This window comes from Vitis riparia, chromosome 19 (assembly GCF_004353265.1).
Source record: "Vitis riparia cultivar Riparia Gloire de Montpellier isolate 1030 chromosome 19, EGFV_Vit.rip_1.0, whole genome shotgun sequence".
NCBI lineage: Eukaryota > Viridiplantae > Streptophyta > Magnoliopsida > Vitales > Vitaceae > Vitis > Vitis riparia.
In genome coordinates, this window is record NC_048449.1 from 11,097,302 (window position 1) to 11,168,624 (window position 71,323).

At 35.8% G+C, this 71,323-nt stretch overlaps 5 protein-coding genes across 9 annotated transcripts in view; 3 read left to right on the forward strand and 2 right to left on the reverse strand.

The window, feature by feature from the left end:
- Positions 1 to 8,851: 8,851 nt before the first annotated feature.
- On the reverse strand, positions 8,852 to 14,842 carry LOC117909084 (probable WRKY transcription factor 2). 2 transcript variants are annotated; one of them, XM_034822984.1, is made up of 7 exons: positions 14,125 to 14,842; positions 12,707 to 13,239; positions 11,442 to 11,630; positions 10,304 to 11,160; positions 10,052 to 10,210; positions 9,310 to 9,888; positions 8,852 to 9,091 (listed from the first exon to the last, which is right to left on the reverse strand). In XM_034822984.1, the coding sequence occupies exons 2-7, from the start codon at positions 13,157 to 13,159 to the stop codon at positions 9,088 to 9,090; spliced, it is 2,241 nt and encodes a 746-aa protein (XP_034678875.1). In that variant the 5' UTR covers positions 13,160 to 13,239; positions 14,125 to 14,842; the 3' UTR covers positions 8,852 to 9,087. The 2 variants fall into 2 exon arrangements, with proteins under 2 accessions (XP_034678875.1, XP_034678876.1); XM_034822985.1 differs by lacking the exons at positions 8,852 to 9,091; positions 14,125 to 14,842 and adding an exon at positions 13,984 to 14,108 and having other exon boundaries at positions 9,150 to 9,888.
- A 2,110-nt stretch (positions 14,843 to 16,952) lies between these two features.
- On the reverse strand, positions 16,953 to 24,340 carry LOC117908822 (receptor-like protein kinase BRI1-like 3). The gene is made up of 2 exons (XM_034822596.1): positions 23,966 to 24,340; positions 16,953 to 23,808 (listed from the first exon to the last, which is right to left on the reverse strand). The coding sequence occupies exon 2, from the start codon at positions 23,740 to 23,742 to the stop codon at positions 20,107 to 20,109; it is 3,636 nt and encodes a 1,211-aa protein (XP_034678487.1). The 5' UTR covers positions 23,743 to 23,808; positions 23,966 to 24,340; the 3' UTR covers positions 16,953 to 20,106.
- A 10,809-nt stretch (positions 24,341 to 35,149) lies between these two features.
- LOC117909190 (putative 4-hydroxy-4-methyl-2-oxoglutarate aldolase 3) lies at positions 35,150 to 37,735 on the forward strand. Of its 3 annotated transcripts, XM_034823113.1 has the most exons (3): positions 35,151 to 35,345; positions 35,687 to 35,737; positions 36,951 to 37,704. In XM_034823113.1, exon 3 carries the CDS (start codon positions 36,959 to 36,961, stop codon positions 37,457 to 37,459), a length of 501 nt encoding a protein of 166 aa, XP_034679004.1. In that variant the 5' UTR covers positions 35,151 to 35,345; positions 35,687 to 35,737; positions 36,951 to 36,958; the 3' UTR covers positions 37,460 to 37,704. The 3 variants fall into 3 exon arrangements, with proteins under 3 accessions (XP_034679005.1, XP_034679004.1, XP_034679003.1); XM_034823114.1 differs by lacking the exon at positions 35,687 to 35,737 and having other exon boundaries at positions 35,150 to 35,345; positions 36,939 to 37,735; XM_034823112.1 differs by lacking the exon at positions 35,687 to 35,737 and having other exon boundaries at positions 35,152 to 35,345.
- A 134-nt stretch (positions 37,736 to 37,869) lies between these two features.
- Positions 37,870 to 46,605, forward strand: LOC117909189 (F-box protein At-B). 2 transcript variants are annotated; one of them, XM_034823111.1, is made up of 6 exons: positions 37,870 to 38,475; positions 38,593 to 38,799; positions 38,911 to 39,116; positions 44,203 to 44,293; positions 44,434 to 45,863; positions 46,017 to 46,605. In XM_034823111.1, the coding sequence occupies exons 2-5, from the start codon at positions 38,605 to 38,607 to the stop codon at positions 45,799 to 45,801; spliced, it is 1,860 nt and encodes a 619-aa protein (XP_034679002.1). In that variant the 5' UTR covers positions 37,870 to 38,475; positions 38,593 to 38,604; the 3' UTR covers positions 45,802 to 45,863; positions 46,017 to 46,605. The 2 variants fall into 2 exon arrangements, with proteins under 2 accessions (XP_034679002.1, XP_034679001.1); XM_034823110.1 differs by having other exon boundaries at positions 37,870 to 38,799.
- A 14,092-nt stretch (positions 46,606 to 60,697) lies between these two features.
- Positions 60,698 to 71,323, forward strand: part of LOC117908928 (probable protein phosphatase 2C 6) — an 11,601-nt gene continuing 975 nt past the window's right edge. The window contains exons 1-4 of the mRNA XM_034822785.1: positions 60,698 to 61,150; positions 68,544 to 68,933; positions 70,578 to 70,695; positions 70,818 to 71,041. Coding sequence (XP_034678676.1) covers positions 60,893 to 61,150; positions 68,544 to 68,933; positions 70,578 to 70,695; positions 70,818 to 71,041 — 990 coding nt within the window. The 5' untranslated portion in view covers positions 60,698 to 60,892. The remainder of the gene's footprint in view (positions 61,151 to 68,543; positions 68,934 to 70,577; positions 70,696 to 70,817; positions 71,042 to 71,323) is intronic.

Consider the following 71,323-nt stretch of genomic DNA (forward strand, 5'->3'; position numbering starts at 1 on the left):
ATGTTGCCACCATTACAGCCATAGGGTTAGTGTCTCACACTTGATTTTGTCCTTGAAATGTCAATATTGCAGTATGTTGTAGTTGGTAGCTCAAGTTTGCTTTAAGATAGCAATGAAAAACAACATGGCCAAATTTGCCACAAATATGGTTAATGTTCCTTCCTGCATCATTGTTAGAGATGTCTGCTAAAAGATGAGGCAAGTGCTGGTTTGTAGTGGACTCAAAGTCCTTTGAAATTTCCATTGAGGTGTCTGGGGAGAGACTTAAGGGAATCATTGTGGAAAGGAGCAGAGGTTTTACTTCGTGGATTAGATTTGGAAACCTTAGTTTGTGTTGCTTGTTGGAAGGAGTGGAGGCTTGTTGCAGGGTTTTGTTAAAAGTTGGGAAGATGGAGGAAGAAAGTTTAAGCTAGAAAGTCGTGCAAATGAAGCAGGTAGGTTTATATTGTGCTTTGTGGTTGACTCGGAATAAAAAAGGTCTGGTTTAGTGTTTCTTGAGGGAAAAGGTATTCTAGGAGGTTGGGTCTTGTTGGCTAAAAAACTTCACTTTCTTGGAGTTTTGACTCGGGATGAACCTAGGGGAACTGCTGTTTTCTATGGGACAGAGTGTATAGATGGGGAATCTGAGGAGCAAGCCAAAAAATCCTATGTTGATGCAATGAAAATAAGAGCGAAAAAATTAGGGGAAGCAGTGTGGTTACAACTAGGGAAGAAAGATGTGTTAAGCGAAAGGGAATTCTTGGGCATGTACTTGGTTGGGAGATGGGGGTAGCCTCCAATGTCGGCCCTAGATATGTTCGCTCTCGAAAGTTGAGGGAGATCCCTATGGAATATTAAAGGAGGGGTGAAGTTTGTGAGGTTGGAGAGGCAGACCTCTTTTGCTTATCAAATTTGAGAATAAATAAGAGGCAGATAAAGTGCTTTTAAGAGGACACTGATGGTTTAAGGAATCGTTCCTGCACTTGGATAGGTGAGACCCAAATGGTGGGGTGTTCTCAAAATGGCGAGAAGGATAAGAGTGTTTGGGTGAGAGTTGTGGGCTTGTCGTTGCATTTTTTTAGCCAGGAGATATTTAGAAAAATCAGGGATTGTTGTGGGGGGTTTGTCGTAGTGGACAAAAACACTACTAACTTTAAGGAACTCCAATGGGCCATACTATTAGTAAGATCTGAAGGTTTAGAGTGACCGAGCTCGCTGCAAGTGGTAGTTGGGTCTTTTTGTTATGCAATCCAGTTATGGTAGGAGGTGAAACCAGGGATGTCGGTAGTGGTTCCAATGATAAAAAGCGAGACGGGTAAGGAGCGGGAGGTTAGGAATGATGGAGAAGGAGATTCACGCGCTGGATTCAAAATGGTGAAGGTACAGATGCATGGGGAACTTACAAAAGTGGATGTGTCATGCAAAGTTGGTGAAAGGGGCTGCAGAAAGCCAGTTGAGACCTCTGAAACTGTGTCAGAAATAGTAGCAGAGGCTGATGGGACCAAAGTAAGCCAGCAAACAACTTGGGGGAAGAATTCATATTTCGAGCCTGTGAAAAAATTTACATTGGGTCAGTAAAAGGAGTTAGGTTTGGGAATAAGGCCCGCTGAGGAGGACTAAGTGTCTAAAGTCTTTAAAGAAGTAGTGGAAATGGGTCGGCCTAAGACGATGCCTTCTAAAGGCCTTGTGGTGGTGGGACGACCCAACTTTGAAAATTCAAATGGAATTAAGGCTTACAATGGGGGTATGTACGTCTATGGAGAGCAAGAGGGGGAAATGTTTGGTTCCCAGATGGGGTTGCTTTCACCGGCCTTTAATCTCACAGTGATCACCGACGAAGCTTTGATGGAAAAGGCTTCCAGGTACTCAGATCACTTCTCTCGCTCTTTGTTTTCTTTGGGGAAGCGGGAAATCTCTCTATCTTCTACTCCTTCTGGACGGGATAGGGAAAGTGTTGCCATTGCCAGGGTTTTCGATCGAGGCAGTGGTTCAGAAACAGCCGGGAGAGCTATTATGGGCCCTTTAAGGATGATATTGGCAGATAGGAAGGAGATCGAGGTCTTGGATTTGGCGGGTAGGGAATCTGGGACTTTCGAGGAGGCATTAAAGGGGGTTTCGAAAAGGGTTTTCCAAGAGGATGAGAAGAAGAGGGACGAAGAGGGGGAACCATGTTGGCATTCTAGTAGTTTGGCTAAGTTTACCCGCTATCTTGGAATGCCGACGAAGGGCTTCGAAGGGGAAATTTTGTTTTCACTTAAAAGAATGAAAGAGATGAAAATTGAGAAATGAAAGTTGAATGGTAGAAAAAGGAAAAAATTGGAGTCGTCAAAATTCGAAAGAGAATTGAGAAAATTGGAATGGACAGTGAACTATCTTGGAAGAGAAGGAGAAGGGGAGGTAAGTACGAGTAGGTCTAAATGAAGCTTCGTCTGCTTACTTGGAATGTAAGATGGGCCAACAATTGTGATAAGAGGAAAGTGATCAAAGCTTTGATAAAGAAGCATAGGGTGGATCTGGTTTGCCTATAGGAAACCAATATCCAGGATATGCCAAAAGGTATTATCCATAGTTTAGGAGTGAGAAGATTTCTTGAATGGGGAGCAGTTGATTCAAGAGGTGCAGCTGGTAGTATAGTGGTGTTTTGGGATAACAGAGTGTTGGATTTGGTTGACCTTAAAAAAGGATTGTTCTTTATTTCTTGCATTTTTAAGAGCTGGGAGGATGGTTTCATATGGACGTTTACAGGAGTCTATGGCCCAACCTTGAGAAGGGACAGGGAGAGTTTTTAAGAGAAGTCGAGGGACCATTAAGGGGCTTTGGAATGCGTCGTGGTGTGTTGCAGGGGATTTTAATGCCATTCTAAGTTCGAAAGAGCGCAACATAGAAGGGAGCTTGAATTCAAACATGAGAAGGTTCTTAAAAGTTATTAAAGATTTAGAGTTAAAGGATCTGCCATTGGTTGCAAGTCCTTTTACTTGGAATGGATGGGTGAATAACCAGTCATTTTCAAAGTTGGATCGTTTCTTGGTTAATGAAGGATGAGACAGCCACTGTCTTACCAAGACCTGTGTCCAATCATTTTCCGCTTCATCTAGATGTAGGGGCCTGAAAAAGAGGTTATTTCCCATTTAGATTTGAGAATATGTGGCTAAAAGTGAAAGGCGTTAAGAACATATTGAAGTCTTGGTGTGAGGGGGTTAGCTTCAGTGGATCTTTAAGTTTTATCTTGGCGAATGAATTAAAATTTCTGAAGGCTAAGCTGAAGGAGTGGAACAGAGACACCTTTGGTAAGGTTGAACTTAGAAAGAATTTGGCTTTGGAGCAGGTGGAGTTTTGGGATGCAAAAGAGAAAATTAGCAGACTATCTTTGGAAGAGTTGGAAGCTAGAATAGAAGCGAGGGAAGATTATAAAAAATGGGTTTTACTTGAAGAAATCACGTGAAGGCAAAAATCTAGGGAAGTGTGGCTGAAAGAGGGGGATAGAAATACGGGTTTTTTCCATAAGATGGTCAATGCTCACAGGAGAAGGAATAATGTAGACAAAATTAAGATTAATGGAGCTTGGCTTATGAAGGAGAATGTAATTAGGGAAGGGATTGTCAATGCCTTTAGGTTTTTGTTGTCCAATCCGAGGGATTGGCACCCTTCTATTTCTGGGTTGCAGTTTGAGACTTTGGAGCATATGGATGTCAATGCCTTGGAGATTCCTTTTACGGAAGAGGAGATTTTCGATGCACTGTTGGGCTATAATGGGGATAAAGCCTCAGGGCCAGATGGATTCTCTATAGCCTTCTAGCAATTTTCTTGGGATTTCGTGAAGGCTGATGTGATGTGTTTCTTCAAGGATTTCTATGAAAATGGAAAATTTTTTAAAAGCCTAAATGCAACTTTTATGGTCCTAATTCCAAAAAAAACGGGGGCTAAAGACCTAGGGCATTTTAAGCCTATAAGCTTAGTGGGAAGCTTGTACAAGTGATTGGCCAAGGTCTTAGCCAATAGGCTAAAAAATATGGTTGGAAATGTGGTCTCCAAGGCTCAAGGGGCTTTTGTGGAAGGTAGACAAATCCTAGATGCAGTGTTGATAGCTAATGAAGCCATTGATTCGGCCCTTAAGAATAATGAGAGTGGCATTTTGTGCAAACTAGATATAGAGAAGGCATATGATAATGTGGACTGGACTTTTATTCTCACAGTTATGCAGAAAATGGGTTTTGGGGAGAAATGGATCAGGTGGTTTAAGTGGTGCATATCCAAAGCTCAAGAGGTTTGAGGCAGGGCGATCCACTTTCCCCTTATCTCTTTGTGATTGCTATAAAGGTCTTTAGTCCTTTTCTCAAAAGGGTTGTAGAGGGAGGTTTTTTATCGGGTTGTAGGGTGAAGGCTAGGAGTGAAGAAGGGGTCCTAATTTCCCACTTGTTGTTTGCTGATGATACACTGGTGTTCTTTAAACCTTCTCAAGACCATTTGACTTATCTTAGTTGGTTTCTTATGTGGTTTGAGGTTGTTTCGGGATTGAAAATAAAATTGGAAAAAAGTGAACTCATTCTAGTAGGGAGAGTAGAGAATATGGATGATCTTGCATGGGAATTTGGTTGTAGAGTGGGTAATCTTCTGTCCACCTATTTGGGTATGCCCTTGGGTGCTACTTTTGAGTTAATAACAGTTTGGGATGGAGTGGAAGAGCGCTTCAGAATAAAGCTACCCATGTGGAAGAGACAATATTTATCCACTGGTGGGAGGATGACTCTAATTTGAAGCATGTTATCGAATTTACCCATCTATCTTATGTCAATGTTGTGTTTACCAAGCTTAGTTAGATGGAGATTAGAGAAGATTCAAAGGGACTTCCTTTAGGGTGGGGGTAATTTGAAGCGAAAACCTCATTTAGTAAGATGTAAGGTGGTGTGTTTAAGTAAGAAGAAAGAGGGCTTAAGGGTCAAATGTCTTTCCATTCTCAACAAGGCTCTTCTTGCTAAATGGAATTGGCGTTTAGCAAATGAGAGAGAGGTTTTGTGGAATCAAGTGATTAGAGGGAAGTATGGAGAAGATAGAGGGGGTTGGTGCTCTCGAGAAGTGAGAGAGGCTCATGGTATGGGGATGTGGAAAGGAATAAGAATGGATTTGGAGTTGGTGAGCGATAGGATGGTTTTCATTGTTGGTAACGAGAAGAGGGTGAGATTTTGGAGGGATAGATGGTGCGAAGATTCTCCTTTGTGTGTGTCTTTTCCTTCACTTTTTGCTTTGACTATTGATAAGGAAGTGTGGGTGGCAGATTTTTGGGACCCTTTGGTTGAGGGGAGCTGGAGGGTTGGAATCCCTGTTTTTTAAGAGCTTTCAATGATTGAGAGGTAGAGGAGGCGAAAAGATTTTTGGAGCGGCTACATCGTAAGAGAGTTCTTGAGAATGTAAAGGATATGGTGTCTTGGACTGAAACTAAGAGTGGAAAATTCTCGATCAAGTCTTTTACTTTGCCCTTGAAGCAGGTTGTTCGTCTCTGTTTCCTTCAAGCTATATTAAGAATGTGAATGGGCGGCCCAAGATTAGTTTCTTTGCATGGGAGGCTACGTGGAGCAAAGCCTTAACCTTGGACATGGTCCAGAAAAGAGGACGGGCATTGGCAAATAGATGCTTTATGTGTCTTGAGAAAGAGGAGACCATATACCATCTTCTCCTTCATTGTTCAAGAACAAGGGTTTTATGGGATCTACTTTTTACTTTATTTGGGGTGTCATGGGTGTTGCCTTCTTCAGTTAAAGAGACTCTTCTAAGCTGGCATGGTTCTTTCATGGGCAAAAAACGTAAGAAGGCGTGGAGAGCTGCTCCTCTTCACATTTTTTGGACGGTTTGGAAGACGAGGAATAGATTTTCTTTCAAGGATGATATGTTGTCAATTCAAAAACTGAAATAGTCTTTTATTATTTCTTTTTGGTCTGAGACTAAGTTGTTCATAGTTTATTGCCTTCTAACTATAGCTAATTTTATCGATTGGTTGGGCTCTAAATAGGGTTGTTTTGTTGGGCCATCTTTGTTCTTTAGGCTTATAGGTCTGTGTACCTTGAGTCGCCTTTTTGGCGTCTCTTTTTATAAATGAAATCTTATTTACCTATCAAAAAATTTGCCACAAATATGGCATTGAGGTTTGTTACTCACATTTTGGTTGTTGAACTTAACTTGCCATTTGGGTTGGTATTGAGAGTTTTTTGGGAACCAAATTTAGCTTATCTGAAGCCAAAGTATTTTGTCTTTGTAATCAAGGATCATAACTTATGGGCAAGCTATGAACCTCTTCAACTATAGGTTGGTCTAGTCTTGAGTTTACAGAAGTTACAAAAGAATTACACTCAACTCTCAATCCTTGAAATAAGTAGATCAATTGATCTTTATTGGTCACTGGTTCACCAATAGAGCCAAGCTTATTTGTGAGAGTTTTAAGTTTTAGAACATACTCATCAACTAGAAGACCCTCCCTCTTAATGCTTTGAATCTCTGTTCTTAGCTCCAATAGTGAGACCAACAATCCTACTAATCATACTCTCTATTAGGGAAAAGTAGAACCAACTCATAAATAGTCAATTCATCATCTTCCATTGTTGAAATTGAGGATTCACGAGATGATGTTATAGATCTAGGAAATAAGGTGGAGTAGGGAGAGGTGCATCGATGTATTTTTCAAAACCATTGGCAATGATTATATTCAACAACTGATTTTTCCAAATAAGGTAATTGTCTTGATCTAATTTGATTGTGAGTGGTTAAGAGGTTAATGAATGAACTAAGCAGGTGAGGCATTTTGAATGGGAAACCGGTTCTCTAGGAAATTTTATGAAGGAATTTCAATGTGAGAAGAGGGATTTGTGGAAAAAAAAAAAAAGGTCCCAAGAGAGGGCTGATGAAAGGAATCCATTTTGGATTGAAGTAAGTTTTGATATCAAAACAAATCTAGAAAAACAAATAAGAAAAGAGAATAACTAGAAGGAAGAAGAGAATAGGGTGAAGAAGCTTAGTTCACTACTTAGCAAAATAACTACATTCCATTTTATATGTGGGGTTGGACACATGGCAACATCAGGAGAAATCTCATCCTATATAGAAAAAGATAAACATAGAACTGATAGGAAATTATATACAAATAGATACAATGAAGGATTAATTATTTAATCTAATACTAGTTAATGCTCCAAGAACAATCGAAGAAATATGTTTTCTACTCATAATTGATCAATACTCTAGTATAAAGATTTGCGATGATGCTCTACCTGTTGTGCTTCTAATTGACCTATAATAACTCTCACTTACTCTTTGAGAGTCGGGCTCCATTATCACTCAGAGACACATCTCCTCAATTAAGAATCATCTTTGTAGGGGAATAACGTCTTTATTAATTGATTTCCATAGATGATTCTAGTTGTTGGAGCAACAATCTTTAGCTCTTAATCTTGAACCTCCTCCTTGCTACATCAATGACAAGCATTGTTGCTTTGTCCACCATTATAATGCATGCCTCTTGCAATTAAAGGGGGATACAAGACTTGACTGATGTAGAGAACTCCTCTCTAACAATCAAGTTAGCACATGCATTGTAGGGAAAATTAAATAGAGAATTGGAAGATAGAGAGAATATTTTGAGTAATCGATTTTTTTCGTTAGCCTTAAACTAATTATTTGTATATAGCTAAGAACCAACAAATAAGTTATTGACACATGGATTTATTTGCCTTGGGATATGATCTCCATGTGATGACAACATCTTACCTTCCACATTGAGCCTTTTAAGATAAGGCATAGACATTTGTTCTATATGAGGATGGATAAAGGATGGAAGCTAAAACACCCATCTAGAAGGGATGGAGTGAAGTAGTAGTGACATTGCCTCGACCACCCAATAAGATGGGCATTAAACCAATAAGGATTAGAATGGGTTTGACTACTTAATGATGTACAAAATGATCCATCTTGAATTTTATATTTGGTTCAAAGTTCCATCAAATACTATTTCCTAAGGTCTTACTTCATAGCAAAGATGTATAATGCAACCATTACCAAGAGATTGGTTTACTTGAATACCAAAATGATTTTGTGAGGAACATTTCCTATAACATGGGAAAGGACTTATGTCATAGGTGAAGGGACCCAAGGAGGAATTTAATGGAATAATGTTTAGATCAAGCATCCTAATGTACCTTTTATTTATCAATATTTTCAAAATGGAATAACTCTTGTTTTTAGTTGATCGAAATGTAAAAATGAAACTTTGATTTCATAATTTTTTTTAAAATGTCAAAATTATTCTTGTTTTTCATAAAAGCATTTTTAAAACATAGTTTTCAAATCCAAAATCAATGGTGAAAGAACCACACTTATTTTAGCTTCGACTTCTAGTGCTCATGACTAAAAAACATGTTCTAAATAGGCTTTACAACTTAATGTTAAAACAAATGGATAATCAAAAAGTGTAAACCAAAAGGATTAACCTTAGTTAGATGAGGTTTTGTTCACTTATAACAGACAATCGTTCAAGGAGAATGACACTAATGATAAAAGTTAGCTTAAATTGCCTACCAAAACAACCATCAACTTTGCATACCATAAGCCTATGTTTAATTCGTGGAAGGTATGAAAGAAAGAGAAAAAAAATTCTAAGAAAATTGATTTTATGATATTTGGATGCCATAAAAATGTGAGGAAAAAAAACACTAAAGAAAGAGAATGGAAAATGCTGAAAAAATTGTCTTCCTATTTTTCTTAAATGAAAAAAGTTTGAGAAAAAATGCACTCCTCAGTAATTTAATTTTCTTTCCCTCCAACTTTTTCTTTCTCAAACCAAACATTGCCTAATGACAAGCTACAAGGGTGGAGTCTTGCAATATGAGTCTACCAAACGAAGGCAAGAGCTAGATGACATAGCTTACCCTAAGTTGACAAGGCTGGCAAGAATAACAGTTGAAAGTATCCATATTCCCTGTCAGCATAACTTAGTCTTTAGACAATAGTCAAATAAAAGTTGATATTTAACAAAATTCCGGCTGACTTGGCTTTCAAACAACGCACAAGTTCATTGAAGCCACATGCGTAGCTAAAAGATCAAATCGCATCATCCCTTCCAAGTACTTACCTGTTTGGTGTGGAAAACACAAGGTTAGAAAGCAGAAAGGAAAACGACTACTTTCCAATAGGAATTGAAAGCTGAGCTTGCATTTAAAAGGTCCAAGAATCGTGAGGATATCACTACTATAATTCCCATTTAGATATATATATATATATATATATATATTAAAAAAAATTAAAAAAAGGTAAATATTTTCTGCTTTTCTTTAGGAAAAAAAAGGTTACATCTGAGGTCCAAGCGGTAGCCTGCTCATAATTTGATGATAAACTGCAGAGCCGCTGGAGAGGTTTAGACTGGGTTCTGACATAGGCTCCACCTTTGGTTCTCCTTTTGGCAACATGAAACCCATTTCATTCACCTGGCGTTGCTGTCCCAGATATGGATGAACCGGCAGAGCAGGCAGCTTGCCTTGGGTAGGGCCCAAGCCAGCCATTCCAAGATTGGCCAGGCCTGGTTGATTCATCCCGAAAGAGAAACCATGGGAAGGCCCCAGCTGCTGCCTTCCAGGCAGGTTGAATGTACCAAATGAAGGAGGCCTGTCAAACCTCGCCATGTTATGAACTTGCGATGAGTCTGGCCTGTGAACATGGGTTTGAACAGTTGCAGCAGCAGCAGCAGCTGCTGCTGCTTGGGCAGGTCCTGTGCCGGAAGCACCAGAGTTGACATGGCTGCTATTGCGAGCAGCAGGAACATCATGATTGTGCTTCCCTTCATATGTGGTTATAACTGACTTAAGGTCATGTGACGCCCTCTCCACATGCTTCCTTACTGTGCAGCCTGCATTGGTGCACTTGTAGTAACTCCTGCATCAAAATGGCAACAGATTGTTTCTAGTTGCACTCTTGCAATTTGCTTTATGATTCTATCCTTTTTTTTATTTATTATTTATTTACTTAATTGTTTCCTGTGGATGTGAGTGAATTATGTAAAGAAGAAAATAATGCACATGGATGATAATGAGCCAACCTTGGATTCGGATTTCCTTTCACAACTTTCTGCCCATACTTGCGCCAGCGATATCCATCATCAAGGATATCCACCTCACTGGTTGTCTGAACCACAACTCTAGGCTCACGAATTGCTCTGGTGGCTCCACTCATTTCTGTTGCATAAGCTTCGACTTTCCTAGAATATTAAACCATATTAATAAACTCTAAGGATGATTATACCAATTGCATACAAGATAACATTAATAAAATAACTAAATGGGGTAGAAACCTTCTCTTTGATTCAGATTCATCTCCTTCACCATCATAACCCAATGATACACTGCCATGTGTCACTCGATCATCATCATCTTCATCATTAGAAAAGGTGGATGAGGCATCGACTGCATCACTTGATTCAAAAGGAGTGCCATTCTGACCCTGCAAAGTGGTAGACGTGTTGCAGAATTCAGGGCCCAAAGATGATGATGTCACCTCAAGGTTGTCATGCCTCCAATCAGGAGCTCCAGCAGCAGTTCCCTTTTGGGTGCTTGCCCAAACTGGATCACCATCACCACCATGTGGCCCTGCCTGTTCTGGTATATCTAGCTGCATGTCACTGAGTGGATTAGATGACCCAATGGCTGATCGGCGATTGGGTGGAGGTTTGGAGTGATTGTGGGCTCCCTTGTAGATGATCTCTGTTATGTGGCCTTCATGAGACCGTTCCACCTTCTTCTTAACTTGACAATTTGGATGCGTGCACTTGTAATAACTTCGCGGAAATTCGCTGCCTTTTACTTGCTTCTGTCCATATTTTCTCCAATTATATCCATCCTCGGCTGGGGCACCACCAACCATGTTGTCTACACCACCCCTTTGATCTCCATCCTCATCTTGTTGCTCATCAAGTGGTGGAGAATGTTCAGCACTGCCAACTGTACCAAGGACAGTTGGATCTGAAGCAATAGTAGCAGGGATATCTTTTTCAGTGGATGATCTGGATAAGTCTGCCTGAACATGGAATGTGTTCCTACTCTGAGAGTGGACTTTGGTAGGTTCCATAATTTGAGAAGGTAGAGAGTTCTCTGACTGAACTGAGACCTCAATACTAGGAAATGACTGCTGAGGAATGGTCGCAGCAGATATCTGTATGCCAAAAAGGACAAGATTACTAAGCAGTCACTAGTTAGCAGACTAAGATAAGGAATTGCCTATTTCATTTGAATAGCATTTAACTAAAATTCAATATATATTTATGCATAATATGCGCGCATGTGTGTGCATGTGCATACATGTTTATGTGCCATATGTACTTGTGTACATATGTACTGTATGCATGTATGTATATGCATATGTATGCTTATAAACATGCACATATTTTTCACATTTTAATGACAAAAAATTAAGATTATTGAGAGTATAATTACTTTGCTGGCTCCATTATTAAAAAAGGAGGAACCCGATTCTGCAACAGGCTTGAATGCAAAAGATGAGGTATTGAAGTCCTCAAACAGATCTTCTTTACTCCTATCAGGGGCCGCTGGGATCAACATGGAGCTCCTATTGTTAACATTTGGAATAAATGGGAATTTTCCCGTTGTTGGAGAGGGTTGAGCCTGCAGTAAAATAAGTTTAGAAGATAAGATTTTGTACAAGGCAGAAACACTTTGGTAAAACAGACTTCACAACCCTCAACTTTGATAAATTGTACAATTTTGGTTCTCTAAATCTGAAATAACGTGCATTTCGCTCAACTTAAAAATCATTGAGACATTCATAGTGACAATGATTAAAGCTAAGATCCTCATGGAAGAGAAAAATCTTAAACAAGAAGGAAGTTTTTCTGGGATCCCATCTACCAAAATTTTAACTTCTGGTTTGGGCGAACAAAATATCATTGAGTCCTCTTTCCGGACAACATATACAAAGACACCTGCCAACAGTCTTAATGTCACAAACATCCAAATAAGAACTTTTGTGAGTTTCTGAGCAGCTGCTCCTAAACAAACATAAATGAAGAAATGCAAGGAACTGGTACATGCATCATGAACCTTTCAAATACAAGCCTGGAGATAAGAAGCCAAAAGACACCGTGAAGAAAATATGGGAAATCAGTTATATCCCACCAATATGACAATAATGTACAGGAGGCAAAGCCAGCACTAATTCAAGCCTTGAAATTTGACCTTACACCTAATCAAAAGAGTTCCCCATGGTTTCAAACTGATGAATTGCAGCTAAATGCAGATTGGAAAAACAATGTCCCTACCAATTCCCAAATTTCTTAGTCCAAGAAGTAAAACAGGCAGCCATTCAACAGTTCCAGTCACCAATCTCATCGGAGCTTGTTAAAACCAACCACCAACTAGTCATGTACTCATTGAAACAAACTGAAAATGAACCATTTTCCACAACAACAAATACAGACTGGATGACTTTATAGAACAAAGAGATTGTTCTAGAGATTTTGTACTTCAATAGATTTTCTGTCAGCATGTTGTCAAGCCCTAGTTTTGCAACTGCAATTGATCAAAAACCTTTTAAAGCAGTTTGCATCCCAGAAGTAACTAACAGATTTTTTTTTATGTTTACTCCTAAAAGAAATGAAACCACTCCCAAACGTGCCAATGGTAGGGGCAGGAAACAGCAGGTAACCTTTCAACACCTGTGATTTTCAAGATTAGAATCTTACATGTGAATTCGAGAGAAAAACTGGAGATTCTAGCAGTGTAGTTGGACTGAGACCAGGAGGGATTGTCAGGTAAGGAGACCGAACATCAGGGTTCAATGACAGGTCAGCAGATCTGATACTTTCTGTATTCAACCTTGGAGCATTAAATCCAGCTCTGGCTGCTATCCTTTCCACAAGACCTCCCCGTGAGCTTAATTTCTGATCAGAAAATGCACCTAATTCAGTCAATTGATCACCCAAGTCACCAGCTAGTGTCTTTTTGTCAGTATCCCCAGACATAATCTGCTCTGGAGATCCCAGAAAGAAACCCTCATTTCTATTTTCGTTGGTAGGTTCAGAGGTTGCTCTTGAGTCAACATCATCACCTAGCATCATTGAGAAGAACATTCTCGGGCTTGGACTGCGGGGCACCCAATCTCCAATTATAGCAACATGGTCATCAATACCCGCCATGCTGATTGGAACCCTTGAGTGCTATTGCCTCAATATCAGAGCAACTTAAAGTCAAAGTGATGTACAGGCCGAATGAATCCCTGAGAGGTTGATAGCAATGCAAAAATTGTCCCAATCAGTTAATCCCAATACTTTCAAATAAATAAAGTTCTAAAACACAAGGCGAAATGAACCTAACTTCCTTTTGGTTGAGGAGGAAATGTAGGAAAAGAAAAGAAATTAAAAACACCCATCATTAAAATTTCATTAGTCACAACCCAAGAAAATCAAAACGCACATGTACTCAATTGGCTCTGGCTAAGTTTCTACACAAAACTCCAATATAATTTGTTTTTTCTTGTCCTTATCTTCTCAGTTTTCTTAGAATCAAAAGGTCCACAGTCATGCTCTCAGGAGCCAAAAAAATCCGTAAATGTTTGAAAGGGTTTGAATTTTGAAAAAGGGAAGGTTCTCACAAAGTACCCCATGAATCATCTTCTAAAAACAAAACCTTGTTTATGTTCCCTCTCCTGTTTCTAAATCTACAACTCATTACAACAATTTATCAACGGGCAACATAAGAAAAAAAAATACCTAAAACGCAGCCAAAGGCCAAATTAAAGACATGGAAATAACAAAAAAAAAAAAAAAAGTTCAGAATTTGAAGAAAATCAACAGAAGAAACCCATCGAATGAGAAAAGCAAACCCATTTATTAGATCTAATTATAGGGAATTTGACATTGAAGAACAAAAGGAAAAAAAACCCAGAAATGGAAAAATCACATCAAGATCAAAATCTAAACGAGAGAAGAGAAGGGGGCATCAACCAATATATATCTTTAACCTGAAATCTGCAGGGAAGAATGGACAGGGGACAAAGGGACATGAAATCGGCAGATATCAGAGAGGAAGCAGAGGAGAAAGAGAGGGAAAGAAAGAGTGAGTGTTTAAATTAGTCAATCATATAAAAATGATGGATGTATACCTGATTACAGAGTCAAAAAGCGAAGAAGATAGGAAGAAGACCTTGTCAGGTAGAAGCTAATCCAGACCAGACCTGACCAGACCGGACCTGACCCCTCTCCTTCTTTCTTCTACTTTTTCCCTTCAAAATCCAACATGAATGGAAAAGAACATGGAAACATCCACCCCCCTCATCCTCCTGTCAATTGTTTGTTTACACCAATCTCAACATAGATGATTATGACGATGATCAAGAATACATACAAACAAACAAAACCCAATAATATTATTATTCTTTAACCCCAACAAAAAAACATTTAACAACAACAATAATTAAAAAAAGAATAATAAATAAAAAGGGGGAGAAAGAGTTGATTTGCGGAATGGTGGTGGACGGGAAATGGATGGAATCTTTGAAGAGATCAAAAGAGCAACAAAGCTTCTTTACCCACTTTTTTTTTTCTCCTTTTAACTTATCTCTCTCAGCAATAATCCTGGTTCCCTGTTTTTGGACTGGGCTTCATTCGCCTGGCTCCCATGGCCCATGATATTTTTCAAATTTAATTGGAACATTTATGGTAAATATGTGTTACAGAATCGCCTGTCTGCTCTACTTGCCAAACACTTGTACCCCTTTGCTAACTGAAATATGTTATAACCACTTGTTGCTGTTTGCTGCTGTTTAGCCCTTTTCAGTTACCTTCCATTTTTAGCATTCACACCACACAGATTTTATGCCCACTTCTCTCTCACACCCTACCACAAAATCAACCCTTGGAGTTGGGTTTCGGTTGAATGGTCCATTTGAGGTTTGAATCCTCTCTCTCTCTCTCTCTCTCTCTCTCTCTCTCCCTCTCTCTATTTCTTTTTGTTTTTGTTTTTGGCCACTGCCCACAATGTAAAAAGTTATTCCCTCCCCAGTAGATGATTGACTGTATTTTAATTTCTAAGCCTATTTCATTCCATCCATGCATGTGCTTGGACTCCTCCACAATGCCCAATAACACTAATAAATGCTCTTGTCATGTTCTATAATCAAATTCAAACTCCTGATCCCATTCCCCCCACCCTTTACCAAGGGTAATGGAATAATATTAGGATGACCATGGATTTTTGCAGATAGTCCAAAAAGCACCGGCATGTGGCATTGACTATGGATGTAATGAGGCCCCTCCTTGAGCTTATTATATATAAAAATTGCACCTCTCTTATATAATTCAGCCCTATCCTATCCTCTCCAAACTCTTCTAGATTTCTTATTCGGTGATTAGAATTAGAATTGGAATTAGACGGCTATTAAAATAAGAACAACATAGACATGGGTAAACTTGTTCCGTGAAGTTTGAACTAATTGAAATGGAGGGAGGACTGCTTACAACTTTCTAAGAACCCTAATGGTTCCCAAATTCATTGTCATTGATTTTGATGAAATTGATTTCCTAAAAACCCTAATTTTCAGTTGAGAAGCTAACTTCAAAATGTTGGTACTGTCCTTTCCTATCTTTTCTTTCCTTTTACCTCTCATGCTATTCTACCCGAACTCCTCACTCTCTGTTGATGTGATCAACTTCCTTGAATGAAAGGCATACCAATAATGAGCCATCCAAAAATCACTGGTCTACCGAGTGACTCGTTAACCCTGATTGATAGGAACATTTCTCGTCTTGGAATGGACTGACATGCAAAAATATTCCATTTAGATTTATGAGCAGGAAATATGTTGCAAAAAAGCAAAAGCAAAAGGGAGAACACAAGGATGGTGAAAAATCTCCCACAGTGAACTGAACATGTAGCAGAGTAGTAGGTAGTGGGCCATGGGAAATGAAGCATGAAAGATGAAAGGCGGATGTGTTGGGATGCTTGGATTTAGTCAAAAGGGGTAAAGCTAAACAAGAAAGATTGAGCCAAAATCTGGCATCAGAGGACGGAGCAACCTGCCAAATGGTAGCATCACTGACTCTTCCATTCACCCCCGCAGGCCCCAACAAAATACAAAAGAAAAGTGTTCTTCGTTCAAATGTATTTCAGTGAGACACACATATTTAAATGCAATTGATTGATCAATTCCCTTAACTCGGTCAAAAAGATGCCTTGACCAAGTCATTGTCCCTGCCAGTTTGCCATCGCCACTGCGCTTCTGTTGCCAACTTTCCGTGTCAGCTGTAGCCATCCCAATATAATTACTACAAAATTAAGACGTTTTGTATCTAAGATGGGCTTTCGGGGAATAAAGGGCAGAGTCCTAGAATATTCAAGGATGCATGTGGGCAGGTGGGCCTCTTCCCACTGATGTGTATTTTTGTGGTCTGCATTTAACACCCAGCATCACAATTGATATTACTGGATTGTGACCATCACCCCAAGCACAACAACCTCAAAAGTGTCAGTGTCTACAAGAATGAAAGCAATCTGAAATCATACATTGGTGACCAAAAATCTATAGCATACACAAGGATTAGAAGGATGGATGGATGGATGGATGGATGGGTGGATGGGTGGATTGGATATGACAGACAACTTTAATACGTAATAAGATGATTAGTTCAAAAGAGTCAAGATAAAAAAGGGGTAAGCTCCATAAAGTTATCCCAGCCAAGAGGGGCACTAGCTCTAGATTATGCTTCGTCTAGATAAAAAAAAAGTGAAATTGAAGACATAAGCAACCAACATAGAAGAAAATGTAAATGTGACCCCACACGCCATGTCTTCGTCAAAAGTTCAATTGGAAGGAGAAAGAAAGCTCATCCGGTTGTTAAACTTCAACATCATATGCAGTGGAGCACCTGTGATTCATGACTTGCTTACCCACACTAGGGCCTACAAAACTGGTGGTTGCTTCACTTGAGACCATTACAAACAACCATATTCTGTCTTTTAATCAAGTGTAAGATCATACAAGGAATTGAAAACATGCCTACCCAACTTCACCCAACATGAGCACACCACAATTGTTGGGCTTGCCACCAGAAATTTCAAATTTTCACCAACACTAGTTTTTGTATAGGTACACTCTCCATAAAAATGGAAAAGCAATGAAGCACAAATCCAAAACAACAAGACCAAGACTGTTTCACTGATTTTGAAGGGCTCTTGCTAAATCTGGTGTATTGATCTTTTGATGTGATTATATGAGCCTAGCAAACATCAAACTTAGATCATCAAGATGGGCAGATTCCTCAATTGCAGCTCCTGCTATCAATATTCTGAGAATCTGATTTCTTCTTAATGAACGCTTCGATGAAAGGCTATCAAGCAGTTGAAAGCATTGGTTGTGGCCCCAAGGTTTGAAGGGGGTTAGGAAGATCACTTGAAAAGGCAGATACCCATGCAGCAGGCCAACAATTTCAATGACAAACTGGAACTAGAAGCCACATGAATGGAATTAAATCTGGTTCAGACAATGGTCAATCAACAGCGAGCGAATGCTTCAACTAGTGAAAACTGGATAGCAGTATATGGTATTGGGACAATGGTCTGGCTCCATGAGGTGTGGCTCCTGCTGCAATACAACGGATAAACAAATAAAGCATAGGGGCAAAAACTAAGAAGGAAAACGAAAATAATCACAATCACATCCTGCCCAAAATCCCATTCATAATTGTCTAGGGGGGCCACAAATCATCCTTATTATCAACCAGACGAAGCTTTTCAAACATGTCATGATGATTCAATGTCCAGATACTAAATAAAACAAAGATTATAAATGTTTAGATGTAAAAACAATCACTATGAAAAAGGTAATCCAGAAAAATCCAAAAGCTCTACAGGGAAAAAGTAAACAAACAAAATTTCAAATCAAAGATAAAGAACATCATGCAAGAACATGCAAATGATGATTTAAAGCTAAAATGATTTGACTAAATGGCACAATCCGATCAATTTTATAATCAGACAACAGTAGTTACAAACAACATTTCTTTTTTTCTTTTTTTTTTTCTGGAAAAGAGTGAAAGTTTCAGTGGCCTAATTCTTAACCATGAGCAACAGAAACATGGAAGTTCCATTATCTATGATATAATTATTAAATAAATATAAAGCAATTGAACATAACGGAAAAACAAATAAACACACCTAGATTCGAAAGATATTCAGATGCAATTCCAGTACTTAGAAAAATGTTCAATCAAAAGCAGTAGTAATAAAATCCTAACATGGGCATGGCTAAGGTACAACAAACTAATTTACTTGTACTTGGCAAGGTCAGACAGCTCAGAGATTTTGGTGAACTATCAAATCCATGTATGAGCAAGTGTCTGAGCTGATAATGGCTCCACCAAAATTGAAGTTTGCTACTACAGAGACAAAATGCCAATAACAGCATCAACGATATTCGAAACAAATCAAGAACTATTTGATCCAACTTAACCACGTCACAGCTTCATAATTTTAGAATCAAACCACTTTTCCAGAATCATGAATAACGCTTTTGTTTGAAAACTAGATGCTGCAACAGAGACCTCATCATCTAAACTGACATCATTAGGTTGAAAGGAGAAACAAAACCACAAATACTGCCAAAACTCATACATCCATTTTCCTAGTTGCAAATCAACCATGAAAGGGCTTTGATGGAGATGCATTATAAATAAAACTTGAACAATCAAATCACCCTGAGAGAATCATATACTACTGTACTACTGTTTGATACATGATAGTATAATGCAGATGGAAGAAAGGGGTAGTTGGAACAAAATTTGAACATTTCCAACCCCGTGTGCTGGGAAAATTCCAGTTTTCTTTCTTTCCTTCCTTTTAGCAACCAAAAGGAGCATTATAGCTGTTTGTGAGATTTATTATCTCATCCCTGATCACTCATTCAAGTAGATTACATCATATAAACAATAACTAGCAGAATCATGAAAAAAGAGCTACCGTTTGACATGCAGAAATCTCCCCTGCAGATTCCTTCTCTTGGAGGCTCAAGAAGGTCACAATTATTAGAATGACTAAGCATCCAAGCAAACAGGAATCTAGATTGTTAGAACCTACACTAATAACAATTGGATGCAGCAAGAATCAACTAGGGGTAGGCAATTAAGAATGCTGGCAAGGAGGAGAGTCTGCATATCTTTGTAATTGGATCTAACAGATTGATTTTAGCAGGAATCTCAAGTTATATTTAATAGTAAATATACAAGGAAACGTTTTCCAATTTCTAACCACTGGCATTCAAAGGGTTAGGCAATTAAGATTGCTCTAACTAATTTGCAAAGAATGAAATATCACAATGAATGTAGGAAAACTTGTTCCCAACCTTAATATTTAATAGCTGCTCCCTTAAAATAAGATTAACCCTGGAAACGTTTTTTCTATTACATAGAGCAGGAGGTCCATAAAAGAAACAGATGACTACATGCCATGGAATACTACACTACCAAAAGACGAAGAAGAAACCGGTTATTTGCAGATGTGGGTGTTGCAAGCATCAATTAAATTTAAAATATGTTTGTCAGTGCATCCCTGAATCAACATGAACATCCCATCAAATTCCATAATCAATGTAATTCCATAGTATTCCAAATGATAAATTTATGATTTCATTTTCCAACAAAGCAACTGCCTACAACTTTACAATATCAGAGGATATCACTTCTCACATTCGCTGATTTCTATTAACAACAACAATTAACAACGGTAACAAAACAAATAGCAACACATCAGTTAGCAAAACTGTGACAGGAAACAGAAGCATATGGAAAGGGACAAAATTCTCAAACTTTTTAGTAACAGAATGACCAGAATGCAAGTTACCCCACTTTAAGCAACTGAGAAATCCCTTTTGTTTGCTCTCCCCATGGTTTTCTTCAACTTCTGTCTCCTTCAGTGTTCTATTATTTACAGCAGGCAAAATGTGAAGAATTAACCTGTATCCAATTTCAGATGTTCAAATCATTGTCACCACACCTGTGCAGCCGCAGCTTGGTCACATGCCGGGCTGGGATGGCAAGGGCACAACCTTTTTTGGATGGTTAGATTCATATTTCATAAGCTAAGTTTCTCTCTCTCATAATTCCTCAACAACCGTGTCTTTCAGTGAGAAACCATCTAGGATATCACTTTCTGTATCAACATGAAGCTCTTTAAACATCGCCATCACCTGAATCATGGTTGGCCGTCGGAACGGCCTGTCGTCTAGGCACTCAAAGGCAATATTTAGGTACTGGAACAGTTCAGCCTCCCCAGATTTCTGCGTCATCAACTCAGGGTCCAATATCTCATTGCTTCTTTTTTCCCTTTGAAGCTGCTTTGCCCACCCAACAAGGTTGTTGTCATCACCAAACTCCAATGAATCTATTGGCCTCTTGCCTGAGAGAAGCTCCAGCAAAACAACACCATAGCTGTATACATCCCCTTTTGTTGTGCACCTGAAACTCTGGTAGTATTCTGGTGGAACATACCCCGGAGTCCCTGCAAGGGTGCTCACACTGAGATGAGTGTCTAGGGCATTCACCAATCTTGCCATGCCAAAATCAGACACCCTGGCCTCAAAGTTTTCATCTAGAAGAACATTGCTAGACTTCATGTCTCGGTGGATAATGTGAGGAATGCAGCTGTGATGAAGGAATGCAAGCCCTCTTGCTGACCCAATGGCAATCTTCTTTCTTGCTGCCCAGTCAAGATTGGAGACCCCTCCTTTGGCCCTATCATGAAGAACAGCCTCCAAACTCCCCCATTTCATGTACTCATATACAAGAAGCCTCTCCTCCCCAATTTTGCAGTAACCCAACAAAGGAACTAGGTTCCGATGCTTTACCTTTCCAATGGTTTCCATTTCTGCCATAAATTCTCTGTCTCCCTGTCCTGTGACATGAATAAGCTTCTTGATCGCAACAACACATCCATCTCTCAGTTGGGCCTTGTAGACCTCACCAAACCCTCCAGATCCAATTAAACTTTCAGCACTGAAGCCATTGGTAGCTTCAAGGAGATGGGCAAAAGTCAGCTTCCTCAGAGGTTTTTCAAATGTGGCGACATTGATGCTCAGAGGCTCAGGAACACTAGAAAGTTTCCAGCTGCTGCTACCAGAAGTTGGAAGACTTTCAATATATTTATCTCTCTGTTCCTCCGTCCGCTGGTTCTTCCTCATCCTGTAAAGAGCCAATGTAAGGCCAAAGATACAGAAAAGTGAGACGGTGATGCCAATGACCATTTCTGCAGCCACAGCCTGCTGTTTCCTTTTTCGACTATAAGAGCTTGCCTGGGGGTGATCTCCAGTATTAGAGCCACAAGGGGGTAAAGGAACTCCGCAAAGGCCAGAATTGTTATCATATCTGGAGGCTGGGAAAGTGGTCAACTGCCCTCCAGAAGGGATTGGACCAGTGAGGTTGTTGTTCGACACATCAAGATCACTGAGAAATGAGAGAGACCCTAGTGCTCCGGGGATGTATCCTTGAAGGTTATTATGAGAGAGATCCAAGACTCCAATTGCCTTCAAACCTCCCAGGCTGTCAGGTATATTTCCAGTTAGCTGGTTGTGTCCCAAATTCAAGACCTGCAAATAGTTTAAAGAACCAAAACTTTGAGGTATAGTTCCCGACAAGGAATTGTAGGAGAGATCAAGGTAGATCATGCTGCCATTGCTCGAAAACGTGTAAACCGTTACACCAGAGTAGATTCTAGTTGATGGGCAAGAGTGAACCATAGGAAAACTTGCCAGTCTCTCCGACCGGATGCCCTCAAATTCAACAAGTCCTCCAGCACCTCTGCAAGCTGTCCCACCCTCATTTCTCACGAATGCAAACTGCTTCCCTGAAACAAGTCCAGGGGTGACTAGGCCAGCTTCACTGGCGAGCTCAGATGGTACTGAGCCACTAAAACCATTGCTGTTTAAATCGAGCCAAATGAGATTTTGGCACTTTCCGAGCTCTGAGGGGATCCGTCCATTAAGTGTATTGTTACCCAATTGGAGGACAGCAAGGTTATGGAGATTTCCAATACCAGCAGGGATTTCTCCGGTAAGCTGGTTGCTGGCAAGTGACACCCATATCATATTTGTGCAGTTGGCAAGGGAGAGTGGAATAGTTCCATTTATCCGATTGTTGTTGAGAATCAGGGTCTCTAAATTTCCTCCCTTAATGCAAATGCCTTCTGGGATTTCACCAGTGAGGTTGTTTGCCCACATAACCAGATCAGAAAGATTTGGTAGGGTCCAAATTTCATAAGGAATTGGGCCACTCAAGTTGTTGAAGCTAAGATCAATTGACCTCAGTTTCTGGCAGTTTCCGAGCTCCAAGGGAACAGTCCCTGAGAGGAAATTGTCGGCCAAGAGAATCTTCTCAAGGACTGACTGGGATGCATCAGAGCAGAAGCCAGGAGGAAAGGTCCCCGTGAAGGCATTAGAACTGAGATCAAGCACTTGCAATTGAGTGCAGTTCGTCAGGGACAGGGGTACAGAACCAGTTAGGTTGTTGAAGGGGACATAGAGATATTTTAAACTCGGGAGAGTACTGATGACCATGGTAAGGAAATCCCCGGACAGCCTATTGTTGCCCAGGTTGAGGCTAACCAGAGACGAGCAGGATGCAAAAGTCAAAGGGAACCCACCAGAAAGGTTGTTTGCAGAAAGGTCCAGCCCCTGCAGAGTCCCACAAGTTGCAGCCAGTTCTGGGGGAATCTCACCCATGAAACGATTATGGGCCAGCGACAACCACCGCAAATTCCTGAGGTTCCCCAACAAGTCCCCTGGGATCTTGTACTCTAGCACATTATGAGAAAGGTCAAGCGTCTCAAGAAGCTCGCAATTTCTCAGGCTGGGTGGGAAGTCGGTGCCAGAGAAATCATTGTGGGACAGATCAAGCACAGTAAGATTCCCACATTCCCCAAACTCAATGCTGGATAATTTGGCAGAGAAGTTGTTGTGAGAGAGATCCAGAAGCCTCAGAGACGGGGGTGATGAATGGTCCACGGGTATCTCCCCAGACAAGAGGTTGTAAGAGAGGTCAAGGGTGGAGAGGTTTTTGCAGGGAGAGAGAGAGGAGGCGCTCAGTTTGGCAGCAAGCTTATTATCGGAGAGATTGAAAAGATTCAAATTCTGACAGTTGGAGAGAAAGTGGTCGACGAAAGCTGAATCAGAAATTTTATTGCGGGAAAGGTCGAGCTGGAGCAGAGAAGGGCCGAAGGAGAGACTGCCTCCGGGGATAAAATTGCGGGAGAGGTTGAGGGAAGCAAGGCGTTGGCAACCCAACAGGAGAGGTGGTCCTGCAAGCGGAAGCGTCAAGTTGTTAGCGGACAAATCCAAGGTCTCAAGCTTGCAAGAGCCCCTGTAGGACCGGGAGAGGTCGCCCTCCGAGAAGTGATTGCCGTGAAAATGGACGTGTCGAAGATTTTCAAGCGCCAAAAGTCGAGAAAGCTGGAGAGAACCAACCAGGCCAGCGTTGGTGAGGTCGAGCGCAACCACCCGGCCACTGGAGGAGCACGAGACGCCCCTCCACGCGCAGGGACGGGGAGAATCATGACTCCAATCACTCAAGAACCCAGTGGGATCGGACACGACGGAGGAGGACTTGAAAGCCAATAACCCCACCACATCATCATCATCATCAGACAAATCTTTGGCGTCTGACGCCATTAGCAGCAACAGAAAGCAAAACAGGCCAACCCCATGCTCTTCGGACCACGATGCCCTCCACCCTCTCTTCATCTTTTCCTTCTTTTCCACTTCCTCTTCCTCTTCTTCCTCCTCCTCCTTACTCTTCCATTTACAGATCTGTTCAAATAATATGTCAAAATCACTATCAGATATCTAATCAAATCAACCCAATTTCAAAACTTTTATTTGTTTATTTATTTATTTGATAAACTAATAATTGGCTGAGATCATGAACAGGAAAACAAGAGAGAGAGAGAGAGAGAGATAAGGGCACCTGGTAAGTCCAAAATCAGAGTCCGTTATTATTGAGGAACGTGGGTACGATGTTCAGAAATGTCGGCCTGGCCCTGGGAGAGTCAGATGGATTCTACAACACAGAGCTTACAGAGCTTCCAGTCACAAACACAACCCAACTCAAACTCAACTCAACTTCAATCCATCCATTATCCTCCTCACTCCCAAGTCGGCAAGTCTTAACCAAAAGAACAAAAAAACCACAACAGTTGCCTTGAATTTCGGATCGAAAGGCATAAAACTAAAAGCCGTATGAAATAGAAGGAAAACGTCGTAGACCAGTAAAGAAGCCCTCCTTCCCCCTCACAGTCAAACCTGGTCACCTCCTTTCACTTGTACCACTGCTCCCAAAAATATCAACTTACCAAACTATATTCCTCTCTTCAACCCTCCCTCCTCCTCTTCCTTTTTTCACTTGGCCATTAATTTTCCTTTAATAAAGGGGAATTCCACATTTTCCCTAACTGCCCTTTAATCAATCATTTGGGAAATGGGCAGTGATACTGTTATGGAAATCATGCATTGGTGAATTTAGATTCAACTCGCAAAATATTTTAAGTTTTTAAAAATACTTTCTAAATTTTAAAAATCATTTTCTATGCTATAAAAATGTTTTCTAAAATGCCATCATGTTTTTGGCAAACCCGTTACATTATCTACGTATCCAACCAATATTGAAATATTATATTATTGCATGAACCCCCCATACCCAAATCCCAGCCGTAGTTGTTGAGAGTTGGGCTTGAGTGAGGGAGAGGTTAGTCGGGAAGTTTCCTTCTCCCCTTTTCGTTTGATTATTTTATAATATCTGTGCGTCCCCATCGCTAATAAGCCAAAGTCTTATTTATTTCTTAATAATGCCTGCCTACACATTTTATTTTTGTTCACTTTCTCTATGGTCTTTGCCTTGGTGAGGGATGAGGGTTAACTCTGTCAAAAGGGTTGAGTAGAGTGCAATTAAAACGTGAATATTTAATCACATAAAATCCAATTTGATCCATTATTTAATTTAGGTTCACGTGCATGACTTTTTTTGGAAATCAAAAAACAATCCATTCCCAATAGCATTATTCTAGTGAAAATATTTAAAATTCCTAAAATTAAATAAAATAAATAAATTAAGTAAATATGCATTGTCTACAAAATATAAATAAAAAGAATTAAAAAAAATTATTTTCACAGGAGTGCATGAAAAATAATTTTCATGAAACTAAAATAATGTTTACCTCATATTACTCTCGAAAATTCCTTATAGTCTTAAAATAACGCTATTTTGATATATTTTTATTGATCAAATGATGTATTATCATAATGTGAGTTGGATATCATATGAAGTAGGTTAGTATAAGACATTTTTCCGGGTAATATGAGATAATATATGAAATAAAAATTATTGTATTTTTCATAAAAATAATTTTGTGAAATTCCCTTTTGATCACTAATTTTATAAATAGTGAATGTTTACATGAATACTCGAGCAAAGAATGCATGGGAAGGGGAACAATTTTTATAATATTTTATGAAGGAAAAATAAAAAATGTCGGGGAAATCCAAAATGGGGAGTAGCAAAACTTAAAAAGACGGTGATGGAAACATGGCACGGGGCGCGGGGGGACGTGGGGCTGCGGATCTTTCACTGTCTCCGAGTTTCTGCCCCAAATGTGTTGGTAGGCTTGGGGGACATTTTGTCAGTAAGCACCACACACGAGCGCATCCTATTCTCTCCCCGCTTGACCCCTCCATCAGATTCGCCCCTTGGCCCCCCACCACTCTCCTCCTCCCCAACATTTAAAATATACCATGAGAGGGAAACCCCAACCCCAACCCCATTTTTTTTCATTATTATTCACTATTTAACAAACGTTTTCGCTACCCAACACCGGAATCCTCGCAAAGAAATCAGCCTGATTTCTGGACCGTCCTTTTTGTTTTTGGTGTTTTCTCTCTTATTCATTATCAATATAATATACCATTATCGCCCCCCCTCTGCCCCACCTTAATTAAAATCTAAGCAAAGCAGATTTTGAAGACCCATGCTTATCTTTTGCCTACCCATACTGCTACTTTCTTGACAAATTGCAACTGTGATAGTGGCATTAGTAATTTGGTCCTGCCGTTTGGTCTTCTTAGTTGGGTGGACCATGCCCAAATTTTTGACTTTAGCTTCTTGCCTTTTCAAGCTAATTCTTCTCCCAACGTGTAGATTGTGGTTTACACTACATGCCACCACAGCTCACATGATGTTTACATCCCTACGAGTTCGATTTTAAAAATGAATCGATATGGCTGGAAAATTGCATTAAAAAGAAAGGGCCCACAAGGATATAGGTCAAGTTATGTTTCGAGATTGATGAAGGGATCATGCCCTTATCATCATTTACCTAGTTAGCAAAGCAGGAAGCGGGAGCATAAATTGGAGATTGACAACCACTAAGCTTTAATTATTTGTAATCAAGTGCTTTAAGGGATTTGGACACATACAAATATGGGCGGCTCTTAAATCAAATTTCTTTCTAACTATACAATTTTTCATATATTTTGATTGCATTTTACCATGTTTTTTTTTAGTAGATGTGTTTTTATGACAATGGATGAGTGTTTCTTCATAAAATATTATAAGTAATTTTTCAACGATTTTTTTAATTTACGAGAATTGATAAATGATTTTTAAAAGTGTTTATTAAATTTTTTCAAATATTTAACTTTTTTTTAAAAAAAGAAAACACTTTTTAAGTTAAAATTGCTTTTAAGAGTCATTGTCAAATGACTTTTAAAATAGCATTTGTAGCGAAAATAATTTTTTAAAATTTATTTATTTTTCTAAAATCACTTTGAAACGTATAAAAGGCTCTTCAATTTTGACTGCCTCTATTCATTTTTCGGAAGAAAATAGGAGTGTGGACACAGCTAGCCACCCTCCTTTTTGTTAAATGTCTTTGATGAGATTAAAGGCTAGGCAGACCTACATATGCTTTGCGAGATACATGAGGCTAAAGGCTTGTGTGGGACTCGTACTAGGTGTATTACTTGGGGAACAAGTGGTATTGTTTTTAGTCTAATCAGGTAAAAGCCCTTTCATTAGTCAATTTATTTATTTGTGAGACAAAGGCCATGGAGCCATGGGATGCTACCGTGGCCACCACGCCTTCCTTCAAAGCTGCCTTCCCCCTGCCCCCTGCCCCCTGCCCCAATCTCTCTCAATTTCTCACCACACCCACCAACTCACGTATGACTTGAGCTTTTCTTTTTTCTCCCCTTTTTTTGGGTTTTGACATTCGGAACCGACCCCCATTTCAGGGAAAGCAATGGCTATCACCAACACTCTTTAAAGAAAGCATTATGGAGACATTTGTGGTACAAAAGCTTTCATGTAGCCCTTGTTTTTCAACTGTATTCCGGATTAATATTCTCAAAATTAAACAAATTGGAAAACATGTTGAATAACCATAAAATTATTTTCTTTTTTTATTCTTAAAAATGATGGTATTTCCGTTTTTTAGAATAAAAAATTTAAAAACATGTTTGATAATCAAAAATTGTTTCTTATTTTTTATTTTTAAAAAAAATGATGTTTTTAAATATTTTCATTTTTTTTAAGTTGTTTTAAAAAATAATTATACAAAAATATATATAATGATTAAAAATAAAGTTTCAACTATAAAAATTATTTTTAAAATATACTTAAAAATATTTTAGGTTCTAAATAGACTTTTATTTTATAAAATATTATATAACAATTTTTAAAAACCATTTTTCAAAAATAAATTATCAAACAGAATCATGATATTTTCAAATAATATTTTTTCAGTTATTTTTACTTAATTTTTTAGGATGATTTAAAAAAACTAATTATATAAAAAATGATTAAAAATAAAGTATTAAATATAGAAATTATTTTTAAAATACATCTAAAAACATTAAAAATAAATTAAAAATAGTTTAATTTTTTATATATACTTTTATTCTACAAAACATTATAAAATAGTTTTTAAAAACTATTCTTAAGAATTATTTCTTTGAACTATTTTTAAAAACATTTCCTATATAGAACCGTAACTTTTACAATTGCTTCTAGTATTTCAATTCATAGGAGATGTCGACACATTTTAGGAATTAGCCAAGTTTGGAGGCATTAGGAATTAGCAAGTTTGGAAGCTTGTACACGAATGGTAACATTTACTATAATACATTCCTAAATGGATTTTTTTTCTATCTAACTTCTTTTTTCTTTGTTAAATATTGCCTCTCCATATTTAAGATCACATTTGATTTGAATTCTTAAAAAAGTATATATTTTTTTAAAAGATATTTATTTACTCATTTTAGCAAAAAAAAATGATATAATAATCTAAGCATAGTTACATCTAATAAAAGTTAAATTTCAACAAAATACAATTATTTCATAACCATCTAACATTAAATCACATGATTATTTATCATATCACACATAACTCTTTTTTTTAAAATAACTGGTATAAATATTTGTTCTAAGACATATTTTTAGTGTGATAGATTATTTATGTACAAACTTATACTTGAAAATTATAATTTGAAAAATATATTATTATAATCTCTTTATATACGATTACGTTTAATAGTGATTTTATGAAGTGTTTCTAATTTTTTTAATACTTAAAAAATAAAAAATAAATAAAAATATTAAAAAATAAAAAAAAAAAAACGCTTCCTTAAATCACTCCTATATATACACACACCAATGTTTGTTCTAATTTATTGTCTTATGATAGCATTTTAAAAAGCACCTCTGATATGCTTAAGTTTGTTTGTTTGTTTGTTAAGTAAGTTATTAGAATTTAGATAAATACTTTATCATGTCTTGGTGTTCTAAGTCAATAAATTAATTATCACATTTTCTTTAAGTTAATTCGTATAGACCTTTTTAGGGTTTAAAAGGATATTATTTTTTTAAGATACCTTTTCCATAGGTAACTTCACCTTGTCTCGGGTTTTGCAAGGAGTTATTTTTACTTAGATTTTAGTTTTTTTATTTTATTTTTCCTTTTAAAAAGTAAAAAATAAGTCATGATTCAAATTTTTTATAAAATGCAAATTTTCACTTAGCAGGAAATAGGATTATCGTAAAATAGGGACACGTGAAAAATGTTACACAAATTTATTCTTATCCATTTTCTTTTCTTACTGTATTGGTCCAAAATATTTTTCTCTTTATGAGATAAAGGGCCCCATTCTTTATCTCCTCAATTGTACGGTCACCTAAAACTTTATTCTTTTTCTTTCCTTTCATCTACTTGTATTTTTTTTCCCTTTTATATATATTTCATCATAAATAAAAAAGGAAAAAGGGAAAAAGGAAAAGAAAAAAAAGAAAGTTAAAGGAGATAAAGTAAAAAATTCGTGGGGTTTTGAGGGTGGTTGTGGAGTGGATAAAGAAAAGAACACAGATATATATATATATATATATATATATATATATATAAAATAAATTTTAAAAATTTATATTTTATTTTCAATTTTCAATTTATATATATAACAATTTTTAGAGAATAAATAAAAGTTGTTTTTAATTATTTTTCAAAACCAAAAAGAAAATATAGAGGAATTAAAAAATTATATATATATATAAAAAAAAAACTAAACATGATATATTTATTCTTCTTCTCTCCCCAACCCAATACTGATACAAAATTTTTTAAAACATGATATTCCTTTAAATATATATATTTTTGTAAATTTTCTTTAATTTCTTTAAAATTTTTCATTACACAAATAATTTCTAAATTAAATTATAGTAGATATATAACATTTATTAAATTTTAAAAATAATTTGAAACTCAAAAATTGATTTTATTAATACTAAAAATTCATGAAACTTAAGAACATTAAAAATATATATATTATAGATCAAAATTTATTTTGAATGATTTTATTAGTTTCCTTTTGCATATAATAAAATTCTTGCAAATTTTTTCACTAAACAAATAAATTTTAAATCAAATAAGGTTGAATGTATATGATTTATTAACTAGACTAGTAATTTTTAGTTATAATTTGAAATTTAAATAGTGATTCAATTAATACTAGAAATTTATGAATTTTTGTAAATGAAATGTGAATGTCACCACTTAAAACCCTCTTATTAAACAACATAATAAGTTTTCCATTAATGTTTTTCATTAATATCAATAAATAGAGGCATGAAGACTTATATGAGGCCTATAAAAAGGTCTCCATCTCTTGTACAAATCTATCATGGAGCAAGAAAGAAATTCTCTTTCTCTCGTTCTCCTTATCTTTCATTCTTTCATTCTTTCAACTCTATTAATTATCTTTCATTCTCCGTAGAAATAGATATCATATTGAAACTATGAATGAAGATAATATAGAATATTTTTACATTACTTACGTTATATTTGACCATAAACTTATAATGGAAAAACTCTTGGCTTTCTCATTTGGGTTGTATCATACAACTATAAAGTCTATTGAATTGTATGTTGTCGTGAACCAGAAGTTCAATAACTCAAAAGTTTTTGTTCTTTGGCATGACAGACTAGGTCACTTAGGGTTTTTAATGATGCATCAAATAATCGAACACTCACATGAGCATTCACTAAAGAACCAAAAGTTTTTTTTGCCCCATGAATACTCATGTGTTGCTTGCTCACAAGGTAAAATGATAGTCATGTCATCTTTTACTAAAATCATATTTGAGTCACCAGTGTTTTTAGAAAGAATACATGGTGACATATGTGGGCTTATCCATCCACCATATGGACCATTTTGTTATTTTATGATCTTAATAGATGCATTCACTAGGTAGTCATATGTTTATATCTTTTCTACACGTAATGTTATATTTTCTAGGCTTCTTGCACAAACGATCATATTACAAGCACAATTTCCAAATTATTCAATTAAGACAATACGTCTTGATAATGCTGACGAATTTACTTCTCAAACATTCATTGACTATTGCATGTCAGTATGAATAAATATTGAGCATCCTATTGCTCATACCCATACCCAAAATGGTTTAGCATAATCCTTTATCAAATGTCTTCAATTAATAGTTTGACCATTACTAATGAAAACCAAGTTACTTACTTCTATATGGGGACATGCTATTATGTATGTTGTAGCTTTAGTACGTATTTGATCTACAACTTACCATAAATACTCATTTTCACAACTCGTGCTTGTAAAACAACCAAATATCTCTCATTTACGGACCTTTGGTTGTGCAGTATATGTACCAATTGCACCTACACAACACACCAAAATGGCCCCCCAATGAAGACTTAGGATTATTGTAAGTTTTGATTCTTCATCTATCATAAGATATCTTGAATATTTGACAGACAATGTTTTTACATCCCGCTTTGTGAATTGTCATATTAATCAGTGTTTTTCTTGTCATTAGAGGGAGAAAATTCGATTCCTAAAAAATGACAAGAAATTACTTGGAATGCATTTACTTGGTCCCATCTTGATCCTCGTACAAATCAATGTGAACTAGAAGTTTAAAGGATCATTCATTTGCAAAATATTGCAGATCAATTACTAGATGCATTGATACAAAGAAAGTGACAAAATCACATACCCCGGCTACAAATGCTCCAACACGGATTGATGTCCTTGTAGGACAGTTAACAAATTAATTTAAGATAAGCTTAAAGCGTGGTAAACCTATCAACTCAATGATATAACTCCTTGGGAGAGAAGAATATAAGGAAAACTTGGCATTCTAGAAGAGACCATCAAAATGATTGATTAGTCTAAAATTGATAAATTTATAGCCCCATAAGAGGTACAAATAATACAAAAAGCCCCTAAAGAGGCACATATTGAACAAGTAGCCCCTAAAGAGGCACAGATACCTAAAAATTGTGAGATCTTAGTAAGTTATGTACACACAAGAGACAAATGAGATCGAAATCATAAGAAATAATGAAGATCACGAACCACGAAATATGGAAGAATGCTAACATAGAAATGATTGGCCAAAATGGAAATAAGCTATGCAAGTAGAGTTAAACTCATTAACAAAATAAGAAGTTTTTGGATCTGTAGTCCAAACACTTAAGGATGTAAAGTCTATTGGGTACAAATGGGTATTTGTATGAAAGCGCAATAAGATTAAAAGATATAAAGCGCGATTAGTAGCATAAGGTTTCTCGTAGAGATTTGCTATTGACTATGAGGAAACAAACTCTCCCGACATAGATGTAATCACATTTCATTTCTTAATTAGTTTGATAGTCTTAAAAGAATTAGATATGCATCTCATGAATGTTATTACGACATATTTATATGGATTCATGGATAATGATATATACATGAAAATCCCTGAATTATTTAAATTGCCTAAAACAAATAGTACAAAGTCTCTAAGCATGTATTCAATCAAGTTACAACAATCCTTGTATGGATTAAAGCAATCCGAACGCATGTGGTACAATCGTCATAGTGAATACTTACTAAAAAAATGGTATATGAATAATCCTATATGTCCATGCATCTTCATTAAGAAATCAGAAATTGGATTTGCAATTATTGTAGTGTATGTTGATGACTTAAATCTTGTTGGAGCTCTTGAAGAGCTCACAAGAACAACAAATTACTTGAAAAAGGAATTTGAGATGAAGGATCTAGGAAAAACAAAATTTTGTCTTGGCTTGCAGATTGAACATTTTCCAAATAGAGTTTTAGTTATCAATCAACATATATTAAAAAAAATTTGAAGTGTTTTTATATGGATCAAGCGTATCCTTTAAATTCTCCAATGGTTGTCCAATCACTTGATGTGAAAAATGACTAATTTTGTCCTTACAAAAAGGGTGAAGAATTACTTGGTCCTGAAGTATCATATCTTAGTATTATTGGTGTACTTATGTGTATTGCCAATTGTACACACCCATAGATTGTTTTTTCTATCAATTTACTAGCAAGATATAGTTCCATTCCAACCTGAACATATTGGAATGATATCAAACATATATTGTGCTATCTTTGCGGAACTACCTATATGGGTCCATTTTACTCAAGGGAATCAAAGTAACAATTGCTTGGATATGCAGATGCATGATGCCTTTTAGATCCACATAAAGCTAGATCAGAAACACGGTGTGTGTTTCATTACAATGGTATTGCTATTTTATGGAGATCTATTAAACAAATAATAGTGGTCATATCATCAAATCATTCAGAAATACTTGCAATTCATGAAGCAGGTTGTGAATGTATATGACTAAAATTTATGATCCAACATATTCAGGAAGCATGTAGACTCTCTTCTATCAAAGATGACCCAACAGTATTATTTGAAGATAATGTTGCATGCATTGCACATATTAAAGGGGGTTATATTAAAGGAGATATAACTAAACACATTTCACCAAAATTCTTTTATACACATGAACTCCAAAAGAGTGATGAAATTGATGTGTAATAAATACGCTCAAGTGATAATCTAGCAAATTTATTCACAAAATCATTGTCAACCTCAACATTCAAGAAATTAATACACAAGATTGGAATGTTCAACTCAAGGATATCGACATAAGGGAGAGTATTCTTGTAAAAGGGTGTTAGTGTACTATATTCTTTTTCCCTTTGTTTAGGTTTTGTCCCATTGGGTTTTATTGATTAGGTTTTAACAATGTAGTCCTAACAGACCAAGAGCAGTTTAAATAATTATAAGAATATTGTACTTTTTTTTTTCTTTCACTAGGTTTTTTCCATAAGGTTTTTTACTAGTAAGGTTTTAATGAGGCATATTCTTTAGTGTGGTGGACATCCAATGGGGAGTGTTGTAAATGAAATGTGAATGTCACCACTTAAAACCCCCTTATTAAACAACATAATAAGTTTTTCATTAATATCAATAAATAAAGGAATTAATGGAAGGCTTATATGAGGCCTATAAAAAGGTTTTCATCTCTTGTACAAATCCATCATAGAGTAAGAAAGAAATTCTCTTTCTCTCATTCTTTCTTACTCTCATTCTCCCTATCATTCATTCTTTCAACTTTCTTAATTCTTTTCTATGATTTTTTCCTCCTCATTATATATATTATTAAAATAATATATAGTTGTTTCTATTTTTACTTACGTTGCATTTATCCTCGTTTTACAACATGAATAAAATTTTGTCTATAAGGATTCTATTATTTCTTTTCTACACATGATTATATCTTTAATAAATTTTCTTACTAGAGAAACAAATTGAAATTTAAACAACACTTTGTATAACTTTTATTAATGAGTTTAATAATTTTTAAAATTAATTTAAAACTCAAAAAATAAATTTAATTACTACAAAAAATAGACTAAAATTGATATATTATGAGTCATAACTAAACCGATTCTTATATATATCATTTTAAATAAAATATTATTAAAAATTATTATTATTATTTATTTATTTATAATAAAAAATTAATTATGCTTTTACAAAAATGTAACTATTGAATGTTATAAAATATACTAACATAGTATATTTTGTCATAAAAAAAAAATATAATTTATGGCTTTATTATAATATTACTATCATATTTTATTTAAAATTATTTATTTTTAAATTTATTTATAATCATAAAATTATTTTCATTTTGAATAAGACTTTAATTGAATTTAGTCAATATCATATAAATTAAATTTACAAAATCAAAATAAAAAATTATTTTTAAAAACAATTTATCAAAACATGCTTTTGTTATGCATTTTCTTAAATTATTTTTAAAAATAACTTCCCAAACACTTTTATTTTAATAAAATATATTTTATTTTTCAACTTAAAAATAGTTTTTTAAAATAATAATAAAAAAACATAATGGAATCTATTTCCACAAGTCACCTCATTTCATCCCTAATGTCCTCTTCGTAGGTAACACAAATTTTTTTTTCCATACCAAACAAAATTATATTTGAATTTGAAAGGGAAGTAAAATTTCTACTTTTGCCTCAAAGGTTTCAAAAATGAAAAGACAAGAAAAGAAAAAAAAAAAAAAAGAGAAGAAAAGTGAGGCTAGGAGGGTAGGAGTCGTGGGACAAAAGGACAAGAGGAGAGAAGATGAAGAACGGGACGTGTGGACTTGGTTGTTTAAATTAAAGGGAAGGGTGTTGTACGCATTCAACCAACCTGTAGCTGTGATTACGTGAGAGGGATGTCATGGGCACAAGGCCCAATCAGATAATGTAACTGAAGCATCAACCGCATCACCTCAGCCCGCCTCTTTCCTCTTCCCTTCTTTATCTGTCATTACTGCATCCTCCATTATCTCCATACATACACCCACCACCCTACACTCCTCTCAGATTCTTCATTCACCAAATCCTTCTATGAAATAAAACTTCTTTCTGTTCATCATTCTCCACTGGTAAGCATCTAGTTTGCATCTCTCTTTTGCTTATTTTTTTTTCTTCTGTAGCATTCTTCTTGGGTCAATATCAAGTACTAATATCTTAATCAGAGTGTGGTGGGGATTAGAATCTTTTTCCTTTCCCACTGAATATATAATTAATTGATTCCCAATTGCTGACTGTTGGATTAGAGATGTTAGTTGGGTTAGCTTTAAAGTCTTCGTTTTACAGTAATTTTATAATCCTATGTGAATTTTGCTATGGAAGCAAATGAATTTTCCCCCTTTCCTACCGTGCTAGTTCTAGGTGGTTGATATGAATCAGCATAGAGATGCAATGAGACTCTATTTCTGAACAGGTATTCAGCAAGACAAGCATGTCCCACAAACGAAGACAATTGCAGATCTTGGTATCTTTCTATCAATTTCTTACATGGGTATTTCAAAATTTAAAATGAATGAAGCATACCCACTTCATAAAATTGTAAAATTGGGCACTTCAAAAACCTAGGAATATCCTCAAAACTAAGTAGGTAGGTATCCATGGATGTTGATGCCAATTTCCAATAGTTTGGAGGAGTGGTATTGTTGTTGGTAGCAATAACTCATTCAGAAGTATAATATTAGCTCAAGCAATTCTCCATCCGCCATTTTCAGTCATTAGCTAGTAATTGACGTTTTCCATAGCAGTAGATGAAATGTAGAGGTTCCGGATTAGTTGAATGAAATCCTTGATGTTGCTTGGGTTGAGAATTTCATATATGTTAGCTGTTGTAGCTTGTAAGTAACCTTCTGTAGAAATGAAACCTGTGACCTTGGAAGGTCCAAACAGCCCTTGGTGCATGTATTTGGGTAAAATACATTGACTTGGATTACTGTCCAGTCTGTCTTTATTTTAATTTACATGGGAGAAGTAAAGTATCAACTTCTAGGTTTATTTCCTCTGGGTTTCTGAACTTGGTCCAAAGTAATGAAAGAAGGCCAGACATGGTTGTCTGTCTTGTTCCCCTTTAAGCAGGACAGTTTCTCTGGTAATATTTATGCCTTTGCATAAATATTACTTTTAACCAGTCCTTAAACTTCAAATAATGTGAAAATGTTCATTGGTATCAGAAATATATTTACCTAGCATTGGGGTTTAGATTAATATAAGGGCAATGTGCCACTTATCAGGTCCCAAAAAGAATGCTATATTCTGTTCTCTGGCACTAGACCATTCTAGGTTTTGATGAGATTCCATGTCTTTGTTAAACTCTAAGAATTGTCTTTTTACCACAGTAGTTCTGATTTTGTCATATAATCTCTCTAAGTAAAGGCAGAATCATGTAGCATACTTGTGCATTGGTGCCTTATAATGGTTCTGAATGCTACCTAAAGTTTGATCTTGGGCACGTAGTTTGGAAATTTGTATTCTATAGCAATATAGTATATGCATATGGAATGAATACCCACATTTGTGAATTTCTAAATTGGTTGTTTATATCAAACTTATGTATTGAGAATCAGAGGAAAAGAGAAAATTATGAAGAAGTTCATGTGACCTGGATGGGCTTGTACATGAAAGGATTCTTTAACTTTTGGGTATTGCATTTTCCATGACACTCATAACAGCTATACCTGCAGGATAACAAATGGCTGCCTTAGCAACTGCTGAAGTTTGTGATTCAAATGCAGCACATCTGACGAGCGGTGATTTGCGTGTTTTGCAACCAATCTTCCAGAGTTATGGGCAGTGTCGAGCTTTCTCAGGCCCCATTGTCACACTTAAGGTATTTGAGGACAATGTGTTGGTAAGGGCGCTTCTTGAAACCAGAGGTGAAGGAAGAGTCCTAGTTATAGATGGTGGAGGAAGCATGAGATGTGCCTTGGTGGGAGGGAATATAGGACAGTTGGCACAAAATATGGGATGGGCTGGAATTGTGGTGAATGGCTGCATTAGAGATGTAGATGAGATTAACGATTGTGATATTGGAGTTAGAGCCCTGGGGGCTCATCCCATGAAATCAAACAAAAAAGGCATTGGTGAGAAGCATGTCCCTGTTTACATAGCAGGTGCCTTAATTCGTGATGGGGAATGGTTATACGCAGACAGCGACGGTATTCTGGTCTCAAAATTTGAGCTCTCTCTTTGAACCAGCGGTTTTGACTCCCCCACTTAAGTGTTTGATAATATGAAATTGGGTTCTAAATTATCACTTCATCATTCCCTGATAGCATATCAGACTATGCATATCAGATTACTTTCATGCTCAACATGTAATAAAACAGAAAGTTTTTGTCCTGCTGTTAGCTATTGCAGATTCAACATTACTCCCAGCTCCAAACTAATTGTAACAGAGGGTCTCTCTTGATGTTTTAATAAACTTGTGTTTTTCCCTTTCTCTTGTAATAACATTTCGCCTTCAGCATGTTCTTGTCTTAATACATTCTCTGCATGTTATGCCATTGAGTAACAGCACAATCACACTCTTGGGGCACTCGGTACTGAGGAGCTGTGATTAGTAGATGGAACTCTGGGCTTACATGGCATGGAGTTTAATGTCGACGGGGCAACCTGTAAACATGATACTTCACTAGTGTAATTTCTTATTAATGTGATACTACAGGCTGTATGCATTCAGAAAAAGAAGCAAGAAAAATTGTAACATACTAATGCAGACATACTTGTTGGGATGTAATAATGCTGCTCTTAAGGTGGGGATGGGTCTATCCATTGTTATCAATCCGTTGCAAGACTTACTAAGTTATATGGTGATGATTCAAATTGAGAGAAAGGACTAGGTGTCCCACCTTTCCATAAGGCTAGAACAAGTGTTTTGTCACTTTCTGTGAGTGTAGGATTGGTCTGAGTATAAGCACCACCAAGGGTTTCAGTGTGGGAGATGAGAACCATCCATGCCATTCATATACACCTTTCTTAAAAGGAAAATTTCAAAGTAACATGAATAGACTGATTAATCCAACCCAACTTTTGGTAAGCAGTACCCAATTCATGTGGGGTATATTTCATTAGCTTCTGTTCAATGGGTAAATATTCACCCTCAGAGTCGAATATTGGTTTGGAAAAATAGTCTACTTTTGCTGAGCTCTCCCAACAGAGCTATCAACAATTGGGAATTAGGATGGGCTTTTGGGGCATACCTTATCTGTAAGTCATATTTATCCCAATAATTTTCCCTAGCTTGTTTTCCTTTTAATGTCTTGGATGCCATAGCTATCTGCATAAATCTTAAAAATTTCCTACGTTTTACATACGGGACTATAGAACAAACTTTTGATGGGACTGTTGGAGACTGAGCAGAAGCAGAGCAAGATGGTGGGTGTTGGCTTGGAGGGCCTCCCAACCACCCTCATTAACGAAATAATAGTGAAGCTGGACACGGAGACACTCTGCTCTGTAGCTTGCGTCTCCCGAGCTCTTCGCTTCGCCGTCTCTGAAGCTCTTCCTCTTTCTTCTTCTCTTGATCTCTCTGTAAGTTTCCTTGAATTTTTCTTCTTTCCATTTTTTTTCCCAAAATTTTTTATGGGTCGCCCCTGTTACTTGGTCCTTTACCTGAGCTCCTTCGTTTTTCAACTTGTGTAGGCATTTTCCCCAGATGCCCAGACCCTGAATCACCTTGTTTCCCGGTGCAAAGGCCTCAAGATTCTCACCCTTGATTGCCTCCGCTTGGATGATTCTTCCATCACCATTTTTCTTGGTCCACATATCCAGGAATTGAATTTGTTGAGATGTTCCTTGCTGTCATATCAACTTCTTCGTTCCATTGGCGAAAGCTTGCCCAATTTAAGGTATGAGATGGACATTGCATAAAGACTTGATTAGCCGAATCGAAAAGCAATTTGACAGCAATTTATTGATAGTTTTAGATGAAGAAGCCTGTAGGAGAATTATATGTCTAACCCAAGATCAAACAGATCTTTCAAAATGACTTGCCTTTCCCCTCTGACAAGCAAATTCCTTAGCATTCGATAGAACCCAAGCAGGATTTTAAGAATTTTGTCTTCAATAAAATAGCCAAAGCCACTGTTTAATCTGTCATAAAAGCATTCTGTAGTATGATAACTAAAACCCAGATGGTTTAATCTATTCCACCAAGGAAGTGAAATGATTTTTTTCTCTTAGTGAAACAAAAAGAGGGCGCATACTGAAATCTCTTTAGCAGAAATGCAGTAGCATCCGAATATTTGTTTTGAGTGGCTCAGTTGAACGGGGAAGGACATTGGTTTATAATAGTTCACTCTTTTTTTTAGAGGATTCCATACCCAGACATAGAGATAAGGAGATATTGTATTAATACCCAATAGCATGAAGAGGGCTGCGTGCCTTGAATGGATCAACAAGATTACAATCTGCTGATATAACTATGAATAAATAAAGCAGATGTTGATGATGCTCAAGGGACCGGAATGGGAAGAAATGGGAAAAGACTTGAGCTCTTGCAAATTGCAAAAATAGTTGTTGAATGAAGAAAATCTTGAAGAAGTGTTCTATCTGAGAACCTAACTTCTTAAGTTCTGAGCTTGGCATTTAGAGTTCCCTCAGAAATTCTGTCTGTACTAATCAGTTTTAGGCCTCCCTCATTTGCCACCTGTTTGAACTACAATTGTAACAAAAATTGTTTCAGAGCCATGCAAGAACTTGTAGTTAAGTGTGTAATTACCCGATGCAGTTTGTAATGACCCTGAAAATATTAATTTAAAAGAAAATAAGGAATTTTTGTTGTGTATGATTAATTATTGTATTAGGCAGGTATATCTGATGTAATCAGATTAAATAATAAAGAAGAAATAGGATAAACTTGGTTAAAACATGGTCAGCAAGCTGGTTTTAGGTAGCTGAGGGTGTTCATTGTTCTGAAACATTGGCACATGATTTGAAAGCTTGAAGAGTGTGGTTGAATGTGTTCAATAGGATACTGATCATGTATCTGTTGTATTAAGATGTTTTAGCTGTAGTAATTTTGAAAGAAATGAAGGGATGACATGATAAGAATATGCTTAAACTTATGTAAATGGAGGCTTATGGGGAAGGTCTTTTATAATGACTGAGAGTTTAAATTTATAAACAGAGTTTCTTCATGTTTTAAATCATCTATGGGCTGCTTAGTAATGATTTTTAGGTGTTAAAAATGAAAGAAAATCAAGTAGCAGAGGGATTGTCCTGGATAATCTAAAAGACATGTATGCAAAGTCATGGGACACGTATGTGAAATCATGGGACGTGTACACAACCAAAGCCTGGAGGATGCTTACTTGTTCTGGGCTTTCTTTTCTCTTTCGATCACACGATCTGCTTTCTAAGGAACATTACCACACGCAAATCAGCTTTTTTCCTGAGCATCTTATGTAAGACATGTACACAACCTCTCTATCTCTAATCGTTTCATTATAACCTTCTGATACTTGGGGATTTTTCCGAGTTAGTTCATGCATGCTCACCTCAGTGTGGTGAGTTTCTTGGCCCTTTAATCATTAATTTGTTTTTTATTTATTTATTTATGAATCATTAACAAGCAAAACCAAATCCAGATTACCAGGGATCTCCATCAGATATTCACATAAATCCTTGGTTAGCTTTCTTTAATTAATTGTGTTAAGGTTGTAAAGGGTTCAGTCTTGATTGGGATGATATCTCTGCTTTCCTCACTGGTATTAGAATCATTTGGTAGAGAACCATTCAGTTAGAGAGGAAATGAAGAAAACAGAGGAAGTCTAGTCAATAAGATTAGCTGGGTTGGGTTTGTTGAGAAGTAGCTACATCAGTTACTTGCTTGTCTTACAAACCAGAAAATTCATCACTAGATATAAGTGGAAATAATCCACATGTTCTCTAGAACCCTGCTAAATGAGTACTTAGTACCAATGGAAGTGGCTTGCATAAGAATATAGTTAGTACACTAATTAGCCTCAGTTAGAAGATACCTAGCAGTTGTTTGGGATGCTAAGTTTTATCATTACTCATGGCATAGAATGGTCCAATTGTCATCAGATTAACTTACCTGTGTAAACATCTAGTAGATGGCTGAATGGAGTAATAGCAAAGTACACTCATTAGTTATGAGAAAAAGGCACCTAGCTGCTGCCTAAGTCTAACAGTGCTTACTAGGTCCTGAAGTAAACTATAAAAGATTAGGATTTTCTTAGTTTGAAAAGACTAATTCTTTGTTGGAGATTGCTGGATAGTTTCATGATTTTGCTGGAGATATGAAATAAAGATGGTACTCTCTATAATTAGGATAAGTTCTATTCTGAAGTTTAAAATATTATTTGAGGTAAGTATATGCTTACACCTATATATATCTTGCTTGTAATCAAGTAGTCTAAATTGAAGAGGGAATGTAAAAAGGGTTTGCTCCTTCATTCTCTATTCGTCTGTTGTGGTAATATGATTGATATGTGTTGGTATATGAATTTTATGGTGAATTGATATTTTCCCTGCTATGAGTAATGTTACATGTTTGAAGAAGAATTCATGATGTTATAGTTTTTTTGAGGCCTTGGGACTGATTTCTTGTATGCTGAAATGGTTTAATGATTATGAGATTATGAAGTATGCAAACTATGCAAGAGAATGGTCCTTTGGGATATAACTATCATGCAGGGAATGGTCATCTGGGACATAACTGTATGCAGGAAATGGTCCTTTGGGACACTTGAAGTGTAAATCACCTTCTAATTTGAAGGTTTAGATTCTGTAGAATGGATGGCAATGACTGAAATGAAAGATAGCATGTATGCACAGGGTCAGGTGCAAGTGTAAATTAATGGGTGACACATCCTTAGGTGAGAGCACCTAAAAATGATATAGGTTTGCCATACATATGTGCATTAAAGAGAGGGGGGAGGATGAGGGGATATGGTGACAATGGTCCTGAAGTGAGAGACCCTAAAAGGAAGAACATATTCCAAGAAGATCCCTGTTGGGATGTAAGAGAGGATATTGATGTATGTTCCTAGGTGAGAGTAAATGCATCATTTATTAAATAACAGTCATGGTTAAGTGGGAATTGGGAATGTGATATGGCTATATATGCTGTGGTTAAGTGTACAAGGTACCTAAATGAGATGAATGATCAGTATCCAAAGTAGATGGGTGCTATTGGTAAGCTATATTGTTGTTATTTGCAGTATTCCAATTGGATGTAGCAATATCCTACAAATGTTAATTGTGATGAGATACCATATTATAGTGCTAGCTGGTGAATATATTGTGCTTATACTTGGGATAGAATATTTCCCAGCTGACCTATGGTAGCTCATCCTTTCAATTATTTCCCAGCTGAGCTATGTTGAGCCATTGATGCTTGAGTTGAAGTCTTGAACAATGTTGTTGGATATGAGTTTAATAATCAGCTGAGCATGTACAAGTTCAATTGAGAAGTTGCTATGTTGTACTCTAAAGTATAGAAAGCAAGTTGGAAGATTTTATTTAAACATTTTTATGTAAACCTATGGTGAAGGCTTCTCTATTTTATCGTAGAGAAAAAATACATAGAAGAATAAGATACCATCCTTAAGCTGAAAACAAAGTATTCTTCAATAATATAGATCCTTTGAAAGATTGTCTAATGATGGTTTGAATCGATGAACAGAAGCCAGGATGATGTAAGTGAGTCCCAGGTGTACAGCAACCTTAAGAATAACGTCTGCTATGTTGTGGACAAACTGGTTTGAGGAACGGAAGTTCAATTTTTAGTTAAAATCAGAATTCCATCTAGTTTTAAATTGTGTAATGGAAGCCTAAACAAGACTCCCAGATGATAAAAATGTAAGAAAACCCAATTGTAGAGGCAGATAGTTCTGCAAAGCAACATAAGCGCTTTGCCTCAAAAGGAATTAATCATTTTGGGTTTTATTTAGGTTCACACGATTGTCTCTAAGGATGTTTACACATCATAGTGAATTTATTGCATTGGTTAAAAGTCGAATGTAAATTTGCTTGATAGTTCCCTGAGAAATCAGTGATCATTTGTTCTGAACAAAGGCCATGTATGTGAAATTGCAAACTTCACATAATCATCCTCGCTAGGCATGCAGGTAGTAGGGCTGTCTTTAATCATTTTCCCTTTTAAACTGATGTCGATTACATGTCCTTCTGAGATTGCATAATTGTTCTGGAATGATATAAAAATGTTTAAGAAATTGCCATTTAAGCCTAGCTTACAAGTCTTGGTATTCCTGATTCATTTTGCTTGCACGACCTATTTTTCTTCTTCATTTCACTTATGGGAACTATACCACCTTGAGGAAAATGCTCAAGCGTAAACCTGCATAACCTTTGAGCATCCTTCAAAGATACATATGCAACTCCTTCCCTTCTTTAATTATTCTTGAATTAGCTGTTAACACCACAAAATTGTCTCCTAATGGTTAGATACTCTGGTGGTTTTCCTTAGCTTTAAAAATCATTAAATCCTCATTTCATTTTTTGAAACACTTCCAAGTGAAAGATTTTCATTAAACAAGTTAAGGTTTTTTGAAGAAGATAGATTGAACACGTGAGAATCCAAACTGATTTTCAAACCAAATTTTGAAATGGAAAACAGTTCATGAAAGAGTATTTTCAGTTTCTCCCAGATCACTCTCTCTTGGAATTCTAAGAAATCATGTCACCTATGGCTGGCATTAAAACGAAAACAAATTTGGCTAAAAACTTACTGGAATTTCATTTGAATCAGTCATGTAAAAGGGTTTTATCTCCCCCCCAACACTTAGAGATGAACCATTACAAATAGAATCAATTTTTCTTCTTCACACACTGGACTTTTGGAATCATGGACTGCTGTAAAGTTTTCAATAATGCAAAGATCAAGACCATGGGTCCAGAATTTTGAGGTGTGACAGTTACCTTGTTCTTTCTTTTGTATTTTTTCAGGTTGCTCACACTAGAACCGTCATACTGGGACTTGCCTGAAATGTTCAACAGGAATCTTGTACAAATGCTTACAGGTTGCTCTTACTTGGAGGTAAAATCATGAGACTAAACCCTTCTTTTCTTCTCCATGTTCTGCTGATCCTACCATCACTCTCTTTCAAAATGTTTGATCTCACACTGAGAGAGTATGCATAGGGGCTATTGAAGCAACCTTTCTTTCTACTTATGCAGTCTCTATGTCTAAAGATTCGAGGGGCAGAATTTGATGCCACTTTTTTCCGGTCCATTGAACATTTCCTGCCCAAAACTGTTAAAATCTTGAAGTTGCAGCCAGTGCTTGAACAAGATGTGATTCGTTTTATACGTGAGCTCAGTGTTAACCGGAATATTTTGGAGACAGCTGAATTTGGAATTCCCTCCTCTCCAGCATCCCCTGGTTTCAAATTGCAGTCCTTATCTCTTGTCTTAGATATCATATCCGATGAACTTATTAGTTCCATCACCAACTCTCTTCCGTTTCTGATTGAGCTTCATCTTGAAGATAGACCAAGCAAAGAACCATCACCATTCCATGATTTGACTAACAGTGGGCTTCAGTCTTTGAGGTTTTGTCGTCATTTAACTGACATCTCTCTTATACGAAGTAGACACAACCTCCCAGTATATTTCAAAAGGATAAATGATATGGGCATGCTTCTCCTTTCTGAGGGCTGCAGGCTCCTAGAGTCGGTGAGACTTGGTGGGTTCTGTAGAGTTAGTGATGCTGGTTTTGCATCAATTCTTCACTCTTGTTGGCACCTAAAAAAATTTGAAGTTCGTAATGCCTTACTTCTGTCTGATCTGGCCTTCCATGATCTCACTGGAGCCCCCTGTTCCCTGGTTGAGGTGAAATTGTCATCCTGTAATCTTATAACTAGTGAAACTGTTCATAAAATGGCCTCTTCCAGAAGGTTGGAGATGCTTGACCTCTTTGGCTGCAAGAGCATAGCTGACTCATCTCTCAGCTCCATTACATGTCTTAATAAACTAACTACATTGAATCTTGGAGGTGCTGATGTTACGGACAGAGGTTTATCTGTTCTCAGTCAGGGGTATTCACCCATTTCACATTTGTGCCTTAGAGGCTGTAAGAGGGTAACTGACAAAGGGGTTTCTCTTTTGTTTCATGGCTGTGGAGTGATTAGTAAAACATTGACAGCACTGGATTTAGGCCACATGCCAGGGATATCAGATAAATCCATTCTCACAATTGCTGCAGTTGGTACAGGGATTACTGAATTGTGCATTAGGTATTGTTTCTATGTGACCGATTCTTCAGTGGAAGCATTGGCCACAAAAAGAAGGCTTCAGGATGGAAGGAAACCACTTCGGAAGCTAGATCTCTTTCACTGCACTGGGTTGTCTGTTAAATCATTAGAGTCATTGAAGAGGCCTTTCTTTCAAGCTCTAAAGTGGATTGGTCTTGGGCGCACTTGTTTGAGTGGTAAAGGAAATGAAATCTGCAATGAACGCCCCTGGCTGACTCTCTGTTTGGATGGCTGTGAAATGGGATGTCATGATGGATGGCACTTCCATAGACCAGAGACCAGAGACCATTAAAGTTGGATCTTGATCATTTTTAAGTGCTCGCCAGCTTCCTTAACCAGGGTCTAGATATTCATGTAAGTTCCACCATATTATCAGACTAACCATGGGATTTCAATAGTTTTGGAAGAGTGAAAAGAAGAATAAATAATGTTTCACAACCCATGTAACAGTAGCTGCTAGATTATGAAGTGCTTATTAACGATTAAGTTCCTTTTTCTTTGATGCAGGGGCTGTACTCATGAACCTTAAACTAGGTTCTCTATGTGGTCTAAGACTACCTTAGAGGAGGCAATCGAGATTGAAAATGACAGTACTTCTGCTAGTACTCTTCAGAAAGTTCCTTGTCATCTAAGCTTCCCCTATGGGAAGGCAATTAAGATGGAGACAAACTGAACAAATTCTACTTCTGCCAGTGTTCCCAAGACTTCTCTCTGACCCCAGAAGCTCACCCCTACAAGGAGGCAATGATGATAGATACCGCTGTCGTTTCACCCAGTTTTAGCAATGGTCAACAGCCAAGTATCAATTTGTTTTCCTTTTCAGAGTTTTCTCAGCAAGCAAGCAAAGGGTTAAAATAGTTTTTGTCAGGGATTTTGTTTTTTTCCCTTGGATTCTTGTTGGGTCATTTTCATCCCTTTAAGAAGAGATGTTTCAAGATGTTTCAAGGGCTTTTCCGGATGGATAGAGATGGTGAAGACCATGCTTCTATGGTTTGAGGAAAGGCAAGGGTTGTTTTCCAGATTAGAAACTTAAATGCTGTATTATTTCATATATTGGGTACCTTGTTCTTGTGGTAGAAAATTATTTCCAGAGGCATCGTTGGTACAAAAAATTTAGTCATTTATTTTTAAAGAAACAATCAATTTGAGCTAAACTTAATATGATATCTAACCCGAAGTATTCAACCTAAATCTACCGTAACTTTATTTCTTTAAAGTTCAAGTTGGTTAGGTTAGACTCGGTTGAATGGTTTGTATAATGAATATGGAAAAAACTTTTTTCTATATATGTATAAAAAAATTTAAATAGTAAATCCAATAAAATTTCATGATGCCAATAAAAATAAAATAAAAATTATATATATCATTCTAAAAAATGAAAATATATAAAATATAACATTTCTACTTAAATTGAGCTTAGATTAAAATGGCATAACCCAAATTCAATTCATATATTGAAAATGATTACGATCCAATATCCAAATCTCGGATTGGATTAGATCGATCAAAGCCATCTAAGTAGCACCTTATTTTGACCATTGTTTTTTTTTTTATTATTGTTTTGAAAATTTGAGTTTAGAAGAGAAAAAAAAGGGTGAAAACATCAATTTGACCTTTTTTTAAAAAGAAAAATGAAAAATATTTTTAAAAAGCTGAAAAAAAAAAAAGGGAAGAAAAGAGAATCACATAAGAGACCTAGGGCTATGAGACAAAAAGAATATAATATAAATATAAATAAAATACGATATTATATATATTTGGTATGTAGCAACTGAGCTATGGACTCATTTAATTTGTACTGTGGGTCTTTAGTATGTCCTGGCCTGGCCACCTGCAAAAAGTGTAGTTTTAATATTAAAATATTTCCAAATTTTAGCTTTAAGCATGACGTTAAACCACTTTTACCTATTGGTTTTAACATCACAGTTGAAAACCAGAGTCATTGATTTGAAAAGGATGTGCATAGACACAAAGCATTGCTGTGATGGCAGACTCAATTATTTGAAAGCTAACCTCTAATTGTAGATAGATATGATTTTGGCTTAGACTGGAAGCACGTAGCAATCGCTTTCTAAGTGCTTAAATCTCCAGAAGCGGCTTTGTGACGACATATGACGACCGCGGGTCTTGATTTCTTTAGCTCCACTGTGCCACAAAGGCTTGGAGGGGAGGGGAGGCTAAGAAAAATAGAAAAATACAATAATTTTTCAAAATATATTTATTTTTTAAATTACGATACTTTCAAATTTGAAGAAATTTAATAAAAAGTCATTTTTTATTAAAATTTTGAAGTTGTATTTTAAAAAGATATCCTCAATATTTAAAGTAAAAATATTCTTCTAAAAAGATATATATTTTGATACATTCATATAAAAAAAATCACATAATAGAAACTCTATTGTAAAAAAAATAATTAATATTTCATATATTTTTTGGTCAAATAAATTATATTTGACCATTCAGATATTACATTTTAATGATATGTGTTATCTTTGATTATCTTAGGTATTATTTTTAATTAATGAGTGCATAAAATTTAAATTATTTTTAAAAGATTTTTATTTTATAATTATTTTTATATAACTATGTGGAAACTCACTTTTTCATTGACAATGTCATAAATTTAAGTATTTGAGAATAAATAAATAAATAGTAAAAAGTATATTTGACAATTAAATAACAGAAAATAATTTCTTATTTTCGAAAATAGAAAAAAGATGTTTTTTTTAGAACTCACTTATTTTCTAAGAGTTATTTTAAAAAATAATGAGACAAATATAAAGAATAATTACAAATAAATAAAGTACTAATATACAAAATTTATTTTAAAAAATATATGAAAACATATAAAATAAATTAAAGACATTCCAAATTCCCAAATAAAATGAATGAACTGTTTTTTAAAATTGTTTTCAAGATCTATTTTTTAAAAATAGTTTTTAAAAACATTTCTAAATAGAAACTAAGGGCCGTTTGTTCATGTTTTCTAAAATTGTTTTTAAGTTAAAGGATAAAAAATAATTTTTTAAAAAAAGTTTAAGAAAATAACAAAATGAATTCATATTTTCCTTTTTTTAAAAAAACTAGTGAAAATAATTCTTACTTGTTCTCTATTTAACTTTATTTTAAAAAATTGTATCTAGAGAATAATAGCCAAATAGTGTTAATAAATTTTTAAAAACAATTTTCTGTTTTTAAAAACAAAAAATTGTTTTTAAATCCCATGATCAAACAAACTCTAAAGGCTTGTTTGGTTGCTATTTTTGAAAATTGTTATGGAAAATAGTTTTTAAGAATAGTTTTTTATGTTTTTAGAAAAAAAAAATGTTTGGTTGAGTTAATATTTTTTTTTAAAACAAGTAAAACAAAAAAAAAAACATGTTTGGAGTTGTTGTTGTTGTTGTTGTTTTTTTTTATTATTATTATTAATAAGTATTTTCTTCTATTAACTTGATATTATAAATAAATAAATAATTTTTTTTAATTTACACTTCATTTAAATTAAAAAAATTATTCCATTTTGAAATTTTTACATTGATTATAACCTTTTTTTTATAAAAAAAATGATTACTTTGTAAACATGCATAATTATATTTAATTTTGACAATATTTTTGTTCACACAAATGATAAACTTCTTAATTATTTTAAAAATATTTATTTTAATCAGAAATGTATAGTACTAATACATGTTTTCATTAAAAAAAAAACATTCAATTATGCATATGCTAACATAATCAATATTAACAATCTCTCTTTCTCTCTCTCTCTCTCTCTCTCACTTAGAGTCACTACACAGTACACCCTTGGGTCTCACGACTCTGCTACGTAGTTAGGCGTATAGATTCACACACACCTTTTATCTACTCTTGACTAGCTGCTTTTTGTTTTGTGGCGTTGGGTTTAACAGGGTTGTTGTAAATGCGGTTGGGTTATGGGGAAGACGGGAGGAAGCTCATGGTTGACTGCAATAAAAATAACCAAATTCAATCAAATCCTTTTAAACATATGCAAAATTTTAGCATGACTGGATTTATTGCAAGAGATATATATGATAAAAATACACCAAATGGACAAGACAAATGTATTAAAAGTGTGATACTATATAAAAGGGCCTAGTTTTGGTTTCTAATGTAAGTACTTTTTGGCGGCCTTGTGATATTTAGGTTTCTAACAAAAAAACATGTATGATACACTTGCACTAGAATTATAATGACTTACAATACAAACTAATATGGTATGATAAGACATGACTTCTAAGGCAATAAATTGTATTCTAAGAGATAGATATGATATAAATATACTGAATATAAAAGGCATATATACTAAAAGTAACAATGCTTTATGAAAGTATTTAATATTGTTTTTTAGCATAAGCTAACACTTGCTTGTATCTTTGGACAATATGCAGAAGACAAATTTTTTAGCAATGTGATCAAGACATTTAAATTTCTTATAAAAAATCATATTGAGACAATTATACTCAATGTATACAATGAATGCACTAAAACTATAATAACTTATACTTAAGTGCATTAGGAGTTGCATGAAAAATCTAAGTCATGAGTTATTTTTATTCACAGTCAATTCATAGAGTCAAACAATTGATCTAAGGTTGTAGTGTAATATCTCCTAATATGAGGGATGATTTGTCTAAATTATCAGGATGAGTTTCCCATGATGAGTACATTAATGTGTGTGGTTATATATTGAACAAGACTTATAGTAAATCATGACATTATTGACTATCAAGTAATTATGATTTCATTAAGTTACTATTCTACATAGATTCTCAAACTAGAGAGAATATTAAGCTAGTATTGAGATCTTTAATAGTTTTGACTTATGGATGAAACCTTAAGGTGGTAAGATATTCTCTATAGATTGGGTCACTATTGATTAAGGTAAGTGACAATAATTATTCTTTATAGAGTTGTTATGATATCCCAAGAGATTGAGACAGTGTGTTCCCTTGGATGATCTTAAGGACTTATGAATGTAAAATCTATGGTGCCACAATAATTCCTATTAGCCCAAGGGTTCCTCTATGTGAGTTTTAATGATAATAAATCATGTTTAGTTTGCTTATGGTTAAAAATCAAGATCAGATATAGGTGTTAAATGCAAAATTCTTTTAGAAATTCAACTTACTCATCAAAGGATCAAAATAGCATGAGAAGAAGTGTGCATGAAGGTTGTTCACGTTTAGGAACTTAATGTAAGATGGATATCTGCGTGCACCTAGGAATCTTAACCTATTCATACATCATTTCTCATACTCGGTTCTTTCTTTAAAAGACTGTTTTATCAAAACCTGAACATATCATTAAAAAATTTAGGCAAATTCTCTCAAAATTACTCATAAGACCTTTTTTAAAGTTGTTGCTTGAGTGTTAGAAAAGTTTGGTTAAAAAATGAAGGGTTTTTTTTAATGTTTTTTTGTCCAACTAGTCAAGGGTATGCTTAATCGATTGTGATCTGATTCAATTGGTTACCCTTTCTCAGTCGAGGACTAATCAAGGGTGCGCAAAAACCTTCACTTTTTTCTAGAAGGCTTGTCTTCTAGATCGAGGATAAGTCTTTCTTGATCAAGGATAAGCCTTTTCAAGTCAAAGGTAACCCTTTTCTAGTCAAGGTTCGAATAAGTCCTAATCATTTGCAGTGCATTAAATGTCCAACGACTAATCAATTGATCGAACCGAAGCTTCACTAAACGAGGCTAGTTGATGTCCTTTTTAGTGCTTAAGGCTGGAAACTTATAGATTGAGAACTCCACTTTATTAATTGCATAGTAAACACCTGCTATCATCTTCTTACCTATTTGTTTATCATATAAAAGCTTTCAACTTCTCTTTTGGTGCATTGAATCATCATATGCAAACCACCTGAGCACACCCTTGTTATTCATCCTAGATTATATTTACTTGTTCATTTATTGAGCTAGGATGAGAGTGCTTTCATTCGTAGTTATTGAAGTGAGGTTTTAAGTGTTTAGAGCTTCAAGTTGAGGTATACTTGAAAGGAACTTGTAGTGCCCATTGAAGCTGAAAAATCCAAGTGTAAAGGATTGGAAGTTTGGTTGAAGCTTTAAGTTAGTGGAACCTTTACTTGGTTGGAGTTTGAAAATAGTTGATGTGGGCAAGGATTGCCAAACCACTATAAATCTCAAGTTTGCTTTCTCTATCTCTTATCTCTTTATATTCACTACTCTATATTTGACTAAATTTATTGTGTTTTCCAAAACTTTTCAAAAACCCAATTCACCACTCCCCTTGGGTGATTTTCTTAATTAATTAGCCTTTAAATTCACAATGCTTTGTTGACATACAGTTTTAAGGAAAATTGGAGATCTAATCATATGTATGCATTATGGCAATAAAAGGCTGTAGGAAATTAAACCAAATTCCCAACCCGTGAGAAACAAAAAATTAGAGAAAACACACACCAAAGAAAAACAATCACACGCACAAGACAGTATTTACGTGGTTCGGCAATTTTCCTACATTCACGGAGTTGCAGGGATATCACTATTATCAGGGAAGAATACAGAGTGCAACCTGGCGGCTACAATATTCTCTCTATATATATAACACGATAATCCCACCACACTAAAAAACCCTAATTACAAAACGTGGTTCCACAATGGGCTAAACGAGCCTAACAGGCCTCAATAAATCTCCCATTAAAAAGCCATGCAATATTATTCGGGTCGGGTTGTCAAATCGGATCAAACAAAACTAAGCTCCACAAAGCCCAACAAATCTCCCACTTGGAGACTAGTTCAATCACCAACATCAAACCGCTATCCTCCAAGAAACAATCCCTCGTTCCTGCAACTCATCCTCCTGTCCTCAAGCTAGAAGACCAATTGAAGCTGCCCACAACTTCAACTTCTTAATAGTGACACCCTTAGTCAACATGTCTGCTGGGTTCTTAGATCCATAAATCTTCTCAAGTATTACCAGTTTATCTTCAACAAGGTAATGGATAAAGTGGTATTTTGTTTTTATATGCTTCGACTTTGAATGAAAAGCCGAATTTTTGGCAAGAAAAATTGCACTCTGACTGTCACTGTGTAGAATGCCCATCTCCTACTTCTTACCCAATTCATCTAAGAAACCATGTAGCCAAATCATCTCCTTTCCAGCTTCAGCTGCTGCAACATACTTAGCTTCTGTAGTAGACAAAGTAACAATCTTCTGTAAATTTGAAGCCCATGATATAGCTGTACCACCTAGAGTAAAAACAAATCCAATAGTACTCTTTCTACTATCAATATCACCAGCAAAATCAGCATCTACATAACCCTGCAGTTTCAAACTTGCACCTGTGAAGCAAAGACATGTATCTAATGAACCCTTCAGATATCTTAAAATCCACTTGACTGCCTCTCAATGCTGCTTTCCAGGCCTACTCATGAATCTACTCACAACTCCCACTACATATGCAATGTCTGGCCTTGTACACACCATAGCATACATCAAGCTGCCAATAGCTGAGGCATAGGGCACCTTGCTCATATGGTCCCTTTCTTCTTCTGTCTTCGGTGATTGTTCTTTGCTTAGTTTGAAATGACTACCCAAGGGTGTGCTCATTGGTTTAGCTTCATTCATGTTGAACCTGCTGAGAACTTTCTTCACATACTTTGACTATGAAAGCTTCAATGTACCATTAGCATTGTCTCTAATGATTCTCATACCAAGGATTTGCTTTGCAGCTCCCAAATCCTTCATTGCAAACTGTTTGGACAATTGCTTCTTCAGATTATTAATCTTCTCAATGTCAGACTCTGCAATAAGCATATCATCCACATACAACAGTAATATGATGTAAGAATTGTCAAAGGACTTAACATAGCAACAGTGATCAGCTTCACATCTTTTGAACCCAATTCTATGCATAAAATTGTCAAACTTCTTATACCACTGTCTAGGAGCTTGTTTAAGGCCATACAAGCTCTTTCTCAGTTTGCAGACTAGATTCTCTTGTCCTTGAACAATGAACCCTTCTGGTTGAATCATGTAAAGGTCTTCCTCCAAGTCACCATGAAGGAATGTTGTCTTCACATCTAACTGCTCAAGATGTAAGTTTTCTGCAGCCACCATTCCAAGTACAAGTCTAATTGTTGACATCTTCACAACTGGAGAAAATATCTCTGTGTAGTCAATGCTCTCCTTCTGTTGGAACCCCTTAACAACTAATCTGGCCTTGTAACGTTTGCTACCATCATGCTCATTCTTTATTCTGTATACCCACTTGTTGTGCAAAGCCTTTTTTCCTACTGGCAATTCAATCAGTTCCCATGTTTGATTCCCCAACAGGGAATCCATCTCATCCTTCATGACTAACTCCCACTTGCTTGAATTCTCATCTTGCAAGGCTTCATCATAACACTCTGGCTCACCACCATCAGTCAACAGGAGATAATTTAAAACAGGTGAATAACGCTGCGGAGGTTTAATGTTCTTGGAAGATCTGCAAACTTCAACTACAGGTGTACTCAAATCTACCTGTGAATTTACATTCTCCTTATCTTCTTCACCCCCTTTTTGGACAGTACTTTTAGTCAATTCATCTAAGTTGACAAACTCAAATTTCTTTTGATCTATCTTTGTAACATCTGACACTACAGTTGACCTGTCCTTGTACATAACCTGTTCATTAAATATCACATTTTTACTTCTGATGATTTTCCTATTTTGTTCATCCCAAAACCTATAGTCAAATTTCTCATCACCATAGCCAATGAAAAAAACATATTTTTGATTTTACATCAAGTTTACTACGAGCATCAGAATCAATATGAACATAAGAAACACAACCAAAAACTTTTAAATGTGAAAACTTCACATCTTTACCGCTCCAAACCTCCTCAGGAAGTCTGAACTCCATGGGAACTAATGGTCCTCGGTTTATCAGGTAAGCTGCAGTGCTAACAGCATCAGCTCAAAAAGTTTTTGGTAGTCCAGCATGCAACCTCATACTTCTAGCACGCTCATTGAGAGTTCTGTTCATGCGCTCAGCCACACCATTCTGCTGTGGTGTCCCAGGAATGGTTTTCTCCATCCTAATTCCCTATGCAGCACAATACTCACTGAACCCTCCATCTATGTACTCTCCTCCATTATCTGACCTCAAACATTTTATTTTCAAACCTGTTTTGTCTCAACCATGACCTTCCACTTCTTAAAAGTTTCAAATACATCAGATTTATTTTTCAGAAAATAAACTCATACCTTTCTACTTGAGTCATCAATAAAAGTGATGTAGTACCTTGAACCTCCTAGGGATGCAACCGGAGAAGGCCCCCACAAATCAGTGTGTACTAGTTCCAATTTTTCAGCCTTCGGTGTCCTGCCAGTTTTCAAGAAGCTCAATTTTTTTTTGCTTTCATAAGATGCAACTTTCACACATGTCAAAATCAATGGACTTCAATTCTGGTAGTTTTCCTTTTGACAGCAACATCTTCATCCCTTTCTCACTCATGTGACCAAGTTTGCGGTGCCATAGGCTTGTATCAGTACTTGCATCAGCAACTGCAATTGTGTCTCTTGGACATGAGGTCATATACAGAGTACCAGTCTTCTTTCCACGAGCCAATACCCTAGCTCCCTTTGTAACCTTCCAAGTACCACCAACAAATAGTATTGCATGTCCTTCATCATCAAGTTGTCCAACAGAAATCAGATTCCTCCTTAGATCAGGAATATGTCGAACCTTCTCTAGTAACCAAACAGACTTATTGGGCAATGATATCCAGACATCTCCCAGACCCACAACATCCAAGGCTGAACCATCAGCCAAATACACCTTACCAAAATCACCTGCAACATAATTCTGTATGATTTCTCGGTGTGGAGTGGTATGAAACGAAGCTCCTGAATCCAAAACCCAATCATCAAGTGGACTGTCTACTGCAAGAAGTAATGCATCCTGTACCTCTTCTGTTACAGCATTAGCAGAATCATTTTCATTCTTCTTCTTAGGGCTTTTGCATTGCCTTTTAAAGTGACTTGTTTTCCCACAATTCCAACATTGTACTTGTTGGCCTGATCTAGATTTGCTTCTGTTCCGATTAGAATTTCTGGAATTTGATCTACCCCGATTTGAATTTCTGTCATTACCTTTGCCTCTTGTCTCAAGGTTTAGAGCAGAACCAGATCTTGAGGTTTCACCTGCATTTTTTCGGCAAATCTCCTCAGCCAGAATTAAATCTCGTATATCATTGTATTTGAGTTTTTCCTTTCCCGTAGAATTGCTTACTGCCATCCTCATTGCCTCCCAACTGTTTGGCAAAGAAGCCAAGACAATCAGAGCACGAATCTCATCATCAAAATCAATTTCTACAGACGACAATTGATTTGTGATTGTATTAAATTCATTCAGATGTTGTGCTACTGATGCATTCTCTGCCATCTTCAAATTGAACAATTTCTTCATCAGATGCACCTTATTGTTTGCGGACGGCTTTTCATACATACCGGACAAAGCCTTCATCAAATTTGTTGTGGTCTTCTCCTTTACAACATTATGTTCAACAGACTTAGACAGAGTTAACCTAATAACTCCTAGGACCTGTCTGTCAAGAAGCGCCCATTCCTCAGCCTTCATACTCTCAGGTTTTGTCCCCAAAAGAGGTAGATGCAATTTCTTCCCATAGAGATAATCTTCAATCTGCATCCTCCAATACGCAAAGTCTGTGCCATCAAACTTTTCTATTCCAGACGCCTTTCCTGCTTCCTCTGCCATTGCTCCCACTCAAACCTAACCCTAGGCTCTGATACCAGTTGTAGGGAATTAAACCAAATTCCCAACCTGTGAGAAACAAAAAATTAGAGAAAACACACACCAAAGAAAAACAATCACACGCACAAGACAGTATTTACGTGGTTCGGCAATTTGCCTACATCCACGGAGTTGCAGGGATATCACTATTATCAGGGAAGAATACAGAGTGCAACCTGACGGCTACAATATTCTCTCTATATATATAACACGGCAATCCCACTACACTAAAAAACCCTAATTACAAAAGGTGGTTCCACAATGGGCTAAACGGGCCCAACAGGCCTCAATAAATCTCCCATTAAAAAGCCATGCAATATTATTTGGGTCGGGTTGTCAAACTGGATCAAACAAAACTAGGCTCCACAAAGCCCAACAAAGGCAAGGTTACACAATAACTTGTGATGATTTATTTTACATTTTTTTAGATTGAGTTAATTAATTAATTAGTCTAATATGACTAATTAATTCATTAGGACCTAGTGGGTTGGATTAAGTGACCTAAGTTCAAAATGAGCTTAAGTTACGTAAGCCCACAAGGCAGTCTATATAAACTCCCTTAGGAGTTAGGGCTTCCTTAGACACTTGACATTCAATCTTCTAGAGAGGAACCCTAGCCTCTACCCTCTAAAGAGGATTCCACCTCTTCGTCTGCCAAGATTTAAGAAAGAGAGCAATTAGGTGAAAAACTTTTTGGTTTGATATCTATAACACATCTTCTTCTATCGTATTTGATTTGGGGAACATCCAAATCACAAGTATAGTTTTCTTATCTTTGATCCAAGTTTTAAATGCCTATTGCTTCCATTGTGCATAGATTTAGAGAAGCCTAGGATAGTTTTGCATGCACCTTAATTGTCTAGAGATGAGAATGGAGATATCCAAGTATTCCCAAATTCCTTAGATGCAAATTATAATGACAAAACTTTTAGATAATTTTTCTTTGCAATCAATTCTTTAATTTCTCCACTTGTTGATATAATCAATCACTAGTTTATATTTTTGTTGTCCAACATTTGTGAGTTCAAATATGTTGACAGTACAACAAATACTATAAAAGTAATTAAGGAACCCTCTTTCCATTTTTTTTCCAACTATCTATAAAATTGGCTTTAAGATTTGTGTACCAATCAAATGCATATCCTTTTAGTAAGCTAACAAATTGCTTGACTAGATGGTCTCTCTCTGTTCCAATATTTGTCATGTTTCCAAAAAGCTAGCTATATGTTGTTTTGGGTTTTCTTTCCTATTAAAATATTGAAATTTTTGTGGTTGGTAACCTATTCGTGTCTATATTAACACAATTGTTTGTATATAGTTTTGTATATGTGCGAGAAAGATGAAATCCATCATTCAACGTTTCTTTTATTGTCTCTAAGATGAAGTCTTTCAATTGATTTTTAGGAATAAACTCATCTGAAAGAATGTTTTCAATGACCTCTTTTTTTAGAGCAAATTTGAAGGTTGTCTTAAGATGCATCTTGACATGGATGTGTGTTGTTGTTTATTAATCCTACTACAAGCCAAGCTTGCCAAAAAGTGCTTTTAATTAATGCGTTTTTCAAATTCTTTAATATCTTGGGTCAATCTTACAACTTGTTTTTCAAAAGAATGCTTTAACCATTATGATTGCCATGACAATATTATTCAATGTTGTAAGAGTAACTTGTATCCACATGAACATGTATACATAGATGTAATGTCATACTTGTTGTCTTCATAATTGGACAAATGCATATGATTTGAAGATGTTTTCTAAGAGATGGTTGTGTGGTATCACTTGCTCAACCATGTCCTTCTTTACAACCAATGAATCTAATGAGATGACTAGATTCTTGAGAGAAGTTACTTCATGATTTGTAGCTTGATTAAAGGAAAATGCAATTTGGGTTTATTATTTGGAATCTTCTTTTGTCTTGCTTTAAGTTATGGTGTCATAGCTTTTCTTAGATTCCATACAAAGATTTCTAACTTGTAAAGAAGAGAGATGAGAGGTAGAGATTGTCCCATCAAATATGTAGAAAATTTATAATATAAATTTATCTTGAAGAAAAACTAGCAGGCAAATTGAAAATTTATTAATTCTAGGAATGTAGTACAATCTCTAGTTATTCCTCTAATTCTTCTAATAAAAAACTTGACTTGGGCCTTGACTTGATTTGAACCTTGGTGTGCTTTGGCTGGACTTGAACTTTGGTGTGTTTTTAACCTAGGCTTAGACTTTGGCATATCTTTGGTTAGACCTGAATTTTGACTTGTCTTCAACTTGGGCTTGAACCTTGGTGTATTTTGGGGTAGGCTTAGACATTGACATATCTCATGTTCGTTAAGAACACAAATGCTTGATCTCAAATTGAAGACACTTTGAATTTAATCTTAGAAGTTTGATCTTTATCTCTTCAAATGCTTGATCTTCATATTTTCAAAGGTTTTGAAGAAGTTCTAGAATTCTTGATGAGAGCTTTATCCAAACTCTTTTCAAGTGCAAAAATCTTCACTTCTTTGTCTATATATTTTAAAAGTAAAGATGACTTTTCTATTTATACAATAAGAGAGATACATATTTAGATAATTTTATTTGTTCTTTAATTAAAATTAATATTTAGGAATATTTTCAAACATATTTAGGTGGTTTTAACTCTTGAAATATTATTCTTTAATTAAAAATTAAAAATTAGAAAACTTGGCCAACATATTTGGATACTTTCTAATTTATTTTTTTTGAATGAGAATTGACACTCATTTCTACTTATTAAGCTCACAATTTTTATTTATATTTTAATTAACAACATTCTTATTTCTTTATTTGATTTGAAGACATTTTTTTTTCTTTTTTGTGGAGTCATATGACATGGATCATAATTTAAGTTGATAGAATTATTGCTAAGTGACCATTTTAATTTATTTTGTATTATGACATATGATGATTCATAAGTAGCTAAATTTTTTTACTCCTATACAAATGCCCCTTCAAAAATTTATTGTAGAGCCAAGATCAATATAGAGAGTGAACAATTTTTTTGAACCTTTTTTTATTAGTGAAGTTCACAAAAATAGCATGAGTGGCATGCATTATAATCTCATTTTGTTTGAAACATTAATTGGATATGGAATATTTTCCAAATTACCTTCATACCCCTAAAGTATCAAATTGTAGCGTAATTCGTTTTTTTCCCTTTTCACATTTTTCATGCTTTTTTTATGCTCAAATTTTTGTGGAGACTACTTTTATTTATTTATTTTATTATTATTTTAATCTTACAAGCATGTCCTCATTTTTACCTGTCTTTTTTTTTTTTTTCAAATTTTGATTCATTTCTCGTAAGTATTAGGCACTATTGTAATTTGCCTTTATTTCTTCATAGGCATGCTTACTCCTCATGTTACTTTCCACCCAAGCTTGATATTAATTAATGTTATTTTTATTGGGTTGAAAATTAGCCATGTCAAATTTGAATTTGTGTTCCATGTGACAAGAAAAAAAAAATAGTATCATTGAAGGCTCATATTTTCAAAATATTAATTTCAATATTAATTGTTGATAAGCATCGACATGGACACCATCATACAAGTCTAAAGCATGAGATATCATATTTTGAAACTTCCGAAAATAAATATATCAAAATCAATAATTATATCAGTTAGAAGTAATTTTCAAACAAAAAGCAAAAATTTAATGATAAAACTATAAAAAAATCATTTATAAAAAATGTACTGACTGTGCTAAAACCATCCAAGGACTAAGGGCAAAAACTGTTTTTAAGAACAAATTTCTGTTCATTCCTCATAATAAAAAATGTAAGAAAATATGTTTGATAATAAAAAACTTAATAAAAAATAGTATGTTTTTAGAAAATATCTTTTAATTTTTTTTTTATTATTTTCACTTGTTTTCTAAAAACTATTTTAAAAAATAATTAAAAATAAAATACTACATATAAAAATTATTTTTAAACAGATTAAAAAAATATGAAAAATATTTTAGGTTTCCAAATATACTTTTATTCTTCAAAAATCTAAAAATCATTTTCAAAAACTAATTTTTAAAAATAATTACCAAACAGTGCCAAAAGGAAATTCACCCTTTAATTTCGCCTCCCAACCCCCCTTTTTTTTTCCCTGCGATAATTTCTTCCCCAAAATTTTCAGTACACTCAGCACACGTGGGGCTGAAAGTCTTATCTTCCGGAACTGACCCGAATCCCTGAAATCTAGACTCTAGCACAAAAATAGACAGTTGCGAAGATTAATAATGAAGAAATAAAAGCAAAGGAGGTGTAGGTTGAGAAATGGAGTGAATTAGAAGATTAGGGTTATATAATAATGACTGGGGGGATGTGGGTGGTGGGGTTATGAGTCTCATGACTTATGAGCTTGGGGCCCATGGAATGGTGTCAGCTGTAAGGCTTAATCATAAATAAAAAACCCAAAAGAGTGGGATTCCATGTCACCCATCTTCTCATCTGAATCTGCAGTCAATTGACTCAATTCCTCCCTGTTTTGTTTTTTTTTAATCTCATATTAAAAAGCAAAAAAAAGAAAAATTCAAAGTAGAGAGGGGGTACTTTATTTGATAATATTGGAAGCAGGGGAGGAAGAAATGGGTGCTTGCTATTCATCCATCGGGAAGAGGTATAAAGGAGGAGGTGGTGGTGGTGGTTGTGGTGGTGGTGGGGGTGGTGGTGGCGCTACTACCAGTATCATTTCCTATTCATCAAGGAATTTGTTTGGAGGGGGAGAAAATGAGCTCCATCGGATTCCCCAGAGAATGTTCGTCAACGGTGCCAGCACCGTCGCCTCTTTATTCACACAGCAGGGCAAGAAGGGTACCAATCAGGACGCCATGCTTGTTTGGGAGGTTAGTCTCCCTCTCCCTCTCCCTCATCATCAAATCTTTACAAAATTTTCTCATCTCGTTGCTTTTCTGTCTACAAGTTTGGGGAAATTTGAGATGACAATCCACTTGGGCATCCCCCATTACTTTTCGGTTTGTTGAAAAAAAGTCAAACATGATTTACTTTGGGAAAATAATCCATGTTCACTCACAGATGAAGCCAAGTATGTGTAAAGCAAAGACCAAATGGAACGTGTGAATCGCGGGTCTCCATTGTTGGACAGATTTCAAGTATCGTTAGAGCCAAATACGAAATACCCAAAGATGAGGTTGCTTGTATTAACAAACGTATTGAGATTGAGACCTTCCTTTACTGATTGGCTATTTTCTATTGCAGAATACCATGGGGTGCTGAATATTATATCAGAAAATGATTGTCTTTATCTTGTACAATCTAGGTTTGTTATGTCTTTTTCTAAATTGGAAAGACCCAGGTTTAGAGTTTGGAGTGAAGTACTAGGTGGGATCTTTTTAGCCTCAACGCCATACTAAATTTATTGGTCAGTGACGCATCCGCTGAACTGGTTTCACATGGTACACAAATTAAAGGGAAAATCTGTAAAGGAGTAGCCACAAAATATACCGATTCTGAAATCAATACTGTAATTGACCAATGTTTCTTTTGAATATCAGTTTCCAATTTCCAATCAGCAACAGGTAGATCTATAGAACATACACGAACACGCAAATTAAAGGGAAAATCTGCAAAGGAGTAGCTAAAACGGGCACCCACCTGCCATTCTTCTGTGGGGGAGAATGACCAGGAAATGGGAATAACTGAAATGAGATGAGATATAATTGTAAATCAGTCTGTTGGTTACAAATTGTGGTAGAGAAATTAAGGAGAAGACCAGAGGGATCAACTATGATGTTTTATCCAATCACTGTGCTGTTAAGAAGTGATTTGTTCGATTTGAATTTTGAAAGCACTGTAAGGACAGCAGCAAGGCCATCAAGAGATGGGTCAAAGCTGAAGGATTATGGAATATAATTAACAGAAGATTAGGCTGACTAGATGTAGGTTAGAAAAGAAAGGTGAGAAAAGATTCATGTTCTTCTGATAAAAAAATAAGATTCATGTTCACAACCCCAAGGTCTAGCCGTCCAGGTAATCAGAAGACAGTTTTATTGAGATATCTTTATTTATTTGTTTATTTTTTATACTAAGCCTTGTATGAATAAGATGGTGTCCTTGTCCTTCCCTTTCTCTCTCTGTAATCTTTTCTTTGCTTCATTTGTTTGTTTACATCAGAGTAACTCTCGTTCATTGAATGTTTGAGAAAGAGATATACTCATAATTCCATTCATTCTCCAAACCACTATAGTTGTAGATTTTTTCATAAGTCTCATGGTATGCTTTAAGATGAACATTTGTACATTACTTCAACTGTCTCTAATGCTAGCATTCTTAAGTGGACACACAATCTCTGCACTGAAAGTTTCTTTCACTTTTCTCTATTCATTTGATAGGAAAACAATAAGCTTCAACTGGATCAAGTGGAGGGTGAGAGAGTGGCTTTTTGCGAGGAGCTTGGGCTAGAAGAGGGATATGAGAAGAGCCTTGGTGCATTGATGGGGATTTCAGTGTGGTGAGATTCATTGCTGAGAGAAGATATTGTAGTTGGCTGTTCCTGGTGATAGGGATTTCTCAGAGTTCAGACAGGAGCATGAGCTTTTGCATATTCCTTATATGGAAGAAGATCGGCTTTCCATTTCTTAGTAGGATAGCTTTATCTTAATAAAAATCACTACCGGCATTTCCCTAATGTAGTACTGTTTATTCCTTGGCGCATCGATGAGGATGGGATTCCCTCATGGATATTCATTATGGGGAATGGGTTGTGCCTCTTAGAGGAGGGTGTGTTGAAAGTAGGGGTTTCTAACCTCTTGCAGAATTTAAATATGGACTATCATTCTAGAAGACCACACACTGAGCTGGTGTTTGGTTACTCTCCTATTTTTCTTGACTGTGGTGGAGTAAGAAGCAGGAAATCCACCTTTAATTTGAAAATATGTGGCTGAAAGTGGAGGGTTTTGGTGATTTGGTAAAGTCATGTTGATAGAGCTATTCCTTCAAGGGTGCACAAAATATTATTCTTGCTAAGGAAGTTAAAAGCTTTGAAGGATTTAAAGTGCAATAGATTGGTTTCTATAATGTGGCTATTTGTAAAGACCTTGCCTTGGAACAAATTGTTTCTAGGATAACAAAGAGTTGTGAATGTGTTTATCTACTTAGCTATTTTGTAGGAAACTTCGTGGAGGCAAGAGTCAACGGTGTTATGGATCAAATAAGCAAACAAGAAAAACCTTTTTCACTATATAGCTAGTGCTCATAGGAGAGGCAACTTCCTCAATAGGTTGAAGGGGGATGGGTTGTAGCTCTAAGAAGAGGGTTTGTTGAAAGTAGGGGTTTCTAACTTCTTGCAGAATTTAAATATGGACTCTCATTCTTGTAGACCATACACCAAGAAAATTGTTTTACAAGAATAGGTTGAATGTCTTTTCCCCTTTTAGGGAGGAAAAGGCATTGGGTGCTCTTGACGAGTTAGAGGGAGACAGTTTTAGGCCTAGATGGTTTCTCAATGGTCTTTTGACAAAGGTGTTGGTCTTATGTGCATGAAGAGGTGATGGAATTCCTTTATGAGTTCTTTATTTTCAAATAGAGGCCTAAATGTAATTTTTCTAGTTCTAGTCCCTAGATAAAGGTATAGTAGATGACATTAAAGATTTTAGACCTATCGATTTTGTAGGGGGCTCTACAGGTTGCTATAAAAAATTCTGTTTAACAAATCGATGAATGTCATTGACAAAGTAGTTTTGGATTCCTAGAATGCTTTTGTGGAGGGGAGATAAACAATGAAATTATGATTCTAGAATTAAGAGCTTGAGGGTTGGAGGTGGGGATGTTGCTTGCAAGCTAGAGATTGGGAGGCTTATGATCATATAAAGTGTGAGTTTTTGTGTTATTTTTGAGCAAAATGGGTTTTGGTTAGAAGTGCATGGGATGTATGAGGCTCTTTTATTAGATTTTTGATGTTGGTAAATAGATCCTCCACAAGTTTCTTCCAGAGTTCAGATTTGAGATAGGGAGATTCTCTCCCCTTCTTGTTTGTTATGGTGATAAAAAACCTTGTTATTTTGTGTTTAAAATGATGCAAGGTGGTTTTCTTAGTGGGTTTATGGTTAGGGGAAGTGGCTTCCATATGGGGGGGTGGAAGGTGAGGGAGGGGGTGTTGCTTGCAAACTAGAGATTGAGATTGAAAAAGCCTACAGTTGTGTAAAATAGGAGTTTTGTGCTTTGGTTAGAAATGGTGGGATGGGTAAGATTGTGCATTTCTCCTATTAGATTTTTGGCGTTGGTAAACATGTCATCGGCAAGATTCTTCTTGAGATCTAGAGATTTAAGAGAGGGGGTTTGTCTCCCCCTCTACCTTTTGTGCTAATAAATTAAGATCTTAATTATCTAATCTCTAGGACAGTGCAAGGTGGTTTTTTTTCAGTAGTTTTAGGGTTAGGGGAAGTAGGAAGAGGGAGTGCAGATTTCTCATCTTTTTTTCATGGATGATACACTTCCATTTCCTTGTGCGAGCAATGAACAACTATCGCCTTTGAGATAGGTCCTTTTCTTTGAAATTGTCTTTGGCTTGAAGCTAATTTGCATGAGTGAGCTTATCTCATTTGGGGAGCTGTTATGGGTTGAATGGTTAGTGTATTGCTTGGTTGTGAAGTGGGGAGTTTGGCTCCCTTCAAATCCTATGCAGTTTGGGATTTGGGGATGGAGAGATTCAAAAGGAGGTTGACTTTTTGGAAGAAACAGTATCTCTGTAAAGGGTGAAGATTAACACTCATTAAAAGTTCTTTGTTTAGTCCCCCGGTATCCTTTCTCTCTTTTTCCAATCCTTATAGCAGTTAGAAGTGATGAGGAGATTTAGTTGAACCTGTTGTGGGGTGATCATTTTTTGGGTAGAAAGATACATTCAATGAAGGGGGAGATGGTTTGTTTGGACAATAGGAATGAAGGTTTGGGATTACGATGTTAGCTTCTCTGAGTGGAGTGTTGCTTGCAAATGGCCATGGGAAGTTCAAGGGTGGTGGCATTATAGGGAGATGCAGGGAACTTGTACTGTAAGCATGTGGAAGACAACCAGAAAAGATTGGGAGGATTTTAGCCTTGAACTTGCATATTGATGAGAAATGGGCAAATTCTTGTTGGATAAATGGTATGAGTTATCTTAAAGAACTCCTTCTTACTTTTTTAGGCTTGCTTCCTAGACACAAGGATGAAAATATCAGTTTCGATGGATATATTAGTAACTTGATTTTACGGATATATCGAGAAATATCGGTGGATATTTTTACACAAAATATTGATGAGAGAAAATTGATCAAAATTCATAGAAATATTGAAAAAAACTTCTTCAAATGATAAAACAAGTAATAATAAACATTGAAATTGTTTTGTTAAAGAAATTATATATATATATATATAATAAATTTATAACATTAGACAATAATATTCCAATTTAAAAACACAGTTGTATTAAAATGATAATATAATTAGTTTGAATATATTGAAGGATAAAAAAGAAACAATGCTATTTAGATAAGTTTTTTTTTATTTAAAAATATTAATGTTTTATTTATAAATTTATATTTGTTTTGTATTTAATTGGTATACAAAATATATAATAAGATAATTAAAATTAACTTATTTATAGTAATTTTATTTTAATAATTATAATATAATATATATAATATATATATGTTTATAGTTTGTAAAAGATATTTATAATTTATAAAAAATGTTATAATATAAAAGATATGTATATTGTATATAGGGACACAAATCCACATATGGTTCAATGGCCCAGGCCATTCATGGCAAGCTTAAGCACCTGGGTTTGAGCCAAGTCTGTGTGTCCTGTTTGAGTTGTATTTTTTACAGTGTGAATGAAAAAAGTCCCATGTCGACAACTTCAGAGAAAAAAAGGGCCCTATTTAATAGATGGTGTGCCTCCCCTTTACTGCCACAGCTAGCCAGGTGGGCTTGGGCTTGCCCTTGGCAGGTTGTACATGATCTGGTACAACTTCAAGCCCAACAATCTAAACATTAAATTTTGAAAACCCAAATTGAAAAAGGTGCTGACATGGCACTGGAAAATCACTGATAATAGCAAAATGTCGGTGAAATATTGGTATATTGCTGATTTATTGGCAAAAAATGAGGTAAAAATTTGAAAAATTGGGAGATCAAAATTTCCATACTACTTATCATATCGGGGCCATCTGATACTCGAAATATTGCTGATCAATTGCGATATTTCAAACCTTGCTAGACAAATGCTAGAGTTATGGACTTGTAGGAGGAGGTGGGTAAGGGCAAGGTCATTGGAGCACTTTTTTCTCAAGATTGTTTCAAACTGGGATTGAAGACATTGAGTAGGTTTTTAGAGTGCATTTATAATAACTAGGCTTTAGAGGGGCTTGAAGAGGGCAGATTAGGGTGGAGAGAAGCAAAGAATTGAAGCTTCCCTATTAAAGTGTTCCTACTCCTCTTTTGAGAGTATTTAGTATAAATGGTTATGTTTATATGCGAGTATAATCCTCTGCTAAGGAGGTATAAATTGTTGTTATCATGGTGATGATGGTTATGATTATTATTATTATATTATTATTTTGCATGGTAAGTTGTTTTGGAGAAGATCCTTATAGTTGACCAGCTAATGAGGAGGTGGCTTCTAGACAATAGATATTGCTTGTGTAAAGTTCAACAACCATATTCTTATCCATTGTATCATAACTCATTTTTTTGTGTGAGATTACACTTATATTATTATTTTATGTGGTAAGCTGTTTTGAAGAAGATCCTTATAGTTGACCAGCTAATGAGGTGGCTTCTTGTCAATAGATGTTGCTTATGTAAAGTTCTGCAACCATATTCTTGTCCATCATAGAATAGCTCACTTGTTTGTAATCTTGCGCTTTCTGTTCCATATAGATGTTGTTTGTAATCTTGCGCTTTCTTAGGCATCTATAGGTAAAGTTGGTGGAGAGGTGGGCAAAAAGAGTAAGGTAGGAGCTTAGTGACATTGTGTCTGTTTTGGTGCATCTGGGGAGAGTGCAACAATAGAACCTTTAGAGAGGAACAACTCTTTGATTAGCAGCTGAAAGAGTTGTTCCCTAGAACCCTTTTTGATTGGTCCAGAATTTTGCTTGGCTTGTGAATCACTCTTTTCTGGATTTTATTGATGGTTATAAAAGGCGTTAGGAGGCTTTCTCTGTTGTTGATCTCCTTTCTTCACTTTTTTTTCTCCTTTCCCTTTCATCCTTTAGTGCACCTGTGTGTACTACTAGTCTTCTTGGGTTGGACCTTGTATTTGTTGGGTACTTCAATCTATTATATTTTATTTGCCTGTCAAGAAAACTGGACCTATTGGAGTTGGGGCTGTAATAAGCTTCACTGTATGGTATCTCATTTATTAGGTGAAGGTTGGAATTTGCTTTTGGAAAATGAATCTTAGAAACCATTACTTCATCTTCTCACATCTATTTTATGTTCTAACATTTGGTGAAACTAATACAAGTATATAACCTTATCTAGACGGTATTCAATTAACCAAATGGCATTTTTTTCATTTGAAACTGAAACTGAAACTGTGTTCTAGCTCAGCACTCAGAAAAAGAAATTTTAGTGCAATGTGGCCCAAGAGTGACCTTTGTTAGTGTTAAATAAACAAAGCACTTTGCACATGGATACACCTCAATATTGTTGCAATTTCTTTGTTTTGTTTGTGAGATAATTTTATCTATTATTGTTTTTATGCTGGTTCTTGGTTCACCATATGCTTATGCTACAAGTCCTGGATTTTTTTTTTCTTCTTTTTTTGTTAGTTCAAGTTGAATTTTTGTTCCAAGTCGGCATACATAAAAGGGAAAATTATACTAACTTCTCCTGAGGTTTAGTGAAATTTCAAAGAACTCCCCTTACACCTTGAAAGGGAAACTGAATTTAGTGCAATTTTCCCTATAAAAATAAAATTTTAACTCAATATGGTTCTGGAGCCACCCTAGACACTCACACTCCTTAATTCTGTTGCAATATTTATTTATTTATTTATTTTTGATATTGAGATAACTCTATTTACTGCTGTCTTGTACTAGGTCTTGGATCTTCCAATGTTTATGGGGTCATGTCTATCCTCATCCATTTGATACATGCTTTTCACATATTTTCTCAGAGTTTGATTATTGTAAAAGCACAACCACTATGAAGCATTAGCCCTGTTTAGATGCAAAGATTTATTTATTTTTTGCTCTTTAGCTCACTGAATGAAGGGTTGGAATGTTTTTACAATAGAATTTCAGTTCAAGAAGTGATACAATCTTCTGTGGAGTATTTGATGGTCATGGTCCTTATGGTCATATGGTTGCAAAGAAAGTGCGGGACTGTCTTCCTTTGATTCTACACACTCAGTGGCAAGCTAACTCAAATAGTGATAAAAAAAGTGATGGTAAAAATGGAAATGCTCCTGAGAAGACAAATTTGGAAGAAACTGCATCTTTGAACATGGATGATGAATTTTATGAGTCATTGGAGGTTGATGACAATGAAAAAGTCCCTGAGATGTATCTTCCACTCAAAGAGTCCTTTTTAAAGACTTTCAAGCTAATGGACAAGGAATTGAAGTTGCATCCAACAATCGATTGTTTCTGCAGTGGAACTACTGCTGTAACTTTGGTAAAGCAGGTAATTCTTTGTGCAATATTATCTTCAAAGGCTTTTTTGTCAATATTTCCAGTTATAACATCTGCTTCAAAAAATGGTGATTTCACACCAAAATATATGTTCAGATGAGTACCAAAAAAAAAAAAAAGTATTGGGAACATTGGGAGAAAAAGGAAACTTTCCACAAGCTTTCCATTTCATTAAATGCATGGATAACTCAAAACATTATTTGTGAACCTATGTATTGTTATTTCAAAAGTTTAAAAAGAATGAAATGTTTATACTTTGAGACGATTTAGAAATATTATTTGCAGTAACAAAACAAAATATTGAGCAGACAGGAAAAGCGCTTTGTCACCCAAGCAAATAGAATCTTAGGTACCAAAAATCCAGTGGCTGACATGTATGACACATTATTACAAAATATCTTCCAAATAGTATTATCAACAACAATTATTTTTGTTAATGAGGGTGAGTGTCTATAGGATTGTGTTTATAAGTATGCGGTTATGTATCTAAATGCTCACAATATAAAGATTTTCTTTTCCTTTTTGTGAATAATAAAGTCTTTTGATGGTTTCTTCTTCCTTTGTATTATCCTTTTTCTTGAAGCATGATAACATGTCAAAAGGTATCTGATCTGTTGATAATTATATTTATATTTATTTTTATTTTTTACTTACCATCCATCAAATTATTCAGCAAGTGCTGGTTTTTTTATTGGAGTCCAAAATCTAGTCATCCGATCTATGCTGTCTTCCTTTGTAATAATTGCTTGATCGGTGGAAACATTTTTAAATTTAAATGAAAGGAGGGTTCTTGTTCCCTCATTTTGGTGCATATTCTGATTTTTTGGTGAAAATGTGCTTACTTTCTCATTTTGAATAAATATGTATCTTGTTTCAGAAGGAATTGTAGGTTTTATGGGCCACAAAACTGCATTAGTGTTGCAAATTGCTTCTATGAAGAATGTTTTGACATACTTTAGCAACCAAATCTGTCTTACACCATTGGTTTTACTTTCAAGCTTCAATTTTCCTAGTCTTCAGCTTGAGGAGCCCACTAACCACCTTTTTTTGTGTGTTCTCAAACTGGCGTGTTCAACCTGACTGCCTTTGTTATCATGGTACTTTTGCTAGGCTAAAATTCTATTTAGGTCATCAAATATCTTAGTATTGATTATGAGGAAGTAGGGGAACTTCTTCCATTTATGGCAACTGCTAACAATTAGGAACTGTTTTCTTTCCTTAGATTCTTAGAGGTAGTATTCAGTTCAGGTTAAAAAGTGTCCACCTTGAGCCCTATCAATTTACAATTAAACAAAATGGCAAGGCAAACCTGAACCATTTACTTGGAGGTTGATCGATGAACCTGCCACATAATTTATCTGAAAGGCTATATATATAATATTTGCAATGTGTATCAAAAAGCTAGGTCAGATTGGGGAGCCAACATTGAACCAGAACCGATGTGTTGGTCAGAATACCCAAGGTTTTATTTCAGGCAGCTTGGTGGGTCTGGTCCTTGCATTTCAGAAATAGAAAAATTCATCGACATTTTTATATTAAAATCTTGTTTATATCTTGTGCTATATTTTGATTCATATCTCAAGATATGGTCTTGATCTTAAATCATTCATCAATTGTTCAATTATGGTTTATTTAGGGACCAAATCTTGTAATTGGAAATATTGGTGATTCAAGAGCAGTACTGGCAACAAGAGATGTAGAGAACTCCTTGACAGCGGTACAACTAACCATAGACTTGAAACCCAATCTGCCAAGTATTTCTCTCTCTCTACCTTATTTATACATCTTTTTTGTTTTTTATGGGCTCAGTTGGAAAAAATGATCAGCAATACTAGTCTTATTGTTATGGAGCTTAAAGTCCTGCTTCTTATCATAGGGGAAGCAGCTAGGATCCATCAATGCAAGGGAAGGGTTTTTGCATTGCAGGATGAGCCAGAGGTTGCACGAGTATGGTTGCCTAATAGTGACTCACCTGGTTTGGCAATGGCTAGAGCTTTTGGGGACTTCTGTTTGAAGGATTTTGGTTTAATTTCTGTGCCAGATATTTATTATCGCCATCTCACTGAGAGAGATGAGTTCATTATTCTTGCCACTGATGGGGTATCTTTCTCTTCTTTCGTTATGTAGTTAATTTTGTTCATTGCTTCATTTTTTGGTTGTATGCTCTTTTATGATATCTTGCCTTTTTGTCATGTTTAGCTATTATATCAGTAATTTTTCTATTGCCATTATGCATCCTGCTACCATTAAGTCATGATTCAACAGCCTAGGTCTTGGTTCAGCTGATAAGTTTGTTTTTATAGTTGTGGATTAGTTGGGTTGGTGTGCCTGCCATCTCCTGTATGAGCTGATATCTACTTTTATCTATTTTCATTTAAATTT

Excerpts from the sequence above, each read along its gene's own strand:
- LOC117908822 (XM_034822596.1), bottom strand. The coding sequence starts at position 23,742 with ATGAAGAGAGGGTGGAGGGCATCGTGGTCCGAAGAGCATGGGGTTGGC.
- LOC117909084 (XM_034822984.1), bottom strand. The coding sequence starts at position 13,159 with ATGGCGGGTATTGATGACCATGTTGCTATAATTGGAGATTGGGTGCCC. Across the intron at positions 11,631-12,706 it reads TTTTTCTCTCGAATTCACAT|GCTCAACCCTCTCCAACAAC; the intron begins GTAAGATTCTAA and ends ATTTTACTGCAG. Across the intron at positions 11,161-11,441 it reads TTAATAATGGAGCCAGCAAA|ATATCTGCTGCGACCATTCC; the intron begins GTAATTATACTC and ends TTTGGCATACAG.
- LOC117909189 (XM_034823110.1), top strand. The coding sequence starts at position 38,605 with ATGGGACTGTTGGAGACTGAGCAGAAGCAGAGCAAGATGGTGGGTGTT. Across the intron at positions 38,800-38,910 it reads CTTCTTCTCTTGATCTCTCT|GCATTTTCCCCAGATGCCCA; the intron begins GTAAGTTTCCTT and ends CAACTTGTGTAG. Across the intron at positions 44,294-44,433 it reads CAGGTTGCTCTTACTTGGAG|TCTCTATGTCTAAAGATTCG; the intron begins GTAAAATCATGA and ends CTACTTATGCAG.
- LOC117909190 (XM_034823114.1), top strand. The coding sequence starts at position 36,959 with ATGGCTGCCTTAGCAACTGCTGAAGTTTGTGATTCAAATGCAGCACAT.